The 60,948-nt window shown below is 43.3% G+C and overlaps 2 protein-coding genes across 5 annotated transcripts; both read right to left on the bottom strand.

Moving 5' to 3' along the window:
- Window positions 1-1,369: 1,369 nt before the first annotated feature.
- Window positions 1,370-36,648, bottom strand: ADHFE1 (alcohol dehydrogenase iron containing 1). 4 transcript variants are annotated; one of them, XM_054985614.1, is made up of 14 exons: window positions 36,443-36,645; window positions 34,724-34,761; window positions 30,346-30,389; window positions 29,873-29,926; window positions 26,571-26,725; window positions 24,057-24,253; window positions 23,214-23,291; window positions 21,639-21,744; window positions 18,408-18,560; window positions 16,420-16,518; window positions 12,414-12,492; window positions 12,067-12,163; window positions 8,795-8,952; window positions 1,386-1,876 (listed from the first exon to the last, which is right to left on the bottom strand). In XM_054985614.1, the coding sequence occupies exons 1-14, from the start codon at window positions 36,496-36,498 to the stop codon at window positions 1,793-1,795; spliced, it is 1,398 nt and encodes a 465-aa protein (XP_054841589.1). In that variant the 5' UTR covers window positions 36,499-36,645; the 3' UTR covers window positions 1,386-1,792. The 4 variants fall into 4 exon arrangements, 3 of the variants coding, with proteins under 3 accessions (XP_054841590.1, XP_054841589.1, XP_054841591.1); XM_054985616.1 differs by lacking the exon at window positions 36,443-36,645 and adding an exon at window positions 32,257-32,508 and having other exon boundaries at window positions 1,389-1,876; window positions 34,724-34,759; XM_054985615.1 differs by lacking the exons at window positions 34,724-34,761; window positions 36,443-36,645 and adding an exon at window positions 31,629-31,729 and having other exon boundaries at window positions 1,370-1,876.
- A 12,107-nt stretch (window positions 36,649-48,755) lies between these two features.
- Window positions 48,756-50,428, bottom strand: RRS1 (ribosome biogenesis regulator 1 homolog). The gene has a single exon (XM_054985243.1). The coding sequence runs from the start codon at window positions 50,359-50,361 to the stop codon at window positions 49,297-49,299; it is 1,065 nt and encodes a 354-aa protein (XP_054841218.1). The 5' UTR covers window positions 50,362-50,428; the 3' UTR covers window positions 48,756-49,296.
- Between the last annotated feature and the right edge of the window lie 10,520 nt (window positions 50,429-60,948).

Raw genomic sequence — 60,948 nt, 5'->3', positions numbered from 1 at the left:
TCCTTCCTACACACGAATGTGTTTGGAACAGGCTGATAGTAAAGAGCACAAGTCTTCCAGAGTAAGTGGAGTGAGGGCTAAATTTACACATTATATTTTAACATATATCTATGAAAATCTAATATATGGATTGAGACAAACAAATCTGCAAAATGCACAACATGTGTCAGGGTACTGGGATTGGCTACAGCTTGTGTACTTGATGACAACTAGAAGTTTGCCACTGTGTGATGAATTAAGTGATCCTTAGCTTCTTAGTATGGTGTATTAGAGATTGTATGTCTTTTGTGTACTCACACATGTGCTGTTGAATGCAAAGATCATCCATGACCTGAGGCCAGAATAACTCTAACAGACACGACCAAACATTCTATCTGTCTTAAGGATGAGGATTAGAGGAGGTCTTGGCATATGCTCTGTTTTTCACATGACTGAACAGGGAATATAAAAATAGGGACTGAAATAGGGAATACAACACTGAACAGTATTTTGGTGATCTGTAATCAGATGCCCAAAGTGTAGCTAAAATTTTTAAAACAATGGGGTGGGGGGGTGTTTGGCTAGGGGCTGAGATGCTAGTTAAAAAACTTTCCCTCTAGGACATTTTCCTGATGATATCCCCTCTTCCCCACTATTGGTGGTGGTGAAGTTAGGCATCACCCTCTGTCTTTTTTCCCCATCTAGGCCATTAGCGGTTGGCAAGAGACACATTATTTTGATCAGGAAAGAGAGAGAGAGAGAGAGAGAGAAAAGGTTAATCCTCCCTTTGCCAACTCCATAGCCGATCCAAATACCTCACACCTCCTGGCAGATGATTTCAAATAATGAATAACATGCTGGGAAATATGATCACAGATCTAAAATATACCGTAGCCCTAACACAACATCTGAACTTTAACCTGTCTCAAACCATTTATCACAGCGTTCCTAAACAGCTTAGGGTATTGTAGTTTTGCGAGGATGCCTAAAGTGCTTTGTAAAAGATCCCTCCTTATCAGTCCCCATTATAACTCTCAGGAAGGAATCTGTGACAAACCTGTTTATATATCTTTCCCCTAATTTATCATGAGCTTGCCTACTATTTCTTAAGGCAGTAAGGGTTTTATACGAATTATCTATATAATCATCTTACATGTATTTATTCAATTATGTTATATTACTTATTTTTTTAAAAAAAACTTTCCTCTGATTTAAGGTAAGGAAGTCTGAGCTCAAATGGTTCTCAAAGCAGGCTAGGGCGTAGTGATAGCAGTTTGTATTCCCAGTACCTGAACAGTGCACAATCTAGGGGTAAACAGAAATGTGTTCCCCACCAACTAGTCTTCTTTACAAGCAATACATTGACTTTTAGCCTTGCATCCAGAAAATTGGTTTATCAGACCCAACACAAAGTGGGGATAACAGGCTTACTGAGCTAAGAGAACAATACAGTCATTAAAAATAAAGAGTTTATTGTCTGACTGGTTCTGAATGAGAAAAAGTATAAAGGCAGCATTTCTATATTTGTAAATTTTTTATTTCTGTAGCTGTACTGCCTGATCCACTTCATATCAGAGATAATAAAAATGACAAGCTAGAAAGGTAAAAATCTCCATTGATTAGTTCTACTAATAAAGAACAACAAAATGAGAACTTATTGGGTCACACACAGAAATTAGCTTGAATGTAAAAACTCGGAATAGTGAGTTGAAATCATTACTACTGCATCCCCATTTCTGTTTTGAGTTCATTCCTCTAGAATGGGTGACAAAATAAACTCTAGAAGTTACTGAAAAAGTATTGAATATTTAAACTAATACAGTTTCATTGAAGCTTCAAACAAGGCAGATAAATCTTCTTCAGTCTGGGGACGAGGAGATAATTTTGTCACTCTTTCCTTAAAAAGAAAAGCAAAATGAAAAGTATATGAATATTTAGGCAAATATTGATAGGTTAAATTTCTTAAACAATGATGAGTATAACAATAATTATACACGTTCTCTCTCTTCCTCTCTCCCCTCTTGTTATACTTTGATACTGTTCTTCAAAATACTTTCCTGTTAGATTTCCTTATGGGGCCTGAATCCTTGGGTGGGGGGTAGAACATGAGTACATGTAAAAAAGGTAAAAAAGAACAACAAAATGAGAACTTATTGGATCACACACAGAAATTAGCTTGAATGATAAAAACTCTGCATAGTGAGTTGAAATCATTATTACTGTATCCCCATTTCTGTTTTGAGTTCATGAGTACATGAGTACTTTCTACATTTCTAATGTTCTACATTTCTACATGTTCTAATGAGTACATTTCTACATTTCTATTGAGATTTGTAGATATATATATATTTGATAGTAGCATACTTGAGGTAAAACATCACACCTTATAAAAAATAACTGTTTTATCCCTTCCCAACAGCAAGGCTATTGCACACTGCAGTACCTGAGGAGTTTCCTTTCACATAGGCACTCCTATGTGATCTCAGAATTCAACCTAATCTCTTTAGTGATTCTCTAAGCACTAAGATGCTTGGGCAAAATCTAGCTAGCCACACTATGACATCAGAGTAACTAATTAAATAGCTGCTAGAGGGATATGTACACAAACCCACTGTACCATTAGAGCAGATTAGCCAATGAAATCAAAAGAGGTAGGGACCAAGAGAGGTAAGGAGAAGAAGAGAAAGGGACCATCAGGGAAAAGGGCTGATAAGATGTCTCATCAGTTAGAGGGTAGTTTATAAAACTAATTAATCCTGATGTCCCTGCTGTTGATTGTATTGAATTACACTATGTAATCTGCCTTGAGTCTCAGTGAGAAAGGCAGACTATAAATAACGTTAATAAACATAAATCTTGTTACTGTGTTTTTTCCATAAAATATGCAACTGTTATTAGTGAATATGGAACTCTTTTTGACCAACAGAATCCTGTGCTTGTCAGCATATTCAGCAGTATCTCCTTAATTTTGCTCATAAATAGCATGCTCTCCATGCAGTACTGATTCCAAATTACTGTCTTGCTCCATTCAGTGGCCAATTAATATCATATTTTTCTATTCAGCAAACAAAGGGCTCTCTCATTTGTTTACTAGCAAAGACAGGGGGAGCTTCCCTTTGGAGGATCTGCTCTTCTCTGGCATCCAAGCCAGAGGGGGGGATGCATGGGGCGGGAGGGGGGACATCCACAAGACATTGATATATCTAATTCTGAACATGGTCAAATCTGTGGATACTTAAATCCAGAGATTGGAGCCATTTTTACAAATCTGAAAAGGGCTCCAGATTTGCAGAAATATCTGAGATATAACAGCAGAAAAACAATCGAGTATAAAACCACCCAAAATAATAGAAGCTGTAGCTTTCAGAAATGAAACCCCTCTTAATGGCTCTCCTGAAGTCAGGGGCACTGATAAAGGTAGATTAGCTAGTGGCTGGTAAGATCACATCTTCCTTGGTGGGTGGGAAGATTTTGAAGAACCTATCTTCCTTGCCTTAGCCACCTTTCAGGATGGCAGTACTTTCCCACAGCTACAGTTGAGGTCTTAAGTTTGCATGGTGGTATTTTGTCCTTTCTTATCTCCTCCCTGCCCAATTCAAACCAAAAACGTGAGTGTCATGATCTGGCTACGCCAGGAAGGCCTAGCAAGGCCTCAGAAGCCTGTTAGCAGTGGGAGTAGGCCTGCCTACAATTCCCAGAAGCCCCTGGGCCATTTTGGCATCCTTATTGGCCAATCAGAACACAGGGGGCTAGTGCTATATAAGTCTGGGAGGGAAAAAGCCTGCATTCTTTCTCCTAAGGGAGCAGACCAGAGGAGGTTTCTGCTAGGGGGTAGCAGTGGTAGGGTGAGAAGACAGGCCTGGCAGACAGAGGGACAGTGAGTTCAGTTGTGCTAGGGCCTTTTGTTTATTTTGCTTTCACCCATCTATTGTTGCTAATGCACCTTGCTTGTTTGTTTGATATTAACTGACCTCCTTGTAAAGAAACTATTTTGTTTGTTGTTACTCTGCCGGGTCCTCACACCTGTTTATTGGCCAAGCTACGGAGGTCAGAAGGGTTGGGAGGGTACTCTGGGCCTTCCCAAGGGACCCTAAATCCCAGAGTGGTGGCAGCATAAGGTGGCTCACCCTACCTGAGGCATGACAGGGAGTAAAGAACCCTTCTGCAATTAACTTTGCATGAAACACTCATCTTCTATTTAGCTTATTTATGTATTTCATAGGGAAGGAGAGTTTGAAATCAATAAACATCTACCACTTAATGCTACAGTGAACACGTTCTAAATTTTAAAAAATTAATATCCATTCATTCAGCAAGAACTCCTTCACAGCCATGCTAGAAAAATGTCTGGAAAGTTGGATTTCTAACAATCATCAACCAGTTCCTATGTGTTAATGGACTAGTGCATTATCTAGCCAATCATACACATGAAATAACATGATAAAAGAACAAGAGAGCTGGATTCTGCCTTGTGGGGTTTTTTTCGTGATGTGAACTTGCTTTGTCCATTCACCAGATTTCAACAACAGATATCATCTCTTTGTACACAAAGAGAGTCAGCGTGGTGTAGTGGTCAGAGCTGGACTAGGATCTAGGAGACTCAAGTTCAAATGCCCAGTCTCCCATGGAAACTTGCTAGGTGACCTTGGGCCATCACACACACAGCCTAGCTTACCTCACAAGTTGGTTGAGGATAAAATTGAGAAAGAGGAGGAGGATGTAAGCCACTTTGAGTGGCCATTGAGGAGACAAGTGGAGTGTTTAACATGAAGTTAAACACAACAGTAGAGATATACCAGTATTTTTAAACAGAGATTTCAGAATCAAGAATGTATAAATCAGAGACAATATCTTTGCTTCAGCTCAGCATATTCATCTTGTAATTCTATTTTAGAGGTTGTAAATTTTGTGTCTGCCAAAAGTAATTGTGTGAGCCAGCCTTTATTAATGGATTTTTATCTGGCTTCTAATTCAGATGCCAGATAGAAATAAATGAATTTGCACAACTGTTTCCTACATGAAAGATTCACTTGAAAGCGATTTTTTCTTGACATTTCCTATGAAATTCCTATGAAAGCTCCCTTATGTGAAAAGATTGCAATATACAGAAAGTATCTCCAACATGGTATTTACAGGGTGTGGTAATTAGTCAATCGGGTAAATTCTTATCCTAAGGCCATTTCATCATGGCCAGTTTGATGTAGAAGTTAAGAGTGCAGGCCTCTAATCTGGAGAACCGGGTTTGATTCCCCACTCCTCCTCTTGAAGCCAGTTGCGTGACCTCGGGTCAGTCACAGCTTCTAGGAGCTCTCTCAGCCCCACTCACAGGGTGTTGTTGTTGTGGGGATAATAATAACATACTTTGTAAACCACTCTGAGTGGGCATTAAGTTGTCCTGAAGGGCGATATATAAACCAAATATTATGTTATTATAAAAGTAAATTAGATGGGAAATCTCACTTCGTAAAGTCTCATCTATTTAAAAAATACAATAACTCCTAACATCTCACTTATAGAAAAGTTCTATTATTCTATTATTTTAACTACAGTTAACTTTCATAATTTTTGTTATCTAGGCTCAAATATAAATAATAGCTAGCAATAGTACCAGCTCAGGTGTTTTCATATTTTATTTTTCTTTATTTATACTCTGTGTTTCTCCCCAGTGAGGATCCAAAGTGGCTCATATCATTCTCCTTTCTTCCATTTTATCCTCACAACAACCCTGTGAGGTAGGCACAGCTTAGTGTGTGACCTGTCCAAGGTCACCCAGTGAGCTTCCATGGCTGAGGGGTGGGGGGATTCAAACCGGGGCCTCCTAGATCCTTGTCCAACACTCTAATGACTATGCCCCACTGGCAAATGTGCTGGTTACGTGTTTAGGTTTCCATATTTTAATTTTGAATCTGAAGGAGTACTGATGTTCTAAAATGGAAGGTTTAAAAGCAACTTGTTTCACCATTCTAAGAACAGAAAACACACAGTACATAGATCCAAAGGACCAAGCGATAACGGTCCAAATTATAAGTTATGTTACAGACACATTATTTGGTCTTCTGGTATGTTTTCTTTTAGTGTAAAAAGTAGGCATGGGGCCCTGATGTTCTTATTTGTTTTATTTTACTTCATTTATACTCCACTATTCTCCCTAGTGAGGACCCAAAGCATTTTCTATTGCTTCTATTGGATCTGCCTGCAGCCTTTGACACAGTTGACCATGCCATCCTATTGAGGTGTTTAGAAACAGAAGTGGGCATCAAAGGATGTGCCCTGGACTGGTTTAAATTGTTTCCCTTGGAGCGGACTCAAAGAGTGGCCATTGAAGATCAACTCTCTCCAGAATGGGAACTATCTTGTGGGGTTCTGCAGGGCACAAACTTATCTCCCATGTTATTCAACCTCTACGTAAAACCTTTAGGAGAACTCATTTGTAGCTATGGAGTTGGATGTCATCAATATGCAGATGACACCCAACTATATCTCGCTATCTAGGTCCCCACAGGATGCAGTAGAAATCCTAGATCGCTGCCTGACAGCCATGGTGAAATGGTTGAAAAACAACAAATTGAAACTGAACCCAGACAAGACCGAAGTGATGTTTGTTGGGAATGCAGAGATCTTGAAGAACATTGTACTCCCCACTTTCAATGGTGTTCATCTGACCCTTGCAGACTCAGTTAAGAGCTTAGGGGTTATACTCGACCCAGCGTTATTACTAGAAAAACAAGTGAAGGCAGTGGCAAAAAATGCTTACTACCACCTCACTCTAGCCTGGAAGATGGCTTCTTATCTTGACACAGCTGACCTGGACACTTGGATCCATGCTATGGTAACATCAAAGCTTGACTATTGTAATGCTCTCTATATAGGTCTCCCATCGAAGATAACTAGGAGGCTCCAATTGGTGCAAAATGCTGCAGCTTGACTGTTACCAGGAGAGAGCAGGAGCATGAACATCACTCCCATCCTACAGTCGCTCCATTGGCTACCCATCAGTTACCGTGCTCAGTTCAAGGTATTAATTATTACATACAAGGTTCTTCATGGCTTTGGTCTGGCATACCTATGGGACCGCCTCCCTCCCTATGTTCCTCCACGGCAGCTTCGCTCATCTGAACAAGGTCTTCTGCAGGTGCTAGGCTGCACATAGGTGAAGTCAGCAGCAGCCCGTACATGGGGTTTCTCTGTGGTGGCCCCTATCCCATGGAATGACCTGCCTGAGGAAGTCAGGAGAACCCCCACTCTCCTGGCTTTTTGTAAATGATGCAAAACTGAACTATTCAAAAAGGCTTTTTACTCAAATGGGAGGGCTGTATTGTAGATAAGGGGTCTCAGATGCTTCGCTAATGAGTTAGGGACCATAGACTTCATCACTATATTGCCTTACATATTTGCTGCTTTAAATATGTACTCCTATGTACCACCAGTGCTCCATGTTGTCTAATGTTAGTCCTAGAATTATGTTCTGCTTCAGTATTTTTTCTACTCTATAATGGATTCTTGCCAATACTATGTCTTTTAAACTTGTATCTATTTACCCTATGGTATTGTTTATGAAATGTCCTTGATACTGTATTGAATGTACTTGATACTGATTGTACTAATCTCATACTATGTAATCCGCCTTGAGTCTCAGTGAGAAAGGTGAACTATAAATGACATAAAATAAAATAAAAAAAATAAAATCTTACATCAACTCTTCTCCATTTTATCCTCACAACAACTCTTTTAGGTAGGTTAGGCTGAGAATGCGTGACTGGCTCAAGGTCACCCAGTGAGCTTCCATGGCAGAGTGAGGATTCAAACCTGGGTCTCCCTGATGCTGCATTAGGATCAACCCACTACATCGCACTGGTGTGGGCCATTTTCCAGAGAGAAACTGCCTCCCCCCACCCCCTCAGCCGCCACAGCCACAGCCAGCCTGGCAAGTGTAAAATGCCTGTCTTCTTTCCTTACCAAAGATGATGGCAGCCTGGAGTGGGGGTGTGGCGTGCAGTTCTGCTTGGGAGACTAGTTTGGGGTTGAAAACCTTTCCCTTCCTCAGCATCTTGGCCCTTATCTGAAGTCTCATTTAGGGCCAAAAATCCAGCTGAGAAATCTGCTGACAGAGCTCCAATATAATGTTTATCTATTTTTATACTGTACTGTTTCATATTGTTATTTAAACTGTTTTAAATATAATTTATATTGTAATGCTTTTATTACATTGTAATCCGCCCTGAGCCTGCTTGTGTGAGGAGGACGGCATATAAATTGAAAATATAAATAAATAAAATAAAATGTTCAATTTGGCCATAATTTGGCATACTCAAGCTAGGTTTGTATGTATGTCCTTGATGCTACATGGAAAATTGTGTTTGAAACTGATTTTGATATGCCATTCAAAACAAAAATATATTCCACTGGGTATGCCCAAGCCTTTTGCTGTACTTCAAACTGCTATTAAAAGCTGGCTCAGTCAGCAGTACTCTGTTGTCAATCTCATGATTAAGAAAGCAAAGACTTCCAAACAGTAGAATCTCCTTGGTTCTCTTCACATTTCTAAGCATATCTGAGACCAAGAAAGAGTTCAGGTGCACTAGTGTAGCAACTTTTAAAGGATAAGATTATTTGTCATTAGCTACTCATTCAGAGCATAAAATCATGCTATGGCGGGAAAAATCAGAAAAAAGTTGTTCATTGGCTATTAAGAAATGCCTGGTTTACAGCTGGTATTTTTTTCCTTATTGTTTGCTACCAACATAACAATGAAGTTCACAAATCAACTTTTAGTAAAAGCTTATTTAAAAGAAAATGTCTCTTTCATCTGTCCTACCTGAGGCAGGGTGCCTTTGACGAAAGATGGGATGTCTGCTTTAGAATAACCCAGAGCAGCTAAGCCATCATCAACGTTTAGATCAAATAAGAATTTCCGGAGTGTATCTGCCAAAATAAGGCCAGCATCTTTGATTCTTGCAGTGCTGGTATTAGCTCCTACAATAAAAAAGAGACTTTGAGCAAATAAGACATTTCTTCTCAATTATTATAACTTCAACTGAATGTACCACTCATACCTGCCTGCCATTTCTGTAAAAATCACATGTATGTTCATTTGGGATCTAAGTCCAACCTTCTGTATATTCATGTTTTAACTATTTCTATTTTTACTAATATTTTAATGTGATAATCTAATATTTAAATGAACTTCATGTTTCTGTTTATTAATTATTTAACATACTGTGGTTGTTGTGTGTTTTCCGGGCTGTATTGCCATGGTCTTGGCATTGTAGTTCCTGACGTTTCTCCAGCAGCTGTGGCTGGCATCTTCAGAGGTGTAGCACCAAAAGACAGAGATCTCTCAGTGTCACAGTGTGGAAAAGATGTTGGCAGGTCATTTATATCTACTCGGGAGGGGTGGGGTTGAGCTGAGTCATCCTGTCAGAGTTTCCCAGGGTGTGGAATGCTAATGGCGGGAGGCTTCACTGTATCCTGAGGAGATTCTTTTGCATATGGATTGGTACTTGATGTGCTAATCTTCTCTGCAGGGCTATTGTCGGGAATAGAGTGTTTTGTTAGCCTGGTGTTTTTCAAAACTGGAAACCATGCTCTGACACATCCCGACACGCACAGAAAACTATGCAAAACAGAAGCACAGCCACCTAGACTATATGGACTCCCTAAAATACATAAGGATTCAGTCCCACTCCGACCCATTGTGAGTGCCATTGGTTCACCGACATATGAATTAGCTAGACATCTGTCTGATCTCCTGCAGGACCACATCGGGAAAACCTCGTCTTACATCAAAGATTCAGCAGATTTCATCAACAAAATCAGTTCTCTGAAACTCAATCCACAAGACATACTTGTCAGTTTTGATGTTGTATCCCTGTTTACCAAGGTTCCAGTAAAAGACACTATTGCACTTATTAATCAGATTTTCCCAGAGGATGTAACAGCCTTATTCCATCATTGTCTGACAACCAGTTACTTCCAATGGGATAACGAATTCTATGAACAGATGGATGGGGTGGCCATGGGGAGCCCTCTCAGCCCAGTTATAGCAAACTTCTACATGGAACATTTTGAAAAAACAGCTCTAGAATCAGCACCCCACAAACCTAGTGTATGGTTCCGGTTTGTGGATGATACATTTATCATTTGGAGCCATGGGGAGGAAGAATTGATCGGGTTTTTGAATCATCTCAACAACATCCACCTGAACATACAATTCACAATGGAGAAAGAAATCGAGGGAAAACTCCCATTTCTGGATACCTTGGTCATCCGCAAAGCAAACTTTCAGTTAGGTCACAAGGTCTACAGGAAACCAACTCACACTGATCGGTACTTACACAAAAACTCCAATCACCACCCCCGACAGAAAAGAGGCATAATGAAAACATTAGTGGATCGTGCAAGACGGATATGTGAGCCGCACTTTCTCAATGAGGAAATTAATCATCTAAACCACGCACTTCAGGCAAATGGATACTCCAGAAATGAAATCCGAAGAGCAATCAAACCCAGGATGAATCAAACAACCAAGGAAAAACAGTCTCCTACAGGAAAAGTGTTTTTGCCATATATCAAAGGAATTACTGATCAGATGGGAAAGCTTATGAAAAAGCATAACCTTCAAGCAGTATCCAGACCCACCCGAAAAATACAACAGATGCTACGATCAGCAAAAGACAGTAGAGACCCCCTCACCTCTGCAGGAGTATACCGTATACCCTGCAGCTGTGGACAAGTTTACATCGGGACCACAAAGCGTAGCATCCAGACAAGAATAAAAGAACATGAAAGACACTGCAGACTTGGACAACCTGAAAAATCAGCAGTGGCTGAACATAGCCTAACTCAAACAGGGCACAGTATCTTATTCCAGGACACCAAAATACTGGACAACACTTCCAACTACTTTGTCAGACTGCACAGGGAAGCCATTGAAATTCACAACCATAAGCAAAACTTCAACAGGAAAGAAGAAACCTTAAGAATGAACAGAGCATGGTTTCCAGTTTTGAAAAACACCAGGCTAACAAAACACTCTATTCCCGACAATAGCCCTGCAGAGATTAGCACATCAAGCACCAATCCATATGCAAAAGAATCTCCTCAGGATACAGTGAAGCCTCCCGCCATTAGCATTCCACACCCTGGGAAACTCTTACAGGTTGACTCAGCTCAACCCCACCCCTCCTGAGTAGATATAAATGACCTGCCAACATCTTTTCCACACTGTGACACTGAGAGATCTCTGTCTTTTGGTGCTACACCTCTGAAGATGCCAGCCACAGCTGCTGGAGAAACGTCAGGAACTACAATGCCAAGACCATGGCAATACAGCCCGGAAAACCCACAACAACCATCGTTCTCCGGCCGTGAAAGCCTTCGACAATACATATTTAACATACTAATTATTTAATATATTTTTGTGGGTGGTGCTCTACCACTTCTCTCCCTTTTTGATATTTGGTATTAATTTATCAATAAAATTAATAAATTGTTTGACTTGGAAATTAAGCTGGAAGAACAACATGAAATACCAAATTAAAGGCCATTCTTCTGCCCCTTAGGCTTTTATTAGCAAAGTACTTAATAGGCAATGTGGATGATGGTGAAACTAGAGGAACGGGAAGCCTGACTCACCCTATCCTCTTTTGGCTGGCTGGTTTCCAGAGGTAAGGATTCTGCCCTGTCAGCCCTTTCTCATATTGTCCCCTAGCCCTGTAGCGAATGGAAGGGCTCAACATAATGGAAGGTCATTGTTATCAAATTTACAGAAGCCAGAGAATTGGCTTCTGCACGACAAGAGACACATTCCCTATGGGCTTTGACTTCTCTGAGGTATCTCTCATCATTCATTACATAGTTTCACAGCTTCCATCCCAGAACTTTTGGAAGTGTCTTCTGTACTTCAAAAAATATCCAGGGTTGTAAAAATCTACCATCTTTAAGAACAGTTAAACCAAGCAATCTTTTTGGGGGGGTGGCATTAGCATGATGTATAGTCATGAAGCCTGGGAGAGCTGAAAGAGGTTTTGTCCACTGATTCTGAATGAATTTCCTTTGTTTTCTCATATTTCATTAACAGAATCATACCCATTATCTGGGCGGCCTCCAAGTGACGCTCAGGGCACATGGGTGCTGTAAAAGTAAAGACTGCTGGAGACGTGAGCACAACAGACAGACCATGTGGCTAGAGGAAAGCAAAGAATAATGCATGTTAATCATAATACTGATAAATTAATAGAAGGATTTCGGGTGGGGCCATGGCTCTGGGGTTGAGCAGCTCTCCAGATCCTGGAAAGCAGCTGCCAGTCAGAGTAGATGATATAGACTTGGATAAAACAATAGTCTGACTCACAATAAGGTGCTTTTATGATGCACTTGAATATCTCCCTAGAAATAAATATACAAATGAATAAAAGATGTAAACAAATTATTACCACTAGAGAATGATCCACATGATAATCCTTTGCTTTATAATTCTTCACCAAGCCAGATATGGGATAAGACATTCCATGGCTAGAGGAAAAAAATCTTAATTTTAATAACAAAATATTAGAATTTTTATGGATAGATAAGTCTAATAAGCAACTAAAAAGTGGGACAATATCATAACTGAAGATTCAGGCAACTCTTAGATGTTCTATGAATAGTTTGGTTCAGCTCAGCTCATGTTTTGATTGAGCCAGTGGTTAAACTAGTGCTGCGGGTATGATGAAATAGCAAGAAATAATAATTCATCTATATATATATAAAAACAAATGTAAACACCCACTAAGAAGGGATTTTAAGAAATTCTCCCCCTAAAAGGGTAAAAAGGGGAAAAATGTATTTTCCCAAAGGGATACAGCTTCCCTGTGTGGCTGGCAGACTGCTGCCTGCTTGTGCCCCCACCCACTGCCAGTTTGGTCACTCTTCCCTGATTGGGCCAGCCTTTCAAAGTCATTTGCATATGCGGGCTGATTGGGCCTCACAACATTCCACACTTCATTCCCCCACCCCGAGACAGTAGGAACACAGGTCATTTGCATATGTGACTTGATTGGTCTTCATCCCCCCACATTCTAAACTGCATTCTAAGTATGCAGTTGCTATTGGGAGTCATTGAATGGGTCCTGAGGTAAAATGCACCTCCCAGTTCATTAGGGTTGCCAACTCAAAAACAAAAAAGACCACAAACGAAAAAATGTTACATACCCATAAGTATTATAACTAGAGATGGGCACGAACAGCAATACGAACAAAAAAAAGCCACGAACAGCCCAATGTGCTGTTTGAGAACAAGCTGTTCATGAGGCCCCATTCTCAATGAACAGGTGGTCTTCGCAAGCCTCGTTTGTTGCTGTTTGTCAAGCCAGACAGTCTGGCACCTGCAATCAATTCCCTTGGCAACATAGGCAGGGATTGTCTGAACTCTGTCTGAACTGCTGTTGCCCTGGAAACCCCAATCTAAACCCAATTTAGCTTGATAGGCAGGTCTTCCTTCCAAGTGTGGAGCTCCAAATTTTTTACAAGAGAGCAAAGACCGAGGTGGTGGTGGTGCTTCCCGCTCTGGCTAGTCTTTGCAGACAGTGGAGAGGGAAAGACAGCTGCTGTTGACATTTTGATAGACAGGGAGAGTGCATTGGACCTTGAATTTTCTTTGTGTGTGGTGGGATATGGAACTACCCCTTCAGGTTCCAGGGCTGCTGCCAGGCTCTGGGGCCAAGCTATTATTTACTATTGGTACCTTTCCTGCTGCCTGCTCAGGTAGGGTTTCTGGGAGTGGTGCGGTAGGGATCTACCCCTTCAGGTTCGTGGGCTGCTGCCAGGCTCTGGGACCAAGCTATTATTTATTATTGGTACCTTTCCTGCTGCCTGCTCAGGTAGGGTTTCTGGGAGTGGTGCGGTAGGGATCTTGACCAAACTTGGAGGCTAGAGGAGAGCCTGCTGGCCCCTATGAACAGCCAACCATGAACATGTTCGTGAACAGGGTCATGTTCGTAGTTGTTCGTGAGTCCCTGTTCGTGGACGGCAACGAACAGCGAACATCATGTTCGGTTTTTTTCCTGTTAGGGCCCATCTCTAACAACTCGATTTAAAGTAGTTAAATACCATAGCAAAGCATGGGTATCGAGCTAGTATACAAATAAAAATGCTCATCCAGAAAAGTGTGTGCCATAAAGTAGTCTATATTTAAAGTTGAACAAGGCTCATAGCCATTTCTACCTGAAGGCAGAAGCAAATGTTAATACATTACTCATCCTGGAGGTAAATGGTTCAGCCGAACCATGCCCTCTTTCATGCCTACAAAATCTTGCTTACTTTCAGATAGTACTGCTCCCCTAATCCATGTGGTAACTAGTTGGACCAGGTCATGTACATGGAAGGCATATCTCTTAATTTGTCCCTTTTCTGCATACAAGAGTCTTTAAGTTCCCGTTTTCACACGAATGCACACACACTAATGGCACACAGCAGTGCATCCTAAGTGTGGCCATAACTTTGTTCCTCTCTCTGTGCTCATGACTAGAGATGGGCATGATCCCAAAAAAATAAACGATCCAGCTGATTGTGGATTGGTGCCGGCGACGATCCCGAATTAACGATCTGCACCGATCATCTCCCATTCCTGAGCCGTGGATCGTGGATTGTGGAGGCCAAAGCGGGGCGCGCTGCTATTCCCAGCTATGTGAGAAGGTGGGTGGTGGCAGCAGCCGCTGGGCCTAGCGGGCACGGGGAGGCGGGTACGAGCTGCCTCCCCTCAGGGGGCAGGGGATCTGGCCGCTCACCGGCAGCACCCCCCATGTGTCTGCCCGCTAGGCCAAACTGGAGCGTGCTGGTATTCCCAGCAAGAAAGGAACGGTAGGTACTGGCGGCAGCTGCCGGGCCTGGTGAGCACAGGGAGGCAGCGGAAAGCCGCCTCCCCTCAGGGGGCGGGGGGTCTGGCTGCTCGCTGGCTGCTCCATGGTTGGAAGGAAGCCCTGCTGATCAAGGAAAGCTGGACTTCCATTCGGGTTTCCAGGGTGACAGAAGGAGGGCAAACACAGCTCAGGCATTCCCCTGGCTCCGTTGCCAGGGGAATAGATTGCTGGCGCCTGAGTGTTTGGATCCCTGATCCGAACCCGATCGCCCCGATCCAGGCCTCTCCCGATCGCTGGATCGTTGGCTGTGGCTGATCACGATCCGCCGGTTCACGATCGTGCGATTGCCATTATCGTGGGTTTTTTTCGATCGTAATGCGGATCGTGCCCATCTCTACTCATGACAATGGAGTCCAACAGTTTAAACCACCAAAGTCCAGGGGCAACTGAACACATTTATTTTCACAGAATTACAGACTGGGAAATTAATGCTGTTGCTACTACTATACCTCAATGAAATTACAAAATATAACATGATTAAAGCACGTTTCCTTCCTCTGCTCAGTCAGGGTTCTATGCAAATACTATTGTTAAAACATTAATCAGTTTCATTTATTATTGTATATAGCACAATTCAGATAAGTACTTGATTGCATTCACAGGATCATGAGCAGGACTGTGAAGAGGAAACATATTATCATCACCACCACCACCACCACCACCACCAAGTTTCTGTTTTAATATTTTTCTCAAGGGAGAAATTCCTAGTAATTCTTAGGTATTTTGTATGAGGGTCAGGAACTACAACAAAGTTAATAATTTCTTATTCAAAAATATAATTTAATCATTTTATTCAATCAGATTATTTTTAATTATTTTAAATAATCTGTGTTCAATTTCACAAACTGCCTTTCATGGAATCAGACAGAAATGTTAGATGGGGATTAGTCAGACATACATTTATCAGTCTGAAGAAAGTAGCTTTGACTCTTGGAAACATGTACCCTTGAAAAATATTGTTGGTCTCTAAGTTGCCACTGGACTCATATCCATGAATTTATCGACAGGACCCGACAGAAATCTAGGAACCTATTCAAAATTCACCGGGAAAACGGACAACCAGTGTGGAATAGCGATTAGAGAGTCACAGTAGGTTCTGGGAGATCCAGGTTCAAATCCCTACCCTGACATGGAAACTTGCTGGATGATCTTGGGCCAGTCACACCCTATCAGCCTAATCTTCCTCACAGGCTTGTTGTGAAGATAAAATAGAGGAAAGGAGAATGATGTAAGCACTTTGGGTCCCCACTGGGGAGAAAGGGAAGGATAAGTAAGAAAAGAAACTGATATTTCCACTTGTAGACAGGCACCAATTTGCTTCGTTGAAAAAGCCAATCTTTTACATCAGACGTGGTCCTATAGAACTGACCATGTTTTAAATGGCCAGCACACATTTTTTTTTTAAAAAACCTGTTTTTTTATTGAAATGGTTGCTTTAATTGACACGTGTCATTTTATTTTTAAGAGAATCCATTTTCACTGCTTAAGCTCACAGAACAAACTTAGAATTATGGAACAGCAGTCAAGTTTGTGCCCAACTCACCAAAGATGTACACCCGCATTCCCAAAACCAATGCCAGCAAAAGCACTTGCAAGATGCATATGAGCCCTTGCTTCTCGATCCTCTGGGTTCCTGATGGCTCTGTGCACAACAGAAACATTCTTATTCAAACAATCAAGTGTGTGTACAGAGGGAAAGTGTTACCTGCTGTAGCCTGTTAGAAATTATTTAACTGTTTTACTGTGGTATCAGCTTTCATGGGCAACAACTTACTTCAACACAAGCAGAGAGAAAACAAGCTTTATTTGGGACCATGGGCTGGACTTAGAATCCTTGCTTACCTGCTTACATCATGTTACAGAAATCCTAGCAGAACAATGCCTAGCAACCATGCCTAGAATACAGCCAGTTTATTTAAAATTAGCAAATGTCATTGATTTACCTGTCATTTTCAAAATCCACTAGTGTAGAAGCTGTCTTTTTCAAAATCACAGAATTAGATCTGAACCAATAATAGTCACAAGTGATGTTAGTACATAGTATGAGTTCTTTCAAGTCATGCCTTCTGCACTTGCACTATGAAAGGTTTGTAGTAGGGGTGTGCACCCAAAAAGATTTGGGGAAAAAAATTGGGAAAACCTAAAACTCTAGGTGGCAAACCACTTTGGATTCAGGTATTTAAACCACTTCAGGATTAACTGGGAAGATTCAGCCATTCTTTCCAATGGGAAGCGTCACCCCTGGCTATCTGGGGGCCTGGGAGGGCCATTTTCTTCCCTAATCCAAATTTGCAGGGGATCCTCTACTAACCCTCCTTTCTCAACCACCCAAGTTTCAGAAAGATTGGACTTTGGGGGGCATCTCATGGCGCCCCAAATAAGGGGCCCCTATCACATCAGAGAATCACACTAAGAAAAAAATTAATTTAAAATACACAAAGCTACATGAAGAGAGGGACACTCTTGCAATTAGAAGTAAACTGAAGCTCCCCCCCACCATATAACCAAACTGATGCAAGGGGAACAATTCACAGCAGAGAATCACATCCATTCAACCCAAACCAAACCAAGGGACACTCTTGCAACTTGATCCCTTCCCTCCTCCCCCTCATATCTCTCACCCCCTTATCTCCCCTCCCATTGGCCATAGGGAATAATGGAGCTTGGAGGTGAACAGGGACACCTTCTTGGGGGGGGGGGGCATAACATAGCCCCTTGAAGTCCAATCTTTCTGAAACTTGGGTGGTCATGAGAGGAGGGTTAGGATAAGGTCCCTTGCAGGTTTGGTGAATTTTGCTTGCTAAATGCCACCCTCCGCCACCTAGGAACCCCCCCTCCCAATTTTCTCCATAGGGAACAATGGAGATCGGCGGTGGATAGGGGCACCTTATTAGGGGGGCCATAACATGCCCCCCTGAAGTACAATCTTCCTGAAACTTGGGGGGTCTTTAGAGGACAGGTGGGAGTAGGTCCCCTGTGTATTTGGTGCATTTTGCTTGCAAAATGTCACCCTCGGACACCTAGAAACCTCCACTAACAGCAGAAGCATTGTTTCCTCTTGGCATTCCTTAGGAATGGCAAGGGAAAGACTGAACTACCCAAAGCTTAATGAAGCATTTCAGTAAGTTTTGCTTCAGCATTCCTGAATTGCTTTAGCAATTCTGAGGCTGATTCGAAAATGCCAAAACATCCAGAATCAGGCCATAACCCGTATCCTTAACCCAAAGTTTACATCCCTCGTTTGTAGGTTTCTTTTTACAATAGAGGCCTCAGTTATGTAACTCTGTGACATGTATTTGAGCTGCTTTGCACGTCTACATGTTATCCTATTGAAACTTGCACTAGGAAGCAAAATGTTCTAAGAGGCATTTTGTATTTTCTGAATCCAGAAATCCATTGTAAGGATTTTACTTATCCTAACAAAATAAGACTCTATTTATTCAAGCCTAGACTTAGATTATTTTTTGTCTGTGGGCATACTATGGGAATACATTTTATAGAGGAGATAGAGGGTCATTAGATAAAGTTTACCTTTTTAAATATTTGGCAACGATCCGCAGTGCATGGATGGCCCAGATGTCACTGATAGGGTTACTTCCTTGGTAAGCTGGTCGGTTCACTGGATTTGAAGGACAGGGACTGCGCTTATGATAGGGAAGAGCAGTATAGGATTCAAGGGCATGGCTGGCAGGAGAACGGATAGGGAGAATCAATAAAATGGAACAACTTGAATTCATGTAATCTGTCTTAGTGGATTTGCAAAACCACTACAAATAACAGCCAAGTGAGTGCTCCTGACTGTTCCACGTCACAGTACCAAAATACCCCAGTTTAGGCAATCATTTTCAAGCATCACAAAGGACATGTCATGTTGAGTTATTTATGCATAATATTAAGTAGACTGACTTAAACATAATCATCTTTACAGTCTGGGCCTGCACTGGTCATGCTGGGATTGTTTGCTACTGGCTGTTGTTTCCTGCTGTGTATTGTCCTGCTAGGACAAGCATAAACTTGTCCTACCTTCCAGGATTGTACTGTACCTTGGGGCTAGCTTACAGTCAAGTTCTTCTATATGATGCAGCCAAGTCTGTTGCTCAATTGACTTCAATCTGGAGTTTGTAAAAGCTTGCTCCTTGATTTCCATACAATAACCAGCAGGGGATCACCACCCATTAAGGGAATATCTCATATACAGAAATGTTATAATGAATCATATATACATATATTTATAAAGTGACAAGTGCATGAAGTGAATAAACTTCCTATAAATATATAATAACAGTAATAGCATTCCAGTAATAATATTCTCCAATACATCTAATCCACATAATAAATACAATTAATACAGTAAGTAACATCAATTTCAGAACACATTAATGGATGCATGTGTATGGCCATTTTCAAATTAAGAATAACTTTTTCTTTCCTTTTCTTGCAGAGATGCTGGAATGAAGTTTTAAGGTGACAAACACCATCCTTGGAAGACAAACAGGTTGGTGCCAGACCAACTTTCCATTGTGAAAATAATCTTCTTTATGTTCTTTCTACAGGTCAAAAACTGCAAACGGGGCCTGATGAGCAGCCAGCCCATTTAACTTATTTCGTATAAATAACTTTTTCAAGCGCAGACAAGATATCCAACAACTCTCATCCTGACCGAAACACCCAGTGTTTTCTTAAGCAGCAAACTCTCAATTGATGGCCATTTCTTGGGAAAACATGAATGTGTTCTGAAATTGGTGTTACTGTATTTATTGTATATATTATGTGGATTGGATGTATTGGAGGATATTGTATATGTATATTTCTATTACTCTTATTTATATATTTATAGGAAGGAGTTATTTATACACTTCATGCACTTGTCACTTTATAAATATATGTATATATGATTCATTATAACATTTCTGTATATGAGATATTCCTCTAGTGGGTGGGGTTTCCCCTGCTGGTTATTGTAGTCCCCGGAGGAGCCTATTTTTGTTGTGTTGCCCTTGATTTCCATACGGCTTTTTCTGCTAAAGAAGCAGATAGAGGATTTTCATTTTAAACTCTACTTTGCAATGGATTTCCTGTAATCAAATAAGTTATAAACATCAGCCTATGTCATGTAAGGAAAGCACTAAGTTAGAAAACAGGGTTGCTAGGCCAGGTGGACTGGCAACTGGTGGGGGGGGGGGGTTGGGTGTTGGAGGGGAGGATGGCGGGTGCGTCACTAAATCACTTTCAGGGAAAACCCAGAAGTGACAAAAACGCTCTAGGAATTGCAAGGGTTTCAGTGATCCCTAGAGCTGTTCTATGTCACTTCTTGGTTTCCCCTGAAAATGACAGTGTCACAGCCAATGTCACTGTTTAAAAAAATCTTTCTTCCATTGCCACTTGGAGCAGGAGTGGGCGACCAGGGCTGCTGGCAGGAGGCCTGGCAGCCCTATGAGAAAAATATTCTGCTTTTATTTCTTTGGTTGCAACTTTACTATTTCTGTATATATATTTTTAAAAACCCTTTGAAGAACAGAGAAGGCAGAGCAGTTAGCCCTCCCAGGGAACAGTAGCTTTGAAAAGTCTTCTTGAGAGCCTGCCTTTGAGAACACCCCACTGTGACTCTTGGGGCCCAACCATTTTTCTGTAGTAATTTCTCTTCAGAGTTAGCTTAGTAAGACATTTCTGTTTCAAAATGGGTGCTTAGCTTTCTCCTGCCATGGTGAGTAATGTGCTTCCTGCCAATTTTGCAGAGGATTCAAAAGTAACTCCTGACCCCCACTTTGAATGTCCCATGAAGAGGGGTGTGCATGTCACACACAGATCCGGCCATTCTTGAAAGCAGCAAGGCCAGAGCCCTATTTATTTTCCCCTCCAGTGATTTAGGAACAGTAAACCTCTTCTACTTTTGCCCAGTAATTCAATTCAGCAATGGATAACAGATTGGCAAAGGCCCTCTTTCACTTATTTGTATACTCACCACCAGTATATAGTGCTCCAGGCTGAATTCAAGTACAGAGAAGGGTTTGAGAGAGAATGGGCCATCTCTAGGATAAACTATAACATTACTTCTCCAAGAATTTTCCAGATGCTGCTGGCCAAGATGGAAGGAGACCCGTGATCTACTCATCCACCTTGAGACTTTGCTGCCAAAAGCTGCAATAGTTTTTCCTTCTACTACTTCACCTAAATGTAGTTTTTTTAGCATGCTTTGAGGATTGTCTCAAAGGAAAGTGGACAAATGTGTTTTTCGGATAAGCAGGAATCTACAAATTCAGCCATTATATCTGGTCACCACCAACTCCTCTATTCCAAGTAAGTTAGAGAAGAGCCTTTGCTCTTATGCCATGCTTTTGTTGGGCCAACTTTGTGATGTGAGATGTTATAGGAACAGCCTATAGAAAAACTTTTGGAGAGCATATCCATGGTACAAACAAGTTTCATCGTATACAACTGTGATTACTTACAATAACTCCTCCTGAGAATTTTAGATACGGCTGTTGAGAATTCTCTGTTTATCTCCATGGCCCCTAGGTTTCCTTGGAAGAGGGAATGACTGTCAAACTGCTTTAAGTTTGTAGTGTGGATATGTTCAAAGGACAAGAAGTATAAAACTAGTATAAACAAACTAGGAATACACAATTAGTGGATCAACTGAAAACTCAAATGATAAGCTAGATTGCATTAAACCATTTTGAGAATGACAAAGCCCTCATCAACATATACATTCAAGGTATTTAAAAATATTAAAAGGCTCCAATATACATCAAAGATACTTACCAAAGTACATCAAAGCCACTGTTGGCCATCACTCGCTCAGGCATATGGAGTGTATGTGAAGGATCAACAAGGCCCAAAGAGGGCTTAATGGCTCTAGAAGCTATGCCTAAACATGGACATTACATAAATGTGCAATTAGAAATAAGGGCTCTGATAGGAATTTGCAACAATATAAAAAGTGCTTAGTAAATGTTGAGCTGCAATGCAATGAAGCTTCAAATTACTGCTGCTAAAAATAAAGGAGAATAGATGGTATGTATATGATACTCGTAAGGATTATCTAATTTTATAAAATATTCTCCTAAGGGCCGGGTCTTATTAAAACTCTTTTGGCTTCCCTTAGAGTTCTTCAGATACCTTGCCCAAGGAAGAACCTCCAAGCTAGTCTGAATTGCATGTGACATCCCTCTTAGAAATTTCACTGGCCTTATTAAAATATTTTGGTCTTCCTTGAAATTCCAAAGCAAAGGCACACTAAGGACACGCCAAAAGACCGCTGCTGCAATCCAAAGCTTTATTCATAAATGCCGAGGGTCAAAATCAAAAGGATGGGGGAGCGCCCACTCTCTCCGGCTGCTCCCGGCAGGAGATTGGCAACAATATTGTTGAACTAAAACTAAGAAGAAACTTGACTCTTGTCCAGCAGGTTACTTTGTAGTAAAGGAATACACTTTACACTAAGAATTCATTTGTGGCTTTTGATGAAACTGTGAGCCTTGCGAAACGGGACAATTTAGCCAGGCAAACCCGTTGCCAATCTCCTGCCGGGAGCAGCCGGAGAGAGTGGGCGCTCCCCCATCCTTTTGATTTTGACCCTCGGCATTTATGAATAAAGCTTTGGACTGCAGCAGCGGTCTTTTGGCGTGTCCTTAGTGTGCCTTTGCTTTGGAGTTTGGGACTGTTCCCCCTGTCCTTTGCCTTCCTTGAAATTCCTCGTATTTTCTGCCTAAGGAGAAACCTTCAAATTCATTCTGAATTTCACTATGCAAAACTGTGGTGGCAACTTGTTGAAAATTGGGAAGCGCCAACTGGTGGCATGCTCTTGCAGCATGTACATAGAGCAACACAGATATGTACATATTCATATTGGATATTATAAGGTACACATGTGGTGCATAAGATTTCCTGCAAGGGAGTGGAATCCACGTAGCAAATGAGCCATGTGTGATAAAGCCCTGAGTTTTTCCTAAACACAAAAGACTAGGGTATACACAGTTTTCCATAACTCAGTTTCTGCTTTTTTTTCTTCTGATATCTTTCAACTGAGAGAAAACTTTTTTTTAAAAAAAAAATAAGGATTGTTCAAGAATATGGAGGAGGAAAAAGTGACAATACATAGAGAAACAGGAAAGGAAGCAGGGAAGAGGATGGGTGGGATTTCCCCTTCTTCACAAGTCCTCATTCCTCTATCACATATGTATTTATTATAACACATTTGAGAACCCTTCCTGGGAGACCTTCCTTCTCAAGAGATCTATTACTGAATATAGTAAAATGGAAGAACTGGACATCTGAAAAAATATTATGCCACAGCATTTTAAAAAAAAGAACCAAGGTACAATGTAAAAGCCTTACCAGTTTTCACTTGTAGTTCTTTGTAATCAAAAATAGCAACTCCAGTGGTTTCACTTCCAGTTCCAGCTGTTGTAGGAACTTTGAAAAAGGATGGATGGTTATAACATAGTAGCATAAATCAACCTTAACTTAAACACCACATGCTTGGACTTAATGGACTCTCCACTGGTCGGATGCCATGAATCTGTTCCACTAGAGATGGTGCTTTAACATTCGATTTAATAACATTCGATTTATACACGGCCCTTCAGGACAATTTAATGTCCACTCAGAGTGGTTTACAAAGTATGTCATTATTATCCCCACAACAAAACACCCTGTGGGGTGGGTGGGGCTGAGAGAGCTCCAGAGAGCTGTGACTAGCCCAAGGTCACCCAGCTGGCTTCAAGTGGAGGAGTGGGGAATTAAACCCGGCTCTCCAGATTAGAGTCCCGCGCTCTTAACCACTACACCAAACTTTCTTCAGTACAAGAAGTCATACCCTGATGTAAAAGACCCAGGAATGACGGTTCTGTTGCATTATAGCTATAATAGCCTCATCTATCAGGGGAAAGCTTCTTGAACTGAGGGAAAGCATCTCTACTAGTGGAACAGATGTGTGAGATCCAACCCGTAATCTTTGTGTCTGAGAGCAATTTCTATGAAGCTGTTTCAGTATTAAACCCACTAACGGCTCACTCTTCCTCCAAATAGCTCAAAGTACCATGTAAACAGTTCCCAGCCAATCTCCCATCCACGCAAGTTAAAGGTATAAACCTGCCTATGACATGGCATTTGAAAATCCAAAAATACCACACAAATGTTACCATTTTATAATCAAAATTTTAAAATGTACTTCTTTACCTGCAATCAGTGGCTTGAGAGTGACTTTAACAGGCTTTCCTTTTCCAATAGGAGCATTAACATAATCTAAGAATTCAGACTCTGGGCTGGATGCATAGAGGTCAGCACATTTACAAGTGTCTATTACAGAGCCTCCGCCTACAGCGACATATGAATCAAACTCCTCCTTTTTACAAAACTCGATGGCATCCATGAAACTTGGAAAGAAAGAAAATCATCTGATTTATTTGAAGCTTTATCCTGCTTTACCCAACAACTCACAGCATGTCATAACATACTCAAAAATTAAAAGAGAAAATACAGGGCTAGCAGTTCAGACATTATTGGTACACTTGGGAGTCACTTGCATTGGTGATTCTTAAACCGTGATACCAGTGAAAACAGATGACACAGCTACCTATAATCAGGAAATATTCACCAACTCTTGGGTCTATATATTGTCAGATACACCTCCAGCATATCTGTCATGTGTTATGGATTTCTTGCTGCAGTGTGAAGTGTACCTCTGAGAACATGCAGAAGGAAACCTGTTTTGCTAAATGGTTGCTAGCTGCTTATCTTGCAGGTGTTTTGGTTAAAATTTCCTGGCAGGCCTGAGAATGTGGCCTTGAAGTTTCTGCAGAGACTGTACCAAACTCCTAAGAGACTGAGCAGAGCTCATCCTTTCCCTCCTCTCCTCTTTCCAGGCTCAGCGCGCCAAAATCCTAACAGACTTTCTTTCCCACTGGGGGCGGGGGGTGGGATTGGTTGACCTATAATCAACCTTGCTTTGATACTTTGAGTAACTTCAGCCAATGCTCCTGTCATAGCATCTTGATACTGGTATTCTTTAATAAAACCAACTTTAATTCATTCACTCCCGTGATGCAGTGAAGTGTTTTGGGAAGTACCTGGCAAGACCTGACATACGTAGCCCTTTCTTTAGCTGAAAAAAAGAAAACTGTATACACAGATTTGTTCTGCTTGTCTATGGATAGTGGTCTAAATCCTGCCCCCCCCCAACATATACACTGGCCATTACAGCTGGTTTTCACCTGTAGCTGAGCCTTTTCTGTAGTTGCCCCAGAGCTCTGGAATTCTTTGGCCCCCGTCACTACAGCCATACTGCTAAGGGATGAAAACTTTTCTGTGTTCCATGACTTTTAACTGAGTTTTTATATCCTGTTTATTTTATACTTTCACTCTCAGCTGAATACTAAGCTCATCTTTTAGTTAATTACTGTGGTTTAAACACCATTTCAGACATTTTATGATTGTCAAATTTTCTCTGTTGTACACTGCTTTGAAATGTTTGAAAAGCAGCTAACAAATTTAATAAATAAATCCTTTTAAAGAGCAACCTTTAATGGTGAGGCCATGGGAACTTACTATTCAAGAAAGTTGAGGGAGAAAGCTTTCTCAGCCAAGCACATTGCAGCTAGTAAGTATAAAAATTAACACATACTTCTTACTTCCCTACAAACTGTGCATTCTGGATCCAGTCATCGGAAATATAGAAGACACAGTTTGCAGAGAAACCATACATGAAATATTCACGTGACAGAATCATATGTAGAACTGACTTTACTAGGAGACAAAATATCTAATCAATATAATATCTAATCAGAATAAAACTTGTAGGAATGATCAGATTCTATTTTTCTTTAGCTTTATACTCTCTGCCAATCTAAATTTATTTCTGGTTGCTAAATGACAATCTTGTTTCTACCATGCTTTTGGAAGACAGACAAATAAGTCAACAACAATAATACATCAATAGACTGCACAGTTGTAGAAAAGCCACGAAGTATTTATGGATGAATAGTATAGTTAAAAAGTCAAGAAACTGGCTTGGATTCAACGACTTCTTTCTTTCCTTCCATTGGAAGAACACTTCTCACTGTGGGAAGGGAGCCACTAGATCCAACTTTGTGTGTTGTTGACGGACTCAAAGTGCAATCTTATTCAAAATTAAACCCTTTGAAATCCACTGAAGTCAATGGTATAACTTTCCTTAAGATGGCACTGTAGAAAGGAAGTGATGGTCTCCTTCTTCTGCCAGACATCAACTGTTTTGAACTTGTGCTAGAAAGCTTACAAAATCAATGCAACCTTAAAATGTCAGTGTAGTAAAATTACTACTGAAACAAAAAAGTAGGTAAGACCAGGGCTTTTTTTCAGGGGGAACACGGGGGAAAGGAGTTCCGGAACCACTTGAAAATGGTCACATGGCTGGTGGCCCCGTCCCCTCATCTCCAGACAGGGGAGTTGAGATTGCCCTCCACAGCGCGGAGGGCAATCTCAACTCCCCTCTGTCTGGAGATCAGGGGGCGGGGCCACCAGCCATGTGACCATTTTCTCTGAGGGCAACCCACTGAGTTCCACCACCTTTTTTCCAGAAAAAAAGCCCTGGGTAAGACTGTTTGACTTCTGGCCTGGGTAAACATTACTAACTCATCAGAAACAGTGATAGTGTAAATGGAGATCTACTTGGCAAGGAATGTTTGAAACAAATGCTTGAGAGAGCACAAGTACCTCTGGTCTGTGGGTTCCACTCTTACATTGTCATATACCTGGAAGGTTATACTATTTTTTGTCAGAGAATCCAAGACTGCTTTCATAGGAGGGAGCTGACAAAGGTTCTTATCTGTCATCACACAGACTTTTCTGGCATTCAAATTCTGCAGGTCCTAAGTGAAAAAATTAATTTAAAAAAAAAGGTAAAAAAAAAAAGTCAAAATCTAAACCAATCTAAAGAACCCGAAAGAGTCCAGTAGCACCTTTAAGACTAACCAATTTTATTTTAGCATAAGCTTTCGAGAATCAAGTTCTCTTCGTCAGATGCCTAATACAGAGACTCTGTATCAGGCATCTGACGAAGAGAACTTGATTCTCGAAAGCTTATGCTAAAATAAAATTGGTTAGTCTTAAAGGTGCTACTGGACTCTTTTTGATTTTGCTACCACAGACTAACACGGCTAACTTCTCTGCATCTAAAGAACCCGAGTAAGTTAAAATCAGAACAGCGGTCCCCAACCTTTTAGAGCTTGCAGGTACCTTTGGAATTTTGAGAAGGGGTGTTGACCCTAAAATGGCTATCGCAGAAGATACAGTCAAAATGGCTGCCACAGGAAGTGGAGCCAAACACAATACCTCCCTCCTAACTATGCAAAAGAATAACAGAAGCGGAATAATGAATAAAAGCAAAGCCCAGGAGGAGGGAGAAACAGAAGAGGGAACAAAACGAAGGAATGCCTGAAGGGAGAATAGAACCACACAATGATTAAGGAAAGCCCAGGACCTTACCAGTCCTTCTGATCTTATACTGGCCGTAGTTGCTACTGCAGCAGAAAACCATTTAATTTGAATGAGAGTAGCCAATAATAAGCCCTGCCTTACAATGGCCTTGCTCACTTTCTGAAAAGCTTGGCAAGTATCAGAAGTACTGGCGGCTGACATGGCATTCAGAAGCACCACACCGGGGAACCCTGAATTAGAAAATACAGCAATGCACTTAAAACCTGCAAAGTTAATGTGTGCATCACACTCTAAATGCAGGACAATTTATTCCATCATTATAAAGATACATTGAAATCATGGTAAAATGACAGATGAAATATATGCAACGTGAGACAATGTTATGTAACCTAACACCCTACTCCACCACTTGTTTCTTGCCTGTCCAACTAAAGTAGAGCTTTATTCCTCAGGATTGTATCACTTCTGTATTCTCGACAGATACTTGCACACTGTTAGCAGTAAATAGGTGTTTACCTACTATAACTACTAACAGACTAAATACATAATGGAGAGCATTTTATAACGGTCATCCTAAGTACAGGTGGAGCAAGAATGTCACACGTTTATGTACAGTTATACAATTTTTTTTCCAACCCAATCCAGGAAGCCTAAGATAACCCATTCCATGACTGGTTTATTCTATCTTGGTATATGGGGCTGTGAGTATCCTCCATCTCAATTCTTTTTCTCTCCCTTCATCTCATTGTTTTAATCACTTCCTCAGCTTCTCTCTACCCATCACTAATGTGACTGAAGGGCAGGACAGCACAGCACCTGAGAGCACTGCAACAGGGAAGAGTCACCTTCAGAATTTTAATGTCAAGGTCCTGAAACAACTTTCAAGTGTTTATTTTTAATACCCAGAATTAAATAAATAAACATGGTGTCATATTTGTTGCAACAAGATCACATTTCTCCTTACATCAAGTTTAGACAAATAAAACACATCATTTAAAGCCCCTTGGTTAGACTGAATACTCTATAAACTTTAAGCCATAAAGATACACATGTTCAACATGACAGTATGAGCAAAGTTTAGATGCAACAACAGTAAACATTAAAAGATAAAAAACCCTGTTCTTGTAGTTGTAAAAAGTGTCCTTGATTAAGAAAACTGTGAACACAACAAATAGGATAAGCATATCATAGTATTCATTTCTGTATCACTACAAAACAGGGATGAAAAAGGAGCCTGCAGACAGGTGTACCTAGTTACACAGAACCGGCTTCTCCCTGGTGGTTGTTCCCCTTTACTGCAGGTGGCAGCAGGAAGCGAGGATCTTTACGTGCGGAATTTTGAATTTGTCGATTACTGTCAAGGGATTGAGAAATGCCTATCCATTTTGAAAACAACAAGCTAATTTAATGAATCTATGAAAGTTTTCTTTTACAGAGAAAACATCTAGACATAAACATCTGCACAGATGCATCTGTCTGTAATGCAAAACTTCTGGCTTGGTAAATAGCAGAAGCACAGCGGTTCATGTGTTCCGATACTGAGCCCTAACAGCAACTTTAAAGATTTAGCAGTACAATTTCTCTACCTTTGCACAAACTCATTGAAATTATTCATTTTTTAAAAAATCAAGTAACATTTACAAGAAAGATGTCAAGGAGTTCCAGACCCCTGGGGCCCAGCCCAGCTCAGGGGAAGGGACACAGGCTGCCTGGAAGGTCCTGTTGCAAATAGCAAACCAAGTAAGCTGCCACCAGCTCCCCAGTCTATCCCTAGGCTAAGGAGTTAGGGAGCAAAGCTCCAGAGCCTATTAGGGAACTTAGCCAAAGCAAAGTCTAAATTTACAGGCAGAGTTCACAGCAAAAGAATAGTTGTTTGGTAGGTGGATCTCAAGCACACATAGGGTGAGTTCAACAAAGGTTTTATAGCAGTGAGGCTTCAGAGTCTTAATAACCCACACAAGATAAAAATATAAAGGTTTATTAATTCCAGGTGCAGGGTTATCACACACGAGACAAAAAGTGAGTACAAACAAACAAAAACCTACAGCAGTAAGCTCTACATACCACAGTAAATTCTTAGGAGGCAAAGCAAGTTGGTTTCTCAGTTGTAGCAAGCAAAAGATGGAGCTTCAGTCCTTCTCAACAAATAGAGCCAGAAACAAAGCAAAAGAGCATAGGCAGAGGTCTAAGGTAGATGCTCAACAAAAGCTTCTCCATGTTGGTTAACAGCCGGTTTATATTGGTTCAAGCTGGAACCAAAGTGAGGCAGGCCTAACCACACCCGCTCCCAACCTGACCACATCACCTGACAAGTACGCAAAGGGACGTGTGGAAGGTCTGCAGCTCTTGGCACACGACCCCAAACTACAGGTGTGAAGTTAATTACCAATTAGCTAGTAAGAACAGCTTATCTTGACTCAAGGACAGAGCATACATAACTTACTGCTAGCAAAAGTGAAAAGCCTCTCCAAAAGGGGGGAGGGAATTTCTCCAGCCAAGGAAGCCTCCAACCTAGCTCTCAAAAGGGCTTCCTATACTCTTAAACATTTTTTCTTTACAGATGTGAAATCGCAGCTTACCATTCCCACTTCTTTAGTAACTCCCTCTCCATATCGAATATTGGAAATAGCCATCTGCAAAAATTACAAAATAATAAATTTCGGAAAAGTAGCTGCATGAAGCTAGGCATACAAAAATGGTTTTCAACTATCTAATGTGCTCAATAAATAGTGGATTTAAATGAACACAAAGTTTTTTTTATGCACTAGTTAATTAAGGTACAAATTAAATGTTATGGTTTTTAATAAGACAGAAACTTGCATTCTCTGCAGCCACAAAGGTGCTGTGGGGAACTGCTTTTTAAAGCACCAGAGGTCTGATTTGGCTTGGAACTCCAGTATGAGGGGATGAGGGGCTTCTGTCTCTCTTGTGCAGTTTTCCGGACCCAAGACTACAGTGGGGGGCATTATTTGTTCCATTTTGGAGCTGTACATGCACAGAATACCCTTATCAGACTTGTTAAACATAACATGTAGTTTGTCCCTAAGCTTACCTCAAAAGCATATTCTGTTTTCCCTAAAGCTGCATTTTCAGCACCTGGAAAAGAAATTATATACTAAATTTTGTAAGGAAGAGACAAATCTGTAAGTTGTGTTAAACAGGTATCAATTGAGTATATTTCTAACCCATATTTTAGCCATATCTGGTCTGCATCATACAATTTGAAACCAAATGGCATGAAATTAAAAAATTAATTAAAATAAATAAGAAAAGCTATCTCCTCGCTCCCCACAAATTAGGGTTGCCAGGCCCTATAAAAGTTTGTCGGGCTTTCACAGAGCACTCAGCCTTTAACCCAAGCAGAATGAGGACATTACTTTATCCTTAGAACATATGTCATGGCTGTAAGTATTTATTTGATTTGTAAATTCATTCATGTATATTTATTGTTGGAAACTGATATATTTACTACTGGATATATCTCAGAGTCTGTGATTGCTTTGAAGAAGAATAAATTGAAACGAGCTAAACGATTTGGACGACCCATAAGAAAGAAGTTCTCATAGCCAAATTCCTCTCACTGTAAAAAAAAAGCTTATTGGACCAACTGTTGAGACTGCAATTCCAGCAGGTTTTGATTCACTGAATATTTATGAACTTCTTTGAATGAACTGACTGCACCAAGGCACTTTACTTTTACTCCTGCTGGTTAAGTTGTTTCAAGATTATGATGAGCTTGTGCAATAATTACAAATGAACTCTCTTACATAGTAATGATTGTTTACTTGGCACAAGCACTTTATCAACTTGGTTTACTCAGGAGCCAGGCAGAGTGGAGTATGGAATGTTGTTAAGTTAAATGCTTTCTTACAATTCTGTACTTGGTACTTGTATAAGAGTTTTGTGATAATGGCTTTACTGATCATTACTGTGGAATAATAATTACAAGCACAATAAAAAGGTTTTTCTGTGATAGCTTCATTAGATTGTGTTATAAACATCTTTCACTGACTAAATCTGTTTCTTAGTTAGCCCCCTGCCTGAAAAGCAGGGAGTGGAGATCACGAGGTGGGTGGGTGGAGATCATATTCTACTGCACATAGTTTGCTGCCCTCTAATGACATCGCTTCTGGCTTAAACCAGAAGGTATGGAGTCTCAGCAGGCCCCAAATATATAATTTTTGTTATGGTTTGGACTGATTCTTAAAGAATTGGCCCTGTTGAGACATCATAGTTTCTGGTTCAAACCGGAAGTGACTAGGATTACCAGTCCCTGGGTGGAAGCAGGGCCCCCCCCCCCCGCTCCAAGTCTCCACCCCCTGCCACCATTCTCACCTGGCCAGTTGCGGGGGGGAGTTTGGGGAATGGGCCCAGGAGCTTCAGAGCAGCTCCCACGTTGTTGTTGAGCCAGGAGTGACGTCATTCTCTATCTGGCCCTATAAATACACACATTTCTCTGTGTTTCCCATTCTTTGTGACTAACATTACTTTGAGGATTTGTACAGAAATTCTTTGGAATTCTCCCTATGAAATTGGTAAAAATAAATAGCAGTTTCACTAATTTCATGTACAGCAGAACACTCTAGATAAGAGAGACAGAAATAATCCCTACAGAAATCAAATCCTGCCCTTTTTACGCCCCCCCCCCCAGCCAAAGAGCAGACCACACCTTCTGTCTGGTAGCTGAATTAAGTATTTGCCGTTTGAATTCATGACCAACCAGAGATGCCGTGCTAAGTAGTCTACAGACACTTTGAGGCACACAAGAGTATTGACCCAAATAATTAAACACATAAATATATTTTTAAATCCTTTTTGGTGCTCTCTATTCAGGCCTGCTACCCTTAGCCACTTTTTTGCTGTCTCTCAACAGACCTGTTCATGGTTGACTTCCCCTAATGTTTAAGCCTGTTGTACAAGTCGTAATTAATTTGACATCCCAAAGACCCTCCAAGCCACTTACACTATTTTCTTTTGATAGCCAATAGATGTCCTGCTGTTGTATTCTTTGGCAGGGCTAAGCTTTTGTTAAAGACTTTATTGAGCTTGGAAAATTTTATTGTTTCCACTGGAGTATACATGATCATCAAACATACGTTGGTTCTTAAAGAAGAGTCATAATGAAGTCACCCTTTTAGAATCTCATCACTGTGGTTAAATGTGCACTTCGATTCCTCTGTAGTCTATAGTTTCAGTTTGCAAATGCCAGACTCCACTAAATTTAATGGCACAAATATAAACACATGTTAATATTACTGTTCTTTTGAAAAGCAGCTTACATTATTCCTTGAGATATATGTATTAATTAGGTCATGTGCACACTTCTTTACAATACAGTGCTCTCAGATCCTCCACAGTAAGTAAAATCATAGCAGATACAGGGCAACATTCTGATCAAGGTTAAGTCACACTAATCAGGTTTGACTTTGTATTTTTTTTCTGGAACTCTACAGCTTACTTTCTGACTAGATGACTAGTCTACGCAGTCCCCACACCTTTCCCTTGCTGGTCCTCCTTCCTCCCTACCCAAAGCACACAGACTCTTCATCTACATAAGCCATGAGGGAGGAAAGCTGTAGTAATGGGAGGATGTGGGTGAGATTCAGTGAAAAAAAGCTGGCTGGGTGCCAATCCTAGATCACATATATTGTAGCATAGCACAGAGTGTTCTCTGGCAGAAACAGTCTCATGGAGTAATTACAGGACCAGCAACATATCTGAACTTTGAGTTAAACTTTAAAACATTGAACTATTCCATAGTGTATTATAATCATACTATACTTTAAAGACAATGCTCATTTGGCCGACTGGCCTTGAGCAATGCCACATTAAATATTACAATGAACATGTAATTTTACAATGACTTAACATTTATCACATTTAAAATCCTCTTAATTTAATTACATAGGTAAAAAAATGGCAACAGCCAGTGTAACCCAAGATCACATCTTCCAATTTTTTTTAAAACCTTATCTGGTATTGCCAACTCTTCATTATCCCAAAAAATGGGAGTAATCCACATATATTTAACACGACGAAAAATGCAAGAGTCCAGTAGCACCTATAAGACTAACAAAATTAGTGGTAGGGTATGATCTTTCTTCAGAAGTGAGCTGTGGCTCACAAAAGCTCATACCCTACCAGGTGTCATGAAAGCTCATACCCTACAAGGTGCTACTAGACTCTTGCTCTTTTCCACTGCTACAGACAGACTAACATGGCTTCCCATCTTGATCTATCATGATAAATACTGCATTCCAGTAAACAACCCTTCAAAGTTTTTATCTGTCTAGTAGCATGGTTATAAAGTCTATTAGAATATGGAATTCTTTGTATTTGAGCTTGTATTACTTAAGAAGGAATAGAATTTAGTCTTGCAAGCATAAACACCCTCCCTATATCATGCAATGGTTAAACAAATCTAAGTATGTTAAGTACGCCTTTGGATAGGATAATCTGAGGTATAGAGGAAGGGCTGTCAGGTCCCCTACTGGGGCCAGGGGATCCCCTACTCCGAGCCTCTGCCCCCTGCTGCCATTCACCTGGCTGGTGGGGGGAAAAGGCCCTGTGAAGCGTGAGAGCATGCCTACCATCAGGTGAGATGACATCACTTCTGGATGCGAGCCAGCGCACTTTGAGTGTGAGATTCACCTCCACTGGGAGGGTAAGGGGACTTGCCAACACTGTGCAGAGGAGAGCATACCCTACAGGCTGTCTGCACAATGCTCAAAAAAGCCAAAGTATACAAGCGTTCATTCAACAAAGAGTGTGCAGCTAACCTTCCCATCTCACTAACTCACTACTGTTAAGCCCTAACAATTGAAATCTAGTCTCCATTAATTTCCTCTATGGAGTAACATCTAAATCAGGTTTTAATAAATAGAGACATCCATTATCTTCTGTAGCAAATAAAATTTTCAACCGGAGCCCAAAGGAGCTTTGAAAGATCGCAGGCTGAATTCTGCCCTTAGAGAGCCCTTAACCGTACAATTCGGCACACCCATGATCTTCCACAAAAATAATAGCAAAAAAGAGTATAATCATACACAATATAACATATTAATTGTGGACAACATTAGTCGTTTAAACAATACATATTTTCTTGAAAATGCACTGCATATGGCCACAGTACACATAGTAGTGGGTGTGTTTGCAGTTTTCCTTGTAGAAAACGAAGGCATTTATAGTTTGGCATTTCATAAATATACCAAATATTTTAATTGTTAATGCTGAGTAACAAACAATTCATTTTATGTTTAAAGCAGTACAGTAAGTTGGGTTTGATAAGAAAATCTGTATTGCATATGTTTCAGGTTTGTTAAAAAATGTCAGGTTACTCTGAAAAAATAACCCCCCCTTGCCTTTAAAATTTCCTGCCTTTCTAATCTCTTGTCACAGGATAATCTATGAATACACAAAAATACTCTTACCTTGTGAATAAGTGTGAGAATGCGCAGGGCACATGCATCTAATGAAAAGAAAGTGGAACGTGTTACATCGCAATGTTTTTCACAACAGTATCCTGCCACCTAGTGTCTTAAAATGGTAATAATCTTTCTTACTGAAATGATCAGTGTCTTTTAATTGGATAAATGTTGAATCGGATTTGAGTGCAATTTAAATAAGACGTCTAAGAGCTCAGAATAGCGCCAATGAGCAACAAGTAAGGAAAATTCCACGCAACATTCGTTCCTAAGTCTAGTCTGCTTTAGCCAGACGAGTGAATCAGGACCTGCCAAGGATGAGTTTGTTTTCTTCATTTGTTTCGTTTATTTAAATTACATTTATTACATGCTTTGTATTTTGGAAATTTCAGTAAGCTGGCTTGGATCGTCTTGGGGACAAAAGCAGCGCAGAAACATCAAATTTTTAAAAAACCCAACCCATATTTTTGTTCCATTTTTCTTGACTTCCCCAGCCCCATTCACACAGATAATTAGATCCACAGATTCAGTGTGGCTCTAAAAGCTCAGGCTGGTTTACAATGTGATAATTGCACATGTTCCAATTACCCAAAAAACTTGAAAGCTGTCCTAAGAAAACTGAGGGCTAGGAGCAGACACAACAACAAATGGCTACACTTCTCTCTCAAACACTTCTTTGGAACTAGTTCCATAAATTTTCAACAGGAATTCTGTGTGTATTCTTTGATCATATTTGATCATATTGATCAACAGGAAAGAAGAAACCTTAAGAATGAACAGAGCATGGTTTCCAGTTCTGAAAAACACCAGGCTAACAAAACACTCTATACTCGACAATAGCCCTGCGGAGAAGATTAGCACATCAAGCACCAATCCATATGCAAAAGAACCTCCTCAGGATACAGTGAAGCCTCCCTCCATTAGCATTCCACACCCTGGGAAACTCTTACAGGATGACTCAGCTCAACCCCACCCCTCCTGAGTAGATACAAATGACCTGCCAACATCTTTTCCACACTGTGACACTGAGAGATCTCTGTCTTTTGGTGCTACGCCTCTGAAGATGCCAGCCACAGCTTCTGGCGAAACGTCAGGAACTACAATGCCAAGACCACGGCAATACAGCCCGGAAAACCCACAACAACCATCGTTCTCCAGCCGTGAAAGCCTTTGACAATACTTTGACAATACATATTCCTTATAGTTTGTAGACAATGTTCAAAGTAATAGGACAGCATTTCTATTAACACATATGGAACTGTATTTTGGCATATGAAAGATTTCATATGGTAAAAAGCCGTATTTATACTGAAAAACTACTAGGTCTGCAGTTGTTTTTTGCACTCATGGAAGTCTGCCATCGGCCTAAATTGATTGAACCTTCTGTAAACAAACTCCCCGCAAACACCAAAGTCTGTTCCAATGCTCTCTGAACACTCTTTTGAAACAGATGTTTGAGGGCCATTTCTCCCAGCAACAAGGAAAATGGAACCGCACAAGCTCTCTTGAACAAGACAAGGTGGCACTCCCCCCCCCCCAAACCACAACTAATTCCTGGCCATTAAGAGTCTTCTCTTGCAAGAAATTATCGCTGTGACTCTTCAAAGTGTCTAACTTCTCAACCTGGTAAAACTCTATGGGAACAAGTCGGCTTTGCCGGAGCCCGCCCTACTGATTCGCCACAACTAGAGAACGGAGCCAATTCCTGCCGGAGTAAACACTCACGATGCTCGGTGCAGCTGTTTCAGCAAGAGAGCCACCCGGTCTCTCCCCCCTGCCATTGCGGCGGCTGCTCGGGGCAGCACAGCACGACGGGAAAGCCAAGCCCGTGCCCAGAGCTGAAAGTGCAGGCAAAAAGGAGGGGCCTGTCTGGAGAGCGGTCGCTCCGTCTAGTCTGTCGGGTCTTCTGGCCAGTTAGTTCGTTGCAGTTTTTCACCGCTCAGGTTTAACTGCCCAGTAAGAGGACGTTTTCAAGACCAGGCAGATTTTGCAATGGGCTAATTCAAACTGTTTGTCCCATTGGTCAGTCGATAATTTCAATCGGGTCAAGTTTTTTCCTCAAATATTGACCAGTAGTCCACTGTGCCCGAAAGAGCAGGTAGGGGGGGACTGGCCAAGGAAGGGCCTGACAGTTGAACTAGACGGGGAGAAAGAAATTCCCCTCCCTTTACTATTTTAGAAAGCTTTTATCAAGTATCTGCATGAAGTACCCACAATTATCTTCCAACAGATTTGACTTGTTATAACTGATGTTCTGAGAAAGTTTTCTACTCTTAAAAAAGGGGATGTACTAAAACGAATGACAGGATTGCCCATTGGAAATAATGGGAGAGGCTTGAATGCCCATTGGAAATAATGGGAAACTGGAATGCCCATTGACTTGCATGGGTTCCATTGAAACACATTAGAGCAAAAAAAGAGGTGCAAAGAAAACGTGGAATGGATTTTGAAGGAAAGCGTCTGGGCTCAGATAACCTGTTCTGGGACTGGATTGACAGGCCCCATGCTGGAATGACGGCCCCTGGGTGTGCCAGAAGGGCTCTGGGACAGAAATGACAGGACCCTGACTGGAATGACGGGCCCTGGGTGTGCCAGAAGGGCTCTGGGACTGGAATGACAGGCCCCAGACTGGGATGACGGCCCCTGGGTGTGCCAGAAGGGCTCGGGGACTGGAATGACAGGCCCCTGACTGGAATGACGGGCCCTGGGTGTGCCAGAAGGGCTCGGGGACTGGAATGACAGGCCCCTGACTGGAATGACGGCCCCTGGGTGGGCCAGAAGGGCTCTGGGACTGGAATGACAGGCCCCTGAATGGAATGACGGCCCCTGGGTGTGCCAGAAGGGCTCGGGGACTGGAATGACAGGCCCCTGACTGGAATGACGGGCCCTGGGTGTGCCAGAAGGGCTCTGGGACAGAAATGACAGGACCCTGACTGGAATGACGGGCCCTGGGTGTGCCAGAAGGGCTCGGGGACTGGAATGACAGGCCCCTGACTGGAATGACGGCCCCTGAGTGGGCCAGAAGGGCTCTGGGACTGGAATGACAGGCCCCTGAATGGAATGACGGCCCCTGGGTGTGCCAGAAGGGCTCGGGGACTGGAATGACAGGCCCCTGACTGGAATGATGGGCCCTGGGTGTGCCAGAAGGGCTCTGGGACTGGAATGACAGGCCCCTGACTGGAATGATGGGCCCTGGGTGTGCCAGATGGGCTCTGGGACTGGAATGACAGGCTCTATGCTGGAATGACGGCCCCTGGGTGTGACAGAAGGGCTCTGGGACTGGAATGACGGCCCCTGGGTGTTGCAGAAGGGCTCAGGGACTGGAATGACAGGCCCCTGACTGGAATGACGGGCCCTTGGTGGGCCAGAAGGGTTCTGAGACTGGAATGACAGGCCCCTGACTGGAATGACGACCCCTGGGTGTGCCAGATGGGCTCTGGGACTGGAATGACAGGCTCTGTGCTGGAATGACGGGCCCTCGGTGTGCCAGATGGGCTCTGGGACTGGATTGACAGGCTCTATGCTGGAATGACGGCCCCTGGGTGTGACAGAAGGGCTCGGGGACTGGAATGACAGGCCCCATGCTGGAATGACGGCCCCTGGGTGTGGCAGAAAAGCTCTGAGACCAGAATGACAGGCCCCTGACTGGAATGATGGGCCCTGGGTGTGGCAGAAGGGATCTGGGACTGGAATGACAGGTCCCTGACTGGAATGACGGGCCCTGGGTGTGCCAGAAGGGCTCGGGGACTGGAATGACAGGCCCCTGACTGGAATGATGTCCCCTGGGTGTGCCAGAAGGGCTCTCGGACTGGAATGACAGACCCTCGACTGGAATAGTGGTCTATGGGTGTGAGAGATGTGGTCTTGCAGTTGAATTTCAGTCCCATCATTGCGCTGAAAGCCCCTGGTGTGGTGGAAGCTTTGTGGGAGCTAATTGAATCATCCCTGTATGGACTAATGATCTCTAAAAATTGTAGAATTGTTCTGTGGCTGAAATGGCATGCCCATGACTGGAATAATGGTCTCTTATGGAGATAGTTGTCTCCAACTGAAGTCACCAAGACTGGAATCTAACACTTAACATTTCAATTTATATTCCAGGGATTTGTTTAGCTATCATCGTTTCAGATCCTCCTATATCTTTATCCTTCCTCTCGCCTGGTCAGTTTCATCACAATTTCATGAAGTCTATATCAGCCACCTCTTCTATTTTCAGGCATCCTTCTGTTCTCTCCCTTCCTGCTCCCACAGCGTTTTCCACAGCCATCCAGACTTCCATGTCCCCCTCAAGTGTCACACCCCACTCAAATTCCTTGCTCAGTTTTGCTAATTCTGTCGACCACTGGCCCAGAGCACGTCTCTCTGTGAAAAAACCCATTTCATACCTTAGCTTAACAGTTGACAAACTCATGGTCTTATTTTGTTGCATGCTTTTGCTGTTTTATCTATTTACTGAGTTTGTTCTAATCCACTTTTGGTCAGGTTGCAGTGATAACAGACTATAAATCCAAGAGTAAAAAAAAATGGGTCCCCAAACTTGCGACCCTTTGGAGCCTGCTGGCATGTTTGTGATTCTGACACACCATGGTGGGTGCAGACACTAAATGACTGCTGCAGCAGGTGAGTGAGCAAGCAAAGACTGGGTGCAGTGTCCCTTTGGTCACACGGTGAAGATCCCTGTAATGAGTTGTCAGCTGATGCCCAAGGAATATTTTTCAAAATCTGCTCAGCGCAGTTATGGGCCGGCAGTTATGGGGCAAGCCTTGCTTCCCTGTGATCCTCCTCCCAAGGTTCCCCCCAGCAGTGGAGGAGAAGGCAGGAGGAGAAGGCAGCAGGTAATGTGGATTGAATGATGGACCTGCAGAGCCCAGGTCTATTTCCCTTGGCCTTGCACAGGGAGTAGACCTGGCCTCCGAAGTGGCAGAGGCCAGATCTACCTGTTATTGCTTTGCAGAGCAGATAGACCTGGCCTTTGTACACCTCTGAAGGCCAGCTCTACTCATCAAGACTTTGGTAAGTAGACCTGACCTCCACTCTTCTGATAGTCAGGTCTACTTTCCATGGCATTGCAAGGGGAGAACACCTGGCCCCTGCATGTCCGAAGGCCAGGTCTACTCTCCATGGCATTGCAGAGCTGTCGGCTCCACCCTCACCAGACACGATTGGGTCAAGGAGGCCTGGGGCATGCCTGGCTTGACTGCGCTCCGCCTCCCAAGGATCCTGCCCAAGCCTCGGTCTGCTGTGGGGAAGAGGGCACAGGTGTGGAGAGTGTTGCTTGCTCTCTATCTCCATAGCTCCACCTCCGTTTCCCGCCTCGATCTGCTGCATGGAGAGGTTGTGTGTGCAGTTGGTAACGCAGCTTGCATGCCAGATGTGCAGAACCAAGGTCTACTTGCCATGATATTGCACAGTAAGTGGACCTGGCCTCTGGATCAACCTGCTACAGGTTTGCCAGGCAGATAGACCTGGCCAACACACATATCCGAAGGTTGGGTCTACTCACCATGGCTTTGTTTGGTGGGTAGACCTGACCTCTACTCATCTGAAGGCCAGGTCTAATTGCTATGGCATTGAACGGCCCGGTGGGGGCGGGGGGGCAGACCTGGCTTCTACATGTCTGAAGGACAGGTCTATTCGCCATGGCATTGCAAAGCAGGTAGATCTGATCGCACTTCCGAAGGCCGGATCTATTTGCCATGGCTACTTGGCCCCTGCATGTCTCAAGACCACGTCTACTTGCCATAGCTTTGCACAGTGAGTTGACCTGCCCTCCAGACCCATACAGCTCAGGTCTATCTGCCATACACTTGCAGGGCCAGGCCATTTGGGGGAAGCACGGGGAATGCTGCTCCCTGGGCACACTCTCTGATGGTTCAGCATGCTCCTGTGCACCACAGTAGGGCGATTTCAGACCAAAGCAGTCCCAATTCGATGCACTGTGGAGTGCAGGAGCACTCCAGGGCCATTTCTGCCCCCCACACAGATAGAACTCCCAAGTTTCCACAGCTGCCCGATTCAGCTCGAATCAGGGCTAAATAAGCCTGCTGCAGGGCTTAGGAGTGCTCCTGGGCCCTTTCTGCCTGCCCAGAAGCTCTCCTGGTCTCCACAGTGGCCCAATTCTGGGCAGAATCGGGTGGCTGCAGTGCACAGGAGCACTCCAGGGCCCTTCTCTCTCCTCCCCCCCCAGGGATGCTCCTGGCTCTGCGGTGTCCAAATCAGGCCTGGGATTGGCTGGTGGAGGGAAGGGTCCACCTACCAAACCCTCTGCAGCCCAGTTGGGGTGAGGAGGTGGCAGGATGGACGGTCCCGCCTCCCAGCCCTTTCCCAACATGATTGGTCAGCACTGGGGAGGGAGCAATGCCAGGCCCAGCCACCCTGTCTTCCCCCTGCCCATATTGGGGTGCTGCAGAGGGGGCAATGCCAGGCCCGGCTGCCCGGCCCTCCCCTTGACCAGATCATGTTGTGGTGGAAGAGGAAATGCCTGCCCCGCCTGCCCTGCCCTTTCTAGAGCCTGTTGGTTTTTTCCCCCCACAACGGGCTTTGTTGCTAGTCCTACTTTATAATTCCCTTAGCGGGTTTCCGATGCACCAGTAAGTGCACCAGGCAGGCCGCTTCTGGAGGGTGCCGCTCGATGCCGCACGTTTCGCAGCCCGTTCGGAGGGCGGTGGCAGCGGCACGGGAAGGGCGGCGCGTCGGCAAGCCCTGGGGGAGCAACGGCAGGAGAGAAGCCCGCCACCCTCTGATCCATGCTGGAGCCAAGCCGCACCGCTTTCAGAAGGGACGGGGTGACAGGGCGAGGGCGAAGTGCTCGCTGCCGCATCAGCCCTGCCGGAGCCAGGTGTGCCACTTTGCAAAGATCCGGGGCTTTGCATGGCAGCAGCACTCCGCTCAGCCCTTGCACCACAGCGGTGCCCCTCTCAGCCCTTCCCGCGGTGGCGCAGGAAGGGCAGCAAGGGCGGCGTGTCAGAAAGCCTCAGGGGAGCCGTGGCAGGAGAGAAGCCTGCTGCCCTCTGACCCCTGCCAGAACCGCGCCGCGCTGCTTTCAGCAGGGACAGGACGAGGGCAAAGCACCCGCTGCCATGTCAGCCCTGCCGGAGCCGGGCACGCCACTCTGCAAAGACCCGGGGCCTTGCATGGCAGCGGTGCTCCTCTTGCGGCATCTCGACCCGGGTTCGAGGAGAGCAGTGCACACGGTTCCTGGGGCCTCGCAGGGCAGCAGTTCTCCACTCTCCTTGGGCCCGGGAAAAGGCGGCGTGAGCGGAGTGCCACCGCCCTGCAAGGCCTCTGGAGCCACGGCACTCCGCTCTCCGATCCAAACCCCCATTGCCTCCCTCCCTGCCTTTCCTTTCCACACCCCACCTGCCTCTGACCCCTCCCGAAAACCCCCTTGCCTCCCTACCTGCCTTTCCCCTCCACACCTCACCTGGCTCTCAGCCCTCCCCAAAACCCCATTGCCTACCTACCTGCCTTTCCCCTCCACACCCCACCTGGCTCTCAGCCCTCCCCAAAACCCCATTGCCTCCCTAACTGCCATTACTCTCCCCACCCCCACCTGCCTCTGACCCCTTCCCAAACACCCATTGCCTCCCTCCATGCATTTCCTTTCCACACCCCACCTGCCTCTGACCCCTTCCCAAACACCCATTGCCTCCCTACCTGCCTTTCCTCTCCACACCCCAACTGACTCTCAGACCTCCCCAAAACCTCGTTGCCTCCCTACCTGTCATTCCTCTCCACACCCCTCCTGCCTCTCAGCCCTCCCCAAACCTCCATTGCCTCCGTACCTGCCATCCCTCCCCAGACCCCTCCTGCTTCTCACCTCTCCCCAGACCCACCTTGCCCCCCACCTGCCAGCCCTTTCTAACCACAACTTCCCACCAGCCCTCCGCAGCCCCAGCTTTCTAGAGCCCATTGTATTTATTTGCACAACGGGCTGTTTCTAGTATAACAAAACTTCACCCCCTACCCACCACCCATTGAAAAGGCAATATAATGTTGATAACAAAAACTATTGAACTCAAATTAATAAGAAAGCAATTTTCATACTGTGGGATTAGCAAATATTAGTAAAGACTATGGATTAATCATAGCAATAATAGTAAGCTAGCAAGAAGCATAAGATGGATTCTTTATGTTTTAAAGTAACTGGTCTCTGTCTTTAGCCACCCCCCCTTCTTCTCCCTAGCTGTACATGGAAAGAAAGAATGTCTATCCTTGAAGATAGATAACTGGACATTCCTGAGGGTATATGAAAAGGGCAAAGCTAGAAACAAAGGGAGAATTATAAGTTCCACCCCTTCCCCCTTTTTGGAGAAGAGAGTTTGTGTAGAAAAGTAACCAGTTGTGGAATGAAGGAAGATGCTGCTATGGAGACCAAGAAAGGATGGTACATGATGTTGTCGCGAGACTGAACGGTGGACAATAGTCCAATGTAAAGGTATAAAAGTGATCAGGTGCCTTATTCTGAATGTGACTTTCGTTTCTCCAAAATGATGTCACAAGCCCTTAAAAGAAGCATGTGCTCCTTTGTTCTGTGGTACATTCTAAGCTCATTTTGTAAGCTGGTACCCTATATTTGCAAATATACTCTGTTACAACAGCCGTTGTCTGTCTCATCTCTCTTTTGCTCAGAAGATTGGAAGGGGCAAAGGGAAAGAGCACTTTTTGTGCAACAATACCAAATGCTAAATCAAAAAACATGATATATGTACAGCCTCTGAGAGACCCTGTGGAAAGTGAACTCATTTGGGCCTGTTGAACAAAAGTGCAAAATCAAGGGCCTGTCTTTATTGGGAGCAAGAGAAAATGCCCCCCCCCCGAACCTCAATACTGCTGGGTAGCACAAACTGCTAGTGACATATTAAACTGGTTTTTTTTTTAAGTTTGGATTGTTTCCCCCCTTCCCCACTTATACGGCTTGCAAGGAAATGGGGAAAAAAACAATTTCTTGACTCTGGAATGCTTTCCATTTTGTTGCTCAGTTGTTTCTTACTGGAATTAGTTCCTTTATGAGGAGTAGGGGCTGAATGAGTTAACTTTTTTGTGCAGATTTTGATAGGTCAGTGGAGATAATGTTGAGTTTATAGAGTAAAGCTTGTCCTGATACGATAGAGTACCATACGGCAAATATTTTCAAGTTTAAAGAAATAGCATTAGCAAGGAGCCAAGACATAATTTATCGCACCCACGGGCCGTCATTCCAGTCAGGGGCCTGTTATTCCAGTCCCAGAGCCCTTCTGGCACACCCAGGGTCCGTCATTCCAGCATAGAGCCTGTCATTCCAGTCCCAGAGCCCTTCTGTCACACCCAGGGCCCTTCATTCCAGTCAGGGGCCTGTCATTCCAGTCCCAGAGCCCTTCTGGCCCACCCAGGGGCCGTCATTCCAGGCAGGGGCCTGTCATTCTAGTCCCCGAGCCCTTCTGGCACACCCAGGGGCCGTCATTCCAGTCTCAGCGCCCTTCTCACACACCCAGGGGCCTTTATTCCAGTCAGGGGCCTGTCATTCCAGTCCCAGAGCCCTTCTGGCACACCCAGGGGTCATCATTCCAGTCAGGGGCCTGTCATTCCATTCCCAGAGCCCTTCTGGCACACCCAGGGCCCGTCATTCCAGTCAGGGGCCTGTCATTCCAGTCCCCGAGCCCTTCTGGCACACCCAGGGGCCGTTATTCCAGTCAGGGGCCTGTCATTCCAGTCCCCGAGCCCTTCTGGCACACCCAGGGGCCGTCATTCCAATCAGGGGCCTGTCATTCCAGTCTCAGCGCCCTTCTCACACACCCAGGGGCCTTTATTCCAGTCAGGGGCCTGTCATTCCAGTCCCAGAGCCCTTCTGGCACACCCAGGGGCCGTCATTCCAGCATGGGGCCTGTCAATCCAGTCCCCAAGACCTTCTGTCACACCCAGGGACCATCATTCCAGTCAGGGGCCTGTCATTCCAGTCCCAGAGCCCTTCTGGCACCCCCAGAGGCCGTCATTCCAGCATAGAGCCTGTCATTCCAGTCCCCGAGCCCTTCTGTCACACCCAGGGCCCGTCATTCCAGTCAGGGGCCTGTCATTCCAGTCCCAGATCCCTTCCGGCACCCCCAGAGGCCGTCATTCCAGCATGGGGCCTGTCATTCCAGTCCCCGAGCCCATCTGGCACACCCAGGGCCCGTCATTCCAATCAGGGGCCTGTCATTCCAGTCCCAGAGCCCTTCTGTCACACCCAGGGTCCGTCATTCCAGCATAGAGCCTGTCATTCCAGTCCCAGAGCCCATCTGTCACACCCAGGGGTCGTCATTCCAGTCAGGGGCCTGTCATTCCAGTCCCCGAGCCCTTCTGGCACACCCAGGGGCCGTCATTCCAGTCTGGGGCCTGTCATTCCAGTCCCAGAGCCCTTCTGGCACACCCAGGGGCCGTTATTCCAGTCAGGGGCCTGTCATTCCAGTCCCCGAGCCCTTCTGGCACACCCAGGGGCCGTCATTCCAGCATGGGGCCTGTCAATCCAATCCCAGAACAGGTTATCTGAGCCCAGACACTTTCCTTCAAAATCCATTCCACGTTTTCTTTGCACCTCTTTTTTTGCTCTAATGTGTTTCAATGGAGCCCATGCAAGTCAACGGGCATTCCAGTTTCCCATTATTTCCTATGGGCATTCAAGCCTCTCCCATTATTTCCAATGGGCAATCCTGTCATTCGTTTTAGTACATCCCTTAAAAAAGTTTGTAGACTATTAGGCCTTGTGAGTAATCTGTGGAAATAATTTTTAAAAAACCACAGAGCCTACGAATTTATAAAATGCATGGCTCTAAACCCGATGTCTGCATAAACTTTCTATTTCCCAGTTTAATGGAGATGGGTTTGGTAATAACTTTAGTAATTAAAAAGTGCAATTTTCTTTTCCCCTTAACCATTCTCCTCTACCTGGGGCCTTTAAAAAAAGTAAGAATTATTAAAGTTTGCCCCTTTTTATCTTCACCAGAAGAGCTAGAGGTTTCCTTCTGTTTAAAAAAATGAACACTGGGAATTCAGGAGTTAGACTGTGACCATCATTGTAATATTATTGCACAATAGCAGTCTAATAATTGTCATTTTTTTAAAAAAAGCTTATTGTTAGTGCAGAGGGAAATGGTGGAGAGTGTGCAGCTGAGGTAAACACAGGAAAAGCTTCATGTGGGTAGCTGTGTTGTTCTGTAGTAGAAGAGCAAGATTCCGGTCCAGTGGCACCTTAGGACAACTAGATTTCCAGGATATAAACTTTCAAGAGTTGACTCTCGAAAGCTCATACCCTGGAAATCCATGTAACAAAATGGTTACCAGGGGTGAAATGAGTGCCAGTTGCTGTTAATCTGTCTTTAAAGAAAGGGGAGGAAATGTTCCCCATGAGGTCTGATGGGCTGTGGGGCCAGGGAGAGGCCTGCAGGAGTCTTGGTGTGGGATGCCCTTCTTTCTGGACTACAACTCCCAGCAGCCCTGGGCCAATAAAGGGTGGGGCCGGAATAGAGATACCCAGCAGATCCTGAGGTAAAGAGTTAATCACCTTGGTTGAAGGAGAGGCTCCTGCCGCTGGGTGAAACCCAGGTGCCTAGGCCCTAAATGTGGAGGGCCTGGGAGGCAGCAGAAAGGAAATAAAAGGTGAACCTTCCCTGAGACCACCACCCCCTTAAGGTAGAGTATTCTAGCCAGGAGAACCTGATCAGGCCAGACCTTGGTGGGTTGCCAATTCTCCAGGGCCCACCCAAAGATTGGGGAATTCACTTCCCAGTAAGGAACCTCAGCCAGAGGGGTCTCACTGCTCCTCAGTCAGGCGGTGAACAATTCAGTGAGTGGTGGCAGCGATGGTGAGCCACGCCCACCAGGGCAGGTGGGAGGCGGATAGCGGGGCTAGCAGGCCATTGACGGCGGCTCAGTTGCCCGGGCTGAGAGCCAGCGCCCGTTCCGCCACAATCCAGTTGGTCTTTAAGGTGCTACTGGACCCAAATCTTTCTCTACAGCAAAAACTTTGTGGCAGTTCTGTTGCTGCTGCAACTGACTGCATTCACAGCAACAATGAAAGCTACTGTGTGGAAGCAACCCAAATTGAATAGAACATATTCCAGTGTGTGTTTTCAAACCTGTCATAAGTTGGTATGGGTAGAAAACAAATACCCTTTCCAGCTTTAAAAAAAAGGTTGCTTAAAGAATTCACATTCCATTTTATTCAATGTGAAATACTGGAATTGAAGGCATTTCCAGGTATCAACATGGAATTCAGAGGCAAAACCATCTGCAGGAGGTTATTTCAACAAGGCATTCAACAAGTAATCTCTAATTACTTTTCCTCATGTGTCTTTTCAAAAGGTGGTGGCATTGTCTAATCAAAACCTCAAAATGAAATGCAAACTGCTCTATAGCCTAACTACACACCAAACATAGTAGTCTTCCACAGTGACAGGATTTTGTGGTTTCCCCATTGCTAGTATGGTTGCCAACAAAGCACAGCAGCAATAGGTCTTCCACGTGGTAGGTTTCCCCATTTTTTAAAATGTACATCTGTAGTCCCTTCCCTTGGGGAAATACGCTTTTTTCCTTGTCACCAAGGGACTGCGCTAGAGACATTTTAAAAAATTGAAAGCTGAGATTTCAGAGAAATTGCTACCCCTATCAGTACAATGGAATATCACTATGATATTCTAGGGCCTATTTTTTAAAAAAATACTGCCTCCCATCCCTGCACACGGCAGGGGGAAGAAATGGCTGCCATGGAACAGGGCCTGGGAAAATGGCTGCTGTGTGGGTGAGAAAACCCAAATTTCCCCACCCAAACAGCAGCCACCCATGCTTTACTGCTACATTTCCCAAAACTTCAGAGCAGAGCAAGTTTTAGAAAGACTGGAGAAACCCCCAGGGAAACAATGCTATGGGGAAGCAGGACCTCCCCCACTTCCCAAAAGCATTGAACTCAAGAGCAGCTAACCTGTATAAAAGACATCAGTTTCATCACTGAGTTTTCCTTTGCTGTAAACACAGTCATTCAGGATATCAAGTGTGTTAGGTTTTACAGGGGCAGCTACTTCAAGTGCTTATGGGTAGACTTAGCCTCTTAATTGGATTCAGGGCAAACATACTACTCAAGGTTCAGTTCCCAGTCGGTATAATGGAACAGCAGTCTTCATGTTGCATAAAGAAATGTACTAGAGTCCCATAGAAAAATTTGTCAATGGAATGATTCCTTGATTAGAAAAAGCAGTACATAATGATTCTTTGCATACAACTGACAGAATGGCAGGGGTTACTCCCACTTCCCATCCAAACTTCAAAACAGATGTATCTGCCAAGAAATCAAGCCCCCCTCAAATTTAGGATTTCTCTAGAATAAACAGGGTTGGATTCAGTGATGCACTTGCTTGTTGTATCTGTACAGAGTAACAGTCATATTAACGGGGTAAAAGAATTCCTTCCACCACTGAGGGAAAAGGAAGAAAAAGCTATTTTACTTGCTTCTGCCAGCTCACTGCAACCCACCACCCCTCATACCTGTTACTCTTTATGGATCCCAGGATCCTGGGGATCCACTTTCCCAGGATCAGATATGGCTGCTGGGGGAAGAAAGGAAAGCAAGGGAAATCTGAGATTGTCAGTACTTTCCAATGATGATAGATCCCACTCATATGTAACAATCTTTAAGTTTCTTTCTTGGGTTTCCCAACAAAATGTTTTTAAATTCAGAACTGATTTTAGTGAACCGTATCAATTTAAGACACTCTTCTTCCTTGTGATAAAATTATAGTTCTAGCATATAAAATATCAACCTTTACCCAAAACTCTGATTCATGCACTTCATAAAAGTAAAATGTGTGTCTATAGAGCAACACTTATGGAGAATGGTTCATATGATATCAAATACCAGTTTGAATAAATTAAGCAAGAAATTTGCAGTTGCTCAGACATTCCTGCATCTTCTTATAATCTATATGCAGTTCAAGTATTACATATCTTTAAAGAGCAGGTTTGAACTTCAGACCACATTAATGCCTAATACCCACTAAGGTGATTTTACTTCAGATCTCATTAAAACAAGACATTAAGGTATTATGTTTTTTATTCTGTATGAAATAAAGCTTTTGAAATATTTCAACTCTATACCCCTTGCAATGATTTCACTTCTTTGGACACAAGGCAGTCATCAATCCAAAACACAGTAAAATCTAGAAAATGTCAGAACTGGAGCTCCATCAAACTTTCTGATAACAAGCACCATCTGTTCATGTTGGTGCTGATATCTGAGGTCTATGTCAATGTTTTGTGTCCAATGAAAGCATATTACTCCTTGTCTGTTGAAGATCTGTTTGATCAATCCCACTAGAGTCAAGGATTACTGCAGCCCAGATCTCTGAGGGGGAAGATCCTCACCCTTTTTTACTGATTAAGTTTGTCTTGGAGGGTGCAAGGCCACAGTCCAACTAGAAGAGAGAGCTGCCACAGATTAAGGCCTCGTTCTCATTTCATGATGTAGCAAGGTTCAGCAGCACTGAGGCTCCCTTGGCAAGGCTCTGGCCTATGGAAGGATGCTATCAGTGCAGGACTATCCGGTCTGGGCCGGCAAGACCACCCAGCCCCTCAGTTCATTTCTTTTTCCTCTTGCCCCCGACGCTGCCCGAGCTTCCCTGACTCCCCCTCCGGGCCGCTCCTCCGCTCTTCTTGCCGCCAGGTCTCCGCTGCTGCCGCCGTGCCCTCTTGCCGCGCTGTCCGCGCTTTTTTCCCTTGGCGGCGGCGGCAGCCTCGGCTTCGTCCTGGCGCAGCTGCTTGTTGACTGCGCGGGTGAGGTCGAGGGGCGGCTTCTTGGCGCTGAGGCTCCGGGCCAGCTCCAGCTGCCTCTTCTTCTCCCCCTCCAAGTCTCCCAACACCGGCCCGAAGCGACGCTTCCTCCCGCCCGGGCCGGCGCTCTTCGGGGCGGGCGGCTCCTTGGGCAGGCGCGGCTGGAAGCGGCCGCGGGAAGCCGTGGAGAGGCGGGCGACGGCAGAGACGCGCCCCAGCTCGGCCCGGTCTTGGCGGCCCGTGGGGTGCAGTTCATTGGCGGCGGCCCCGCGGTGGGCGCGCGCCAGGTTGCGAAGACGGCTGAGCTCGTTGCGCGCCACCCGCTCGCGCTTCTCCCGGCGCCGCCTGGCGAACTGGTCCTCCAGCGGGTCGGCCCCCTCGGGCACCTCCAGCAGCCAGTCGCGCGAGGGGTTGGGCCCGGCCCGGCGGTAGCCCCAGCGGCGGCGCCACTCCTTGGCCGCCTCGTCCCAGACCAGCGTGCCGCGCTTCTTGCGCGTCGGGCGGATGCCCTTCAGGCGGGCGAACTGCTCCCAGCGCGTGAGGGGACGGGCCTTGGGCAGCGGCTTCTCGCGGGGCAGGCGGGTCGACGGCTCGGGCAGCTTGGCCACCACCGGCCCCGCTCCGCCTTCGGCCCGCTCCGACGGCAACCCCCACAACTGGCCCACCAGGAGCTGCGTGTTGTCCCGCGCCAGGGTTCTCAGCAAGGCCTCGCGGGCCACCACGGCGCGCCCCACCGGGTTCCGGTCCACCGCCAGCAAGTTGCCCGCGTCGAACTCCAGCTCCAGCTCCTTGTGCACTGCCACGCTGCGCCGCGTCTCGGCTTCGCGCTCCTCGGCGCGGGCCAGCAGATCCTCCACATACAGGGCGGCCATGCCGAGCGCGGCCTCTCACGTGCGGAGAAGGAAAGCGAGCCGGAGAGAGAAGAAGAACTGAAGCCTCAGGAAAAGGTCAAAGGGATTAGTTCCGGTGTGAAAATAACCGGTGGCTGGATATATTCTAGCCAGACTGGCGCCTCACTCTCCAGGGCGGACTTCGTAGGCATATCCGGTATAACACGGAACTGATTTCCCATCTCATTCAAAAGTAATAGGGTTATCACCATAGAGAGATGAAGGGTAGAGCGGAAACATCCAGTTTCCCAATGTTTGACGAAGATAATGTAAGGGTTTCATCACAGAGCTGTAACAGGATACACCGATGCTATTCTATTGTTGCCAATTACAGTTTCCATGTTTGCAGCGGAACTTCAGGTGGTTGTGTCATTCTAGTCTTCTGTGCCGTTGAAGGAACAATGAAACGGGAATCCAAGATAGTTTCAGGTGGGTAGCCGTATTGGTCTGCAGTAGAAAAAGCGAGATGCACCTTAGAGATCAAGTAGATTTCCAGGGATATCTGATGAAGGGAGCTCTGACTTTGGAAAGTTCACACCCTGGAAATCTTATTGGTCTCTAAGGTGCAACTGGACTCTTCGATGGTGCCAAAGAGACTAACACATTTCCCCTCACCCCAGCCTAAGTTCACCTGATTTAGAGCTCACGTCAGTGCATCGGATGAAGAACCTTCTCTGTCTCACAAAAGCTTATGCTGGAAGAAAGGTTGATCTTTCTGGTGCCGTCTGGCTTTTACTTTATTATGCTGCTACAAACTAATATGGCCACCTATTTGGAATTATGGTACATGCAGAGGAATAGTTGATAGGCTCTATGTAAACTGCATGTCCCAATAAGAAATTATTAAATTGCAGATGAAGCAGTGAATGTTGGGGCATGTAGTCCTTGGAGGATTGGGACTTTGACAGAGTAAAAGGTTTTGCACTTGCATGATGGGATTTGTAGTCCTTATTTGGCCCCTAAACTGGAAGATAGGCTATAGGTGAATCAATAGTGCAGTATGTCATACCGCATTTATTCTATGGAGATAGGTGCTGCCGTGATAAATAGGTGAATTCATACACACCTATTGCTGTTGCTTATGAAAAAGAGAAAGGAACTTCCGGTTTTTGAATTGGTAGTGCACACTGACACACTCTTCACAAACTTCCAAAATATGACAGCGTTGATACATATTACTATTAGACAATAATAATGCATATATATTGTAGAAAAAGTAACATATCAGATTTTTAATAAATCTAATTTTGTTTCCACGGCAAATGAATCTGTTTTATTGTGTGTTTCAACTTCACCCCGTTTGTGGAATGCTGTCAGTTACTACAAGATAGTATTGCATTTTGACCACTAAATATTTTTCCTACTATATTTCTTTTGGAAGTCTCAATGAAAAGATGTTTAATTGAAACACGATTGTTTACACACACACACGCCTTTCAAGTTTACCTGAGGCTAAATTGTATGTGAATTTTTATACACAGTTGCACCTCCAGATCAGTTTTAAAATTATTGGTGAATATGTTTTTGTGTTTCAATTTGGTTCTGTCTGTGGAACAATACTGTTAATTACCACAAGATGGTGTTGCAGTTTATCAACTAAATGTTTTATGAACACTTTGTGCAGCTGACAGTTTTAACCAGAATAGAATGCTTTGAGGCTGCTAGTTCATTGGAACTATACTGGAGCCTCTGATTAATTAGGTCAGCAAAAAGGACTTTTGTGTTTTAAACTGGACTTCTAAACAGAGTTACAGCCTTCTAATTCCATTGAAGAGAGTGGACTTAGAAGGGTGTAACTCCCTTTAGGATTTAATTACGGTGATGGATTATAGTGTATCACCGTTGCCTTTTTGGCTCAAGATAGTCACTTCCAACCCAGTTTCTTTTCTCACCCTTGAAGCTTGGTCTGAAATAAATTACAGCGCTAGTATTATTTGTGTAGATGGAGGATATAGAAGCCCTGCATGTAGAGGCTGGAAAATAGGGTGTCCGTACTGTTCAAATGGTGAATAAGGACAATGCCTATGCTTTCCTACACTCCTTATTGCTTAGTGCTCAGCAAATCAGTGACAGTTGTTCCTCCTAATGGGCTACCTTAGGTCAAGAATCTATGTTCTTTCCAAGTCACTGAATGGCCCCAGTCCCCATGAACATAGATGTTATATGTACCCCACACTGCAACTTAGGTTACTTATGCTTCTTGCATGAATAGCCTGTGAAGGAGGACCTAGGCTGCTGGACATCCCAGTAGGAACAATAAAAGAGTTTTAGGCTGCTTTGCCATGACTTGATTTATTGCAGTCTACCTGGAAGAGTTGTAGAATGACAAGAGAGGGGGCAGTAAGCACAAGTGCTGTGATGAACTTCTGTATTCTGCCCGTTGAATGCAGTGATCAGGATAATTCCTAGTGGGACTTTTGATGATGAAAATATTCATTAGTATGGCGAATTATAATTTTTTTCTCAGGAGATAATAAAAACAGTGGTTTAGTATCAGGCTGTTCTGCATATGTAGGATCCACAATAGACATTAAGAAGAGCATGGTCTGTATTGTTTCCTGGCTCATGCATCACCACTAAGTAGCCCAATTAAAACCAGCAGAGCTGGCAAAAAACGCTTCTCATACTTAAGTGAACAACCCAAAAGTTGCAGCTTTGAAACGCATGAATCATCTCACTGGAATTAATATTGAACTATAGCTTTAGGAGTTCTATGGAACTGCCCCCTTCCACTATTATATTTTAGTTTACTGACCTAGGAAGTTAGCGCCTAGAAAGTTTCTCTGTATCTTTGCCTCTAGATGGTAGTAGACATAACTACAAAGTGCTGTAGATGTTGAGATTTTCCACTTAATTTTGTATTACTGATTTCAGTATTCACATTTCCTTATTTGTTCTTTTTTGGTTAATTTATGATTTCAGCATCTTACAAGGCTGGAATATACACAAGGATCATGTAATGCTGCCCCTAAAGTCAAACCCTGCCCTCAGATCCCTACTATCTCTAAGCAGAATAAAGTTTCAGGTGGGTAATGTTGGTCTGTAGTAGAAGAGCAAGCTTTGGGTCCAGCAGCACCTTAGAGATCAACTAGATTTCCAGGGTGTGAGATTTCAAGAGTCAAAGCATCCTTCCTCAGACAAGTATTCGTCATATTGTCTTAATTATTATAGTGTGACACAATTAGAGATTGGCATACAGTTCAACTAAAGCAAAGAAACAGATACCCACAAGGGAGAAAATACACTACCTTCTTCTTTTTAACCTAGTGCAAACAGGGATAAATAGACTGAGCAAAAACCTATCCCATTTAAATCAGTGGTACTTAATGGTGCTTGACTTGGGTGGCATTGCACCTCTCCTGCATAAAAGTGTGTTCCCTCATTTGTGCATTAACTGCAACTAGAATGCTCTTGTAAGATGAAATAATTGCTACCTGCTTCACTGACTTGTTTTCTGGAGTGGCCTCTAGTTAGGATTGCCCGCTCTGGCTTGTGAAACTCCTGGAGGTATGGGGAAGGAGGGAAGGAGCTCAGCAGGGGCTTGATGCCATAGTTTGTCCTCTGAAGTTTCCATGTCCTCCAGGGGAACATCTCTGTCGTTTGGAGATCAGAAGTAATTCTGGGAGAACTCCAGCTCCCACCTGGAGATTAGTAACCCTGCCTCTAATGGCTAAGTATTGGCATCATGCTATTGAAACCCTTACATCTTGATTTTAAATGTTTTTGTTGTCAAATCAGATCTGTAATGAAAATATGACATTGTAATCAATGGAACGTATTCCCAGGTAAAAGTGGTTAGGGCTATAGGTTAGCCTGTCTTTTCCCTACCTTTGGGCTGTGGCTGTTCACATCCCTTCACATCCATTCCAATCCTCTGTCTGTCTCCTGAGAGGACAGCCTCCACCCAAACTCAGTCCCACTGTAGAGGATGTGGCTGTTCCTGATTCTTCTGTGCTTTTAGTTCTGCTTTGTGGTAGTCATGTGTCTCAAGTCCATAACCATTTTTCCTACTGGAAGTCATGGTTTTGTTTAATTTTATTTTTATCCCTATCTATTAACCTATTGAAATAGGTCTACAGCAGCATTTTCTCAGCTCCAAAGCACTCTAATAAAAGACAGCTATATAATAACAACAGTGTGCTTGTATACTACCCTTCTGGACAGATTAGAGCCACGCTCAGAGTAGTAAATAAAATTAGTGTTATAATTACCCCCACAATACAGCTGGGGAGCTGGGGCTGAGAGGAACGGCTTACCGAAGGCCACCTTAGGGTCATGGCAGTGGTGGGAGTTTAAATAGCAGAGTGCTGGTTTGCAGCCCAGCCACATAACTGCCATGTTACAGATCTCACGCTCCCTCCAATTTATTATTTATTTATTATACTCCACCTTTTCTCTTGGCTCAAGGTGGCTCCAAGGAGCTCAAGATAGCATTCATGGTTTTCCCCTTCTCCATTTCATTATTATGACAATCCTGTGAGGTAGTTTGAGTTGGGAGACAGTGATTGGCTTATAGTCACTCAAATAATTTCTTTGCTGAGTGGGGATATGAACGAGTCTCCCCAGTGGTTTTTTTTAGCAGTCTAAGCACTACACCATATTGGCTCCCTTTTAATGGATCTAGAGGCATTCACTGAAAGTATTGGACTGGTTTAAATTGTTCCTCATGGAATGAACTCAATCCGGCATACCTATGGGACCACCTCTATGTTCCTCCAAGGCACCTTCACTACTCTGAACTGGGTATCCTGCAGGTGCTACCCTGCACATTGGTGAAATCGTCAGCAGCCCATACACAGGCTTTCTCTGTGGTGGCCCCTACCTTATAGAATGGCCTGCCTGAAGAGGTCAGGAGAGCCCCCACTTGCCTGGTTTTTTGCAAATGATGCAAAACCAAATTATTCAAAAAGGCTTTTTACTTCAATAGGAGGGTTGTATTGTAGGGAGGGGTCTCAGATGATCTATTAATGAGTTAGGAACCATAGACTTCACCACTATGTTGCCTTACATATTATCTGTTGCTTTAGATATATGCTCTTATGAGCTACCTGTGCTTCATGTTGTCTAATGTGAGTCCCAGAATTGCTTATGTTCTGTTTTAGCATTTCTTCAACTCTGTATTGGATTCTTGCTAATGTTACGTCTTTGTAAAATTGTGTTTATTTACCCTGTGGCATTGTTTATGGAAATGTCTTTGATATTGACTGTACTAATCTCACAGTGTGTAATCCACCTTGAGTCTCAGTGAGAAAGACGGACTATAAACAAACAAACAAACAATAAATAAAGCAACCCCCCCCCTGTCCTAGCAAGGGGGAAAGATGTACCTGTCTCCCCCCAACCATTGTTAACTGTTACACATTAAATTCTCTTCAATACCACATCTATGATGATCCTAATCCACCTCCCCAGCTGCTTTGAATATTAAGACAAACACCCAGAGATCCAGTCATGAATGTCCTGTGTACTATGTAGCTTGGTCCCTAAAGTTCTTTTCTCGGCTTTACAGTTTTCAAAATTTCAAAGGCTAAATCAAGAGGTGCTGTCTGCCACTGGCAAATAAGAGTTGCCTTGGTAGATTTCTTGCTCCAGTCCTGTTAGAACAGTGAAAATTTTTCCCTCCTCTTTTTCTCTGGATCAGCAGGATCGAAACAGGAGTCATGGTTTGAATGACCAGGTAAAGAGTCAATTGAGTATTTGATTGATTGTATTTTTTCTTAAGAAATATGCATGATTTAGACAAAGGGAATACTTTCTCCCATATGAACTTGTTCAAGCATATCAAGCTTCAGACATTTTAGATATTTTGGACAATTAAAGTGAGGAAAGTGAAAGTCTTTATAGAACTCCTTACTCAAGAAGTTTGACAAGCTCACTCCTCAATGTCCCTCAAGAGTCTGGTAAAAATAACTTCATTTCATAAACTGATGATTTGCATGCTGCTTTTACAATTTTTGGATTGTAGTTTGTCTTCTGTCGTTTTATTCCTGTAGTTTTATTGTAGGCTCTTTATTTCAACCTGTTAATAGTTGTTATAATTTTTCTCTAAATTACCAAAAGCATGTTAGAAGATCCCTTCTGGATCATACTGTAGGGTCCATTTGGTCCAGCATCATTTCCCCACTTAGCTGGATGAATTTGGAGTAGTGACACGTAAATCTTTTTTAGCAAGAAATTCCATAGACGTGGGGCTAAAACAGTGAATGCCTTTCCTTGAACTCTAAATAATTTTGTTTATTTTAATAGTGGGGCAGGGAAAATGCCCCCATCAGACAATCTGAAAGGGCAGATAAGGAGGATCATAAAAGAGAAGGAATTTCCTCAGGTACTTGGTAAAGGTAATTAATGATTTCCCTTTGCTTACTCAGTAAGTCCATTTCCCAAAGAGCTGTAGTGGCACAAGTATGCCAGTCGGTAGAAGACTGGAGGAAGCCTACTGGGAAAGTACTTTAAATGAGAATTTGAGGCGGGGGCAGGGGGAGGAGAATAACATCTCCTAGAATGAATGCTTTGAATGATTGCATTTCCTTCAGTTTATTCAAGCTGTGAAAAAACAGCCTTGGCTAGAACACATTATGTTTTTGCTTATTAGTGAAATTGGTATGAAAGCAAATTGTGGATATTCAGAAGTCCTGGGAGAGGGTCTTACACTACAAGATACTACAGTGGGAAAAATTACCTAACATGAAGTCTGTATCTTCTAAACTGAGCATCTACACTAGCATCTGTCTAACAAGAAAACAGTAATAAATACACTCATGTCTCTTACTATCAGCCTCAGACAGATAAATTATTAATCTGTTATTATAATCCATAGTAATCCATATAAACCTATCTACCATATCAGTGCCATACAGTACAACTCCAAGTGTCCTGATGGAAAATGAATAGAAATTTCTGAGAGAGTTCCTGTTCCTGACTTCTCCAGTTAAAAAGATCTCAGGTAACAGGGCTACGAAAGATCTCCACTTGAGGCATTTGAAAAACCACCACAAGTTATAGTAGACAGTTCTGGGCTAGATAGATCAATGAGCTGATTTGTCATAAAGCAGCTTCGTGTGTCTGAATAATTCTGTAATGTAGATGGTAGCAATTGTGCCTTACGAAGTGCTGATTTTATGAGTTTGACCCATATGTCAGCTGTTGCTCTCATGAATGCATCATTCAAATGCAGTAGCCATCTACAGTGGATTATATCATGAAAGAGCAGCTCTCATATGCCTGGAGGTGTGTCTAAAGGCTAATGCTGTCATGTCTGGAAGTGGTCTTAGATGGGTCCAATTAGTTGACAATTCAAGGTCTGGAAGTGGTCTTAGATGGGTACAATTAGTTGACAATTCAAGGTCTACTTCTTTTTATTTATGTCATTTATAATCTGCCTTTCTCACGGAGATTTAAGGCAGATTACACAGTGTGAGATTAGTACAGTCAATATCAAGAACATTTCCATAAACAATGCCATAGGGTAAATAGATACAAGTTCACAAAGACATAGCATTAGCAGGAATCCAATGCAACATAGTGGTAAAGTCTATGGTTCCTAACTCATTAGTGGATCATTTGAGATCGCCTCCCTATAATACAGCCCTCCTATCTGAGTAAAAAAGGCTTTTAGAATAATTCAGTGTTGCATCATTTGTGGACAGCCAGGAGAGTGATGGCTCTCCTGATCTCAGGCAGGCCATTCCACAGGGTAGGGGCCACCACAGAGAAAGCTCGTGTATGGGCTGCTGTTGATTTCACTGATGCGCAGGGTGGCACCTGCAGGAGACCCTGTCGGATGAGCAAAGATGCCATGGAGGAGTATAGGGAGGGAGGCGGTCCCATATATATGTCGGACCAAGCCCGTGAAGAGCTTTGTAAGTGATAACCAATACCTTGAACTGAGCATGGTAACTAATGGGTAGCCACTAGCCAGTGGGTTTTTTTAAAAATTTTTTTTTATTGGATTAGAAATCTCTATAATATCTATTACAATCAATTTCCTTTAAATATTCCAGTTCTAACCCCCTCCCTTCCCCCCCCCTTTTGTTGACTTCCAACAGTTTTCCAACCCCTTATCCGTTTTTTCCCCCTACTCATTTCAAACTTATTTTATTCTATTAAACATATACTTTCACTCTCTTCTAAGCTTCTATTATAACACAGTGCTATCTCTATTCCCTTTCCCACTTAACTTATCGACTAAATGTTACATTCCTGGCATATATTTTTTAATAATAACAGTCATTTGTCTACTTTTGTACTCCATATTCTATCTTATTTCATTCTTGTCTCGTCAATATGGGGCAATCAATTTGTCCCTTATTCTGCATAACTTTAAGTACTTCTATAAGCATTGTATACATTCACTGTAAGTCAATCAATTTAACTCATACTCTATATGTTGCTCTTTACTTCCTTCTATCTTATATTCATTCTGTCTTAGTTATATAATTTCTCCATTATACAATTATCTGCCAGAAATAAAATTAGTTAATTTCTATCCTTATAATTCTTATAGTAACACCTCTATTACTCAGTACTATGTATAGTAGTCAAATAAAATATTTGCTTAGAATTTCTCATTTAACTCTCCTCCCCTCGGTAAAGTCACTTCCCTCTTCTTTTGTTGTATTTCAGTAATTTTCAAACTGCCACAGTTCTCCTCCCACCGCCACTAGCCAGTGGAGTAGCTGCAGGAGGGGAGTGATGTTCATGCTCCTGCTCGCTCCTGATAACAGTCGAGCCACAGCATTTTGCACCAATTGGAGTCTCCTAGTTAGTTTAGGTGGGAGACCTATGTATAGTACATTGCAGAAATCAAGTCTTGATGTTACCATAGCATGGATTCAGGTGGGTAGGTCGGCCATGTCAAGGTAAGAAGCCATTTTCCAGGCTAGAGAGAGGTTGTAGAAAGCATTTTTTGCGGCTGCTTTAACTTATTTTTCTAGTAACAGTGCTGGATACAATGTAATCCCTAGGGTCTCAACTGAGTTTACAAGGGTCAGATGAACTCCATTGAAAGTGGGGAGTTCAATGTCTTTCAGGATCTCTGCCTTCCCAACAAGCATCACTTCTGTCCTGTCTGGGTTCAGTTTCAATTTGTTCGTTTTAAGCCATTTTACCACATCTGTCAGGCAGCGATACAAGATTTCTACTGAATCTTGTAGGGATCTGGATAGCAATATATAGAGTTGGGTGTCATCTGCATATTAATGACATCCAAGTCCATAGCTGCGAATGAGTTCTCCTAAAGGCTGTACAGAGCTTGAATAGCATGGGGGATAAGATTGCGCCCTGTAGAACCTCGCAAGATAGCTTGCATTTTGGGGATAGTGGATCTCCAACAGCAACACTTTGAGTCTGTTCCATGAGAAATGATTTAAACCAGTCCAAGGTAAACCCTTTGATGCCCACTTCTATCTCTAGATGCCAATAGGATAGCATGGTCTACTGTGTCAAAGGCTGCAGATAGATCCAGGAGGAGCAATAAAGAAGCATGGCCTTTATCTATGTTCAGATGGAAACCATCTACTAACGCTACTAGTGCCATCTTTGTCCCGTGCCCCTGTCTGAATCCAAGAGGGCTGGCTCTCACCTAATTGCCCACCTTGTCCATTCTGGTTCCATGATCCCCAATATAACTTTTGGGGTGAATAGAAGGGACTGCTACCTTTTTTACTAGTTGAAAAGCTAGTTGAATCCAACCTATTTTGATTCCTTTTCATAAAGTGTAGAAATGGGGAAACAAGCTTTTTGAAAATTTAATAGCAATATACGAGATATTTTCTCAAGAGGTCAAGCAAATACCATTTTTTTTATTAAACAGAAAGCAGCTTATGTGAAAGCAGATTCATTCTCAATATCCTTTCTTCAGTTTAGATGAAATGAAAGTATCTTATTTTCACACACTGAGCATTCTGTTCCCAAATTAAGCCGAGCATTTTAAGTATTTCCGGAATGATATGCCTATTACATATTTATGTACATGATTCAGCTGGTAGTAGGGCTGAATAGCTAAAATACCAGATGAAGGCTGTCGTTTTGCTGGCCATGGGTTCAAACCCAGTGCTGTCTAATTAAAAATTTAATTGAAATGAAGACTGCTTTGATGTATATTCAAGATAGAGGTAATGTTGCTTTCTATATTTATTCCTGTAGTGCCCAGAAACAATACATGTATACTTGAAAAAATTAAGAAAAAAAGATTATAAATCAGTATTTGTTATTCCAACCTAAGTGGAATGAGAGAAGGAAGTAGAAAAATTATCAAGAGCCCTTAATTTGTTTCCTTATTTTCATCTTGCATCAGCTTTTGAATAGATCACGCATAGAATACAGTGAGATAAAACATCTTCTTGCAAAATACAGTGATACAGTATACAGGAAGTATAATCTCCACTGTGTTAATAAAATTAAAGAAACTGACTTTAACATTGCTCCTTATACTGAGTGATAACACTAAATGTACAATGTTTGCAATTCATTTTTTACATTATGGTGTGAATGCTGTAAAACAATATTTATTTACTTCATCTTTGCCAGCCTTTCTCATTGAGAATGAAGGTGGATCACAGAATTATAGCC

Source organism: Eublepharis macularius, chromosome 7, assembly GCF_028583425.1.
Source record: "Eublepharis macularius isolate TG4126 chromosome 7, MPM_Emac_v1.0, whole genome shotgun sequence".
Classification (NCBI taxonomy): domain Eukaryota; kingdom Metazoa; phylum Chordata; class Lepidosauria; order Squamata; family Eublepharidae; genus Eublepharis; species Eublepharis macularius.
This window is presented reverse-complemented; position numbering and strand designations above follow the sequence as displayed.

What these genes read in the sequence shown, in the direction of transcription:
- ADHFE1 (XM_054985614.1), bottom strand. Translation starts at nt 36,498, where the DNA reads ATGGCAGGGGGGAGAGACCGGGTGGCTCTCTTGCTGAAACAGCTGCAC. An exon ending in AAACAGAATATGCTTTTGAG is followed by an intron (nt 29,927 to 30,345) that starts GTAAGCTTAGGG and finishes TAATTTTTGCAG; the next exon opens with ATGGCTATTTCCAATATTCG. An exon ending in ATGTGGATCATTCTCTAGTG is followed by an intron (nt 12,164 to 12,413) that starts GTAATAATTTGT and finishes GCTTTCCTCTAG; the next exon opens with CCACATGGTCTGTCTGTTGT.
- RRS1 (XM_054985243.1), bottom strand. Translation starts at nt 50,361, where the DNA reads ATGGCCGCCCTGTATGTGGAGGATCTGCTGGCCCGCGCCGAGGAGCGC.